Source organism: Triticum aestivum, chromosome 1A (genome assembly GCF_018294505.1).
Source record: "Triticum aestivum cultivar Chinese Spring chromosome 1A, IWGSC CS RefSeq v2.1, whole genome shotgun sequence".
In the NCBI taxonomy this organism is placed as follows: domain Eukaryota; kingdom Viridiplantae; phylum Streptophyta; class Magnoliopsida; order Poales; family Poaceae; genus Triticum; species Triticum aestivum.
Window position 1 is genome coordinate 550,495,443 of NC_057794.1, and position 72,089 is coordinate 550,567,531.

Below are 72,089 nucleotides of genomic sequence, written 5' to 3' on the forward strand. Positions count from 1 at the left end.
GTTCATATAATAGGTCGTTATAGAAGTGTGTGAGGTAAGCATGTTCGATTGAGTAGGAGGAATGTATCGTGCACACAGATATTGATCGGAGATCGATGATCGGTGCATGTTGCATGGCATAAACTATTGAGAGCCCGCGGGAGAATCACGTGTAAACTGTAAAGGCGTGACCTGGACACGCATGCATAACGCACGCGAGATGAGGATGGCTCTCCTGCGAGTATTTTATGTTACCGGCCACATGCATGAGCATGACCAACAGTCGGCGGCCTCTCTCTCTCTCTCTCTCTCTCTCTCTCTCTCTCTCTCTCGCGTGTGTCTTTTGTATATGATGATGAAAGGCAATCCCCTGAACGGCCGGGGCTTATGAGGTGACGACACATTGAAGCGCAACACAAATGGATAGAAAGGAGGTAGCTGCCGCAACCATATCGATCCATGGCTTCACACCTTTAGACGCCCACGCAAAGTAGAAAGCCGCGGCCGTCACCCACGCGTGCCAAGTATATAATCTATCTAGCGCATCATCGTATCTATCTGTTCGTCGACGACCAACCCACGCATGCCACTTCGCTTTGTAGAAAGCAAAAGCAAAACTATGCTCATTGCAAAAAAAAAGCACAACTATGTAAGGGCATCTCCAACGGCGACCCGTAAATTTCCTCCCGCATCCGGCCACGGACAGAGAAGAACCAGTCCACGGATACAGATGCCGGAGGCCGCCATCCAACCATAGCCGCATACATTTCAACCCACATTTGATCTAACCGGATGAAATTCATGCAAACCGGCCGTTATTCATCAAATTTCGAATAATAATAGCACAAATCATCCATATATAGCATGCAAATTAAGTCTAGTACAACAATGTCTCAAATTCGACTAGATTAACGGGATGTCCAACATGGTTTTCATCAATGGAACATGTCCTCCCAGGCTCCCACACATACTCTTCCTTCAGCTTCATCCAAATGTGTGTGTACGTAAATGCCTGTCCCTCTGTCCTGTGGTACACCATGGCAGCGCGTGCGGGCTACATATTGTGTACACCAACATTGAGCGAACGAATCAATCAACAAGTTGAGCAATAGGAAGCAAAACTTACGATCTCATCCTCTCCCGCGGGCAATGGCCACCTTGCCTCCAGCTGACTAACCACGTCATAAAACTTGGTGGCGGGCGTCCGACAATGCCTCTGTTGCGGCCGGAGGCGTACATCAGCTGCTGCAGAGGTGGAGGGTGCAGATGCAAAGTAAGAGGAAGAAGGGCGGAGTGGAAGGAAATGGGATCGGTAGCGGGGGATTGATGGGCCGGGGGTGTCAGACTCCTACGTGTCTGCTGTCTGGACTCCCGCAAAGCTCCCCCACTTTGCCTCCAAATTGCGGGAGAAAATGCGTTCGGACCACCCGGCGGACCGATACAGTCCCGCGTTGGATGAATTCCATGGTCCGAACAGCGCGATCTGAATGGATGCAGGCGGTTTGAGGGTCGGTGTTGAAGATGCCCTAAGCGTATATGTACATGCTGGTCGATCCTCATCCTACAAAGAAAATGTGCTTTTAAGATTTCAAAAATTATCCAGGTATTTCCTAAGAAAAACCAACCGAAATTGCCAGAATAAAAATGATTTGGCTATGCTATTTTATAAGGGGGGGGGGGTCTGCCTAGGCTTTTGACGAGAAAATTTCATCCATGGCAAGCAGTCGGTTCTGCATCGCACGAAGAAGAGAAATATTTAGGATCATGAGAAGAAAACTAAGAAACTTTTACTTTTTATGTATTAGTTTCGAAAACTGATCTTTTTACCCCTTAGTTAGCATCTTGCGATGACATGCCTTTATGGCAGAATCACGTGTCAAGATGTATGGATGATGTGCAAGCTAATTATTAGGCGGACAACTCGGACCCGTATTCGCTAGGACTATCTAATTAATATGAATCCCTAAAAAAATCTAATTAATATGATACACGAGCAGTGTGATGTGGCTAGCGGTGTTGTTTGACAAAGTTGAAATAGTTCCACAGAATTTGATGAATTCCAGGGAAAATTTTTTTTTTGCGAAAAAATTACAGGGAAATTTGACATCTATTTTTTTTAAATGAGGGAAATATTAGCATAATTTGGTATTGCCCCAAGTGAATATATGTCCAAGTTGTCTACACGGTCGGGTGACACGTCCTCCTACAAGATCCATTCTTTATTTTGTGGGGACAAAATAAAATGAGCTAAATCCGATCACACCTGGCGGAAGATATTTTATAAATAGATGGTTAAAGTTGTCGATGTCACACATTAGGCTGTAAAAAGAAAATTTTACAGTAGAAACGAAGGAGAGTTTTGCAAGTTACCATATTTTAGTTTGTCTTCGTCAAATGCGACACTCATGTGTGGCCGACATGTGGGGCAGCGGCAGTTTTAGCAAAATAGATGGAAAAGCGGGACATATCTTATCAACCTTCAACAAACTAAAATGTGAAGAAGAAGACTGGAATGTTAATCCAGCTAGAGGCTAATCTCGACCGACGGCGACGTCCGGTGCACATGCAACTGAAAATCTCTACCACCCTGACCCTGGTCTTTGATATCACTGTTCCACTGTCCACCAAGCAGTACGCGTGCGACGTTGGAAAAACCTTTATCATCTTTCAAAAATGTGAGCAAGAGTAGCATGGCGCATGCAGCGCTGGCTTAGCGGCAACAGTGCGTGTCAGCTGGAAGACGCTGGACGCCGTGAGCCGTTGCTAGGGAGCACTGTGGCACTATGTACGTATGGCGGCAGCATTCGCGGCCGGGTGAGGGTGATCATCATTCGCGGCCGACTCCTTCGCGCGCCTGCCCCCTCCCTCCCTCCAATCCAACTTTCTTTCCTCCACCCACCATTGGGCATTGCCACACACACGTCGCGCTCGGGCACGCCGTACCGGTGCAACTCAGATGGTTTTGCTGCGTGCTGCTGGCCGGCCCTGACAGGCACAATCAATCATTGGCATGTGGCACCTGTTGCCTCCTCATAGGGCTTCCCTCCTGTCCTGCCTGCCCGGTAACAGCATCTACAGCCACCTATCTCTAATTCGACCCCTCAAATGTTTTGAACCCCTATTTATTCATCTGTGCAGTCATAATTTTTATCTTTTTCTCATATGTTCGGTCACTTGCATGTGATTGGAGAGATTAAAAGAGAGAAAAAAGAATAACGAAAGAAAGAGAAAATGTGGTGACAGGTGGGGCCGCGTTCGACATGGCGTATCCTCCCTACATTTGAAATGGGTACGAGGGTTCACGGACAACCCGGACATATAATATGAGGGGTCCGGTTGGGTCACTTTTTTCTTTTTCTTTTCTATCCGATGACTGATCGGGCGTGTCCGCGAACGTATGAGGGATGGTTTAAGACATCGCCCGCGGGCGTATGAGAGATGGTTTAAGACATCCAGCTGTAGATGTTCTAACGGATCTTGGACACATAGAGTCGGTTCTTACATTACGGCTCATGCAGAAGCATAATACAACGGGAATTTTCATGATCAATCATGCTAATCATCGCAGAGTAAATCTTGGAGCTACAGCAAATTATAAGATGGTACTACCATATTCTGGCCATGCAGCCCTTCGAGTAAAAAAAAATCATATTCTGGCCATGCAGGCACGTGGCGGTGTCCAAAAATGTCATGTCATGTTTTTTTTTTGGTTTTTACCAAAGATAGTAATTATCTATCTTCAAGCCACATTTGAACTCCAAATTATGTTCATACATTCAGCAGCAAACACAAATACAACCATTACGATATTGTACAAAATTCAGATCCTGTTGTCAATAAGGTTTTTCCATCTTTTTTTTAACTGGGCTTAACTCCTTTTTATGATATGAATAATAGAAATATAGCCGACCCGAAAGATGTTCAGGATACGAGAAAGGGAAGAAGCGAGCCCAACACATCGCGTCAGAAGGTGCTCGCATTCGAGACACCTGCTATGGGATGAAGACCCTGCGACACCACATAAATCACTATCCTATCATAGAAGTTTTAACACTCACAAAGGAGCAGAGACGAATGAAACACAAAAGCAACATTCGAGATCTAGGGAGAACACACGCAAAAGTGACAACATGCGTGCATCATCTAAACTCAGCGAAGCCCCTCAGTTTGTAGATGCATCCTCGCGTGTTGATCCTCGTCATGCTAGAAGTGTTCTCCCGAAGCATTAGAGCCCCACGCTCAAGCATGCTCCAGTCCTCAAATTTCTGTAAACCTGCCCATGATAGAAGAGACAGACACAAAGCGAACAATATTTCAAAAGGGGTTTAGGATACTTGAACTCAAAGTTCGCACAAGATTGTGGCAATTCCAAATAGCTGAGCAAGCTGCTGATAATCCCAATGTGTAAAATATATCCCCACTAGGAAAGTAAATATAACACCAAGTGAGAAATTGTCGTAGATTGGTAGGGCAGGGCTCGGTACCAAATACTGCTCCCACCGTATGCCAAACTACTCTAGCTACCGGATATAGGAAAAAGAGGCGTTGATAAGTTTCCCTCTCGCCACAATAAGAACATTGAGGATTTCCATCCTAATTACTCCTTTTAAGATATTTCGATTTCCAACTAGGGTGACCACCTATTTTTTCTTTCACCGTTGCTACATAATTTCTTTTTAGATATTTAGCAAAAATGACACGATGATAATGGCCTTTTTACACTAGTGCAGAACCGGGCAATAGCACCGGTTCGTAAGGCCCTTTAGTGCCGGTTTGGTAACCGACGCTAAAATGTAGGCACTAAAGGCCCCCTCCCCCTTTAGTACCGGTTCAGCACGAACCGGTGCTAAAGGGCAACCACGTGGCACGAGCCAGCTTGGGGGACAGGGAGCCCTTTAGTACCGGTTGGTGTCACCAACCGGTATTAAAATGTTGGGGGGGGGGGTTGGGTTTATGATTTTTTTTTCATTTAATTTTGTGTTTTCCATTTAATTATTTTTCGTTTGCTAGTATTTTACGATACTACATATTGTACACGTTATGCATATATATAAATAGAATTTCTAGTAGAACCGATCATAATATATATATATATATATATATATATATATATATATATATATATATATATATATATATCATCGAATGTCTCACAACCACCATTAATTAATTCACACATATATACACACATGTATATATATATATATATACAATTTCTCCTAATTGGTGCCTTCGGAGCCAGTGGCATTAGCCTAGCTAATTGGTGCCTTCGGAGCACGATAACAATTGGAAGTGGTTCATGGGGGCGGTAGCGGGTAATAGTATTCTCCTTTGGGATCTATGACCTGGTCGAGCAAAAATCCCGATATTTCCTCTTGAATTGCTTCTATGCGGTCCTGTGCTAGGAGCTTGTCCCGCACCTTTTTGAACTGTTAAGAAGGAGATCAATATGCATGTGTATTAATTGTGTGACTAGATATCGATAATGGTGTAAAAAATTGTGAATAGTGTTCTGACAATCGATATCGTACCCACTCCTATCTTTGAGATTTGCTCCTTTCGGACGCCATCATGCGAATGTTCTCGCAAACGTAGTATGCACATAGATCATTCCCTGGCGCCTGCTTCAAGGCCTTTATGAGAATGGAATTTGATCAGATAATAATTAATCAAGCATGATAATTAAAGAGATGACAGCTAGCTAGTACTACTTAATTACTTACCTTGGGTCGATACCATTTCAGACTTTGTTTCCATGGGCCTGGAGTGACCCTGATGAACTTTGCCCAAGCCCTGCCCGCCGACAAAGAAAATGAATAAATGGGTTATTAAATAGTTGTTATCAGGAAATGACGAACTAATTAAATAGGCCGAGATATAGTTAATAATGATTGAAATTACCTGTTGACTATCCCCTTCACGATGGTGTAGTCACTTGCTTTCTTAAGTAGCGAGTCTAGTACTTCAACTGTTCCTTCATCAACTTTAATGATTAACAAGATCCAGTGAAATCTGCATGCACACACGTTTGCATGTCTTATTTAAGCGGGCATATGTAAGCAAAAACATGTAGGTATGGCTAGTAGGGAAAAATAGAATTTGTAGTACAAGACAGTGTGACTCACTGGAAGTTGTAAGGAAGTAGTATATCTTCATTGTATTTGAGTTCTTTGAAGAACTGTAGCATGCTTTCCTCTACACATTTTGCGTGATATGTATCTATTTTCCATGTGTATTCATTAATGGTATTTGGGTCAACGAACCCAATGCCATAGCGTCCACCTTTTTTCATTTCATAAATCTTCATCCTGCATAATACCACAGAAAAGAATATAGTGAGGATAATTACAGGTAATGATTGATCAAAATGATCAGCTAGTTTGAGACTTAAATTACAGAAAGAAATCACTTACAGACAATAGCAACTGACGATAGATTTGTCGAGTGCGTCTTTATTGTATAGCTGAAAAAGTTCTGAATACTCAACGGTCACAGCGTTCTTATGGTAGTAATGCTCCTCGTCGACATTCATCATGAGGGACTCTTGATTGGAAATCTTGATAATGTCCAAGTACCATTGATGAAATTCATACATTCTCATTGGGAGCTTATTGACCTCCTCTGGCTCGACCAAAGATTGGCCCCGGGCATATTTCCGCTTTATTTCCTCCTCTCTAGTTGGAGACATGGGCTCAATATCGAGGAGTTGTCCAACAGTGATCCCGATCGATTCAGCCTGCGCAATATGCTCCTCGGTTATTACCACATCGCCCACCCCGGGAACGTTAACGGTTTGCCCACAATAATATTGGGCGCGCCTACTCTCATGTGTTGTTGGCACAACAAGCGGGGGGATTGATTGCGCCGCTTGTTCTCCCAGCTGGGGAACAGTTTTACCGCTCCTTTTGCCAGCTGATTTGCTCGAGCTCGAGCTCGCCTCTTTCTGTGGACGTGCTCGATTTAACTTCCTGAGGTGGCGCTCATAGTCTGTGTCAACAGGCTTGGGAGCTGGTGGTCTAGCCATACAAATGAAGTGGTCAATCTTTTCCACAGGCACTTTCTCCCTTGGCGGCGGTGGCGGTTTCGGTGCAAAATGGGCTTCCACCTTGGCCTTCGATATGGCTACGTTTTCCTCCTCAGACTTGTCGTAAGGCCTCTGCGGAAGAGGCGCGAGGCTTGGACCATATTGAAATCGCTTGCCTCAGCCTGTACCTGCAGTACTACCTCGACTTGTACCGCTACACACCATAGCTGAGGCGGCTCTCTTCCGTGATTGCTGAGGCGGCGAAGACGACCGACGTGGCTGAGTTGGAGGAGGAGGAGTGGCCTGAAGCTATGCCGGACTTGGAGGAGGAGTGGCCTGAAGCTGTGCCGGACTTGGAGGAGGAGTGGCCTGACGCTTTGCCGGACTTGGAGTAGGAGTGGCCTGAAGCTTTGCCGGACTTGGAGGAGGAGTGGCCTAAAGCTGTGCCGGACTTGGAGGAGGAGTGGCCTGACGCGTTGGTGGACTTGGAGGAGCGGGAGTCTGCTGACTCGGTGGCGGACTGCGACGAGGAGTCAGATGACTCGGTGGCGGACTGCGACGAGGAGTCAGATGACGCGGTGTCGGTGGCCTTCGAAAGATGATGCAATCCTTTCTCCATAGGATGATACGATGGTTGGCCTCTCCTAGTGTGTGCTCATCGTCACCTCCAGGAATGTCAAGCTCTAGCCCCGAATATTGGTCCACCACCTCATCAACCAAGACACGAGCATTGCCCGCTGGAATCGGGTTGCAATGGAAGGTTGCCTCGGGGGGATTTGTAAAAGCAAGGGCGTCCGCCACCTTCATGGATATGTTCTTCATTTTGAAGTGTAGCTTGCAGTTAGTGTTCTCCATGATGTCATCCACTGAGTAGCTATCCAGCAATGCGTCGCCCGGGGCGGAACCCACGCTGCTTCTCGGCATGGATGGGACGATGCTATCCATTGGTGGATCATCCGCTAGCTGCTGAGACCCCCTTTGTTGGCTAAATGAGTCGATCTGCTCCTGTTGCCGCTGGAATTTGATTGCCAAGTCCGAGTGCGCTGATTCTAGGCCTTGAAGGCGTTCATAGTCTAGCTTCCTCTGCTCCTCCTCCATCTTCCTCTTCTTCTCCTCCGCAATCTTCTTTCTCGCACGGGTTCTGTAGTCGGTGTTCCAGTCCGAAAACCCCTCATACCACGGAATAGCGCCCATGCCTCGTGTTCTTCCCGGGTGTTCAGGATTTCCCAGGGCACGCGTAAGCTCGTCGTTCTCTCTGTTGGTCCTCTTCTATTGCAACAAGTAGCTTATCTTCGGCTCCGTCCAGACAAGCCTTCTTCGAAACTTTGCCTGTCTTCGGTCCAACTCCCCCCATGCGCATAGAACCAAGTCCTGCACCTGGGGGGCCAGCTCAATGTTTCTGGAGTGACACCTGCATCCAGCATCTCTTTCTCAGACTTATCCCACTTAGGCATTCCCACCGCATAGCCACCTAGCCCCAGCTTATGAAACTTATCCTTTTTGCGGCATTGGCCTTGTTTATTCTCGACCGTTCCTTAGATAATTCCGAATCCTTGAATTTCACGAAATCGTCCCAATGAGCACTTTGGTTCTCTAGTGTTCCCTCGAATACTGGAGTCTTCCTTCCTTCGTTTGATGTACTTGGCCCATTCATGAATCTTGTGGTTCTTGAATGCAACCGCCATCTTCCTAAGAGCAGCGTCCTTTACTTTCTCCACATCTGCATCTGTGAAATGATCTGGTAGGGTGAAATGTTCCATGAGCGTTTCCCAAAGCAAATGTTTTTGTCTGTCGTCGACAAAAGTAACTCCTGGACGTGGCTTTGCTGGCTCTCTCCATTCTTGAAGGGAGATCGGGAGTTGGTCCTTCACAAGAACTCCGCACTGACGAACGAACTTGTCCGCAATCTTCTTAGGCGCGAATCGTTTGCCATTAGGTCTGATTGCCTCGATAGTGTACTTTACGCCCTCCTTCAACTTTTTGTTCGGGCCTTGTTTCGTCCTGTTGCCTGAAGATTTGCTCGATCCGGATGGCTGAAAGAAGAAAGATCGATTCGTTAATATATCTTCAAGTCATTTAAAACATGTGATGATCACCAGATGCCTGCTTATATAAATATATATACCTCGCCAGTCTTTGTTGTTTCAAGATCAACATTTTTTTCGTCATGTTCATAGTTCATGACTTCATCAATTCGGTCGTCGCGATCGAATATCATATCACCCTCCCCGGTGTTGTTTAGATATTCGGAGCCGTCATAATCTTCTTCATTCTGATCATCATCTGGCCTGCGAGGATTGCGTATGATATTGAACAGGGCCTCTTCTCCCTCTCTGTCGGTATTGTCCGCCATAGGTTTTGTTTAACTAATCCAAAAAAATATATATTCAAATTACAATGCATGGATGCAATCAATTAATAAGGAAAAACTGAATCAATCATAGTACATAATAAGCATCATCGAATATAATATCGAATACGTCGTCTCGAATAATAGATATAATCTCGAATACATCATCTCGAATAATAGATATAATCTCAAATACATCGTCTCGAATAAAAGATATAATCTCGAATACATCGTCGGATCATGCGGCACAGGCGGTGGACACCCAAAGAGAAGGAACCCTTACATGATCATAGCTGAAGTGAGATCCCTGAAGAAACTGCCAGGTATTGGAGAACCTGCCGCCCACTAACGCAACCATGTAGCGATGGACGTGCTCGTCCTCCTCCCTGACACGACGACGTGCCACCTCCGGCGGGGCCGGCTCCCTCCGCACCAAAACTGGCCCACGTGAACGCCACCAAACGAGATCAGGGTCGACGACCGGGGCCGGGTTCCTCATCAAGCGGCGTGCCCCTCCAGGCAGCACCTCCCAGTGCCAGCCCGGCGGAGCCCAGTCCCGGACATGGGTCAGCCGGACGTCGTCGCGGACGGGTCAATGGCGAGGATGCGGGTCGGGCATCGTCGAGAACAAATACTAGCTATATGCCCGCAAAGTAACATTTATTTAATGATTGGATTTTGATAACTAAAATTTCTAACATTTCTATATAACTAACATTCCTATAACATTTCTAACAATGCTATATAACTAACGTTTCTAATATTTCTATAAATAAAAAATAGAAAAAAATATAACATTTCTATATATATAACTAACATTTGTATAACATTTCTAATATTTCTATAACTAAAAAAAAGAAAAAAATTCTAACTTTTTATAACTATTTCTATAACTAAAAAACAGAAAAATTCCTAACAATTCTAACTTTTCTATAACATTTCTAACAATGCTATATAACTAACTATTTCTATAACTAAAAAAGAAAAATTTCTAACTTTTTTATTACTATTTCTATAACTAAAAAACTAAAAAAATGTATGTGTGTGTGTGTGCTCACCGGCGAGGCGAGAGGCGACGGGGGGCGGCGACGGGGACGGCGACGGGCGCGGCGACGACGGGGATGGCGACGACGGGGACAGGGACGGGGACGGCGACGGGCGCGGCGACAACGGGGATGGCGACGACGGGGACAGGGACGGGGCGGCGACGACGGGGACGGGCCGGGGCGGCGACGACGGGGACGGGGCGGCGATGACGGAGATGGGGACGACGCGGGACGGGCCGGGACGGCGCGGCGGTGACGACGGGGACGACGGGGACGGGGATGACGGGGCGGCGACGACGGGGACGGGGCGGCGACGAGGGATATGGAGACGGGGGCGGCGGATGACGGGGCAGAGGAGAAGAAGCAGATGAGAAACTGAAATTTTTGAAGTGTTTAGTTATATAGGATGGACCTTTAGTACCGGTTGGAGCCACCAACCGGTACTAAAGGCCTGTTTTGGCCAGGCCAAGCGGTGGGAACCGCACATCCTTTAGTACCGGGTTGTGGCTCCAACCGGTACTAAAGGGGGGGCCTTTAGTACCGGTTGGAGCCACCGCCCGGTACTAAAGGGGGTGCGCTGGCAAGGTACTGTGCGGCAAGTTTAGTCCCACCTCGCTAGCCGAGGGGCGTCCGCACTGGTTTATAAACCCCCGTGCGGTAGCTCTCTCGAGCTCCTCTCCAAAGCAGGCCTACTGGGCCTACATGTTCTGTGTTGCCCTGTGGACCTACTGGGCCTTTGCGGGCCTCCATCCTGGCCCAACAACAGGTTGGGTTTCTAGTCATATGCAGGCCGCTCTGGCCCAGTAGGCGGGCTTTTTTTGCTTTATTTATTTTTAGTTGTTTTTTTGTGTATTTAGAGTTTCTTTGTGAATATTTTTGCTTTAGGTACAAAAAATTACAAACTTTCTGTTAGTGCCTGTAGTTTTCAAATTTGAATAGTTTAAATTTTGAATTATTTGAAATTAGTATGAATCACTAGTTTGTGAATAACTTAACTTTAAAAATCAGTGAAGGAATGAAAGAATTTGTTTGCACATAAAATTTCTTCGCGTTTCAAATGCCAAAACACATAACTATCCTAACTATTACAGAGATTCCCTCCTGGGTGTGAAACACAGAAGAAAGTGATGATAGTGAAGCCGATCACATCCCAGATCTTTGGGTGTGAAACTTTCTCTTCACATGTATCCCTTTGCGTCGTAACCATGGAAAATCTTCATCATTTTACGGGATGCTTGGGTCAATATTCACTGTGAATGGAGCAATTTCATCAAACTTTTCATAATCTTCTGACATGTCTGTCTTGTCATCCACTCCCACGATGTTTCTCTTCCCAGAAAGAATTATGTGACGCTCTGGCTCATCGTACGATGCATTTGCTTCCTTATCTTTTCTTTTTCTTGGCTTGGTAGACATGTCCTTCACATAGAAAACCTGTGCCACATCATTGGCTAGGACGAACGGTTCGTCTGCATACGCAAGATTGTTGAGATCCACTGTTGTCATTTCGTACTGCGGGTCTTCCGTTACCCCGCCTCGTGTCATATTGACCCATTTGCACCGAAACAAAGGGACCTTCAAACCACGTCGATAGTCAAGTTCCCATATGTCCTGTATATAACCATAATATGTTTCCTTTCTTGTCTTGGTTTCTGCATCAAAGCGGACACCACTGTTTTGGTTGGTGCTCTTCTTATCTTGGGCGATCGTGTAAAATGTATTACCATTTATCTCGTACCCTTTGAAAGTCATTATATTCGAAGATGGTAACTGGGACAGCAAGTACATGTCATCTTTAATAGAGGTGTCATGCATGGTACGTGTCTGCAACCAGCTGGCGAAACTCCTGGTTTGTTCACGTGTAATCCAGTCATCAAACCGCTCCGGGTGTTTGGAGCGTAGCAAATTCTTGTGTTCATCCATATACGGAGCCACCAAAGCGGAATTCTGTAGAACTGTGTAGTGTGCTTTAGTGAGAGAATGTCCGTCCATACATATTATTTGTTCTCCACCTAGCGTGTCTTTTCCATCCAGTCTGCCCTTATGCCGCGATTCAGCAACACCAATCGGCTTAAGGTTAGGAATAAAGTCAATACAAAACTCAATGACCTCCTCATTTTCATGGCCCTTGGAGATGCTTCCTTCTGGCCTAGCACGGTTATGAACATATTTCTTTAAGACTCCCATGAACCTCTCAAAGGGGAACATATTGTGTAGAAATATAGGACCCAAAACATTAATCTCTTCGCATAGGTGAACTAGGACGTGCGTCATGATGTTGAAGAAGGATGGTGGGAACACCAACTCGAAACTGACAAGACATTGCACCAAATCATTCTCTAACCTTGATATGATTTCTGTATCGATTACCTTCTGAGAGATTGCATTGAGAAATACACATAGCTTCACAATGGCTAATCGAACGGTTTTCGGTAGAAGCCCTCTCAATGCAACCGGAAGCAGTTGCATCATAATCACATGGCAGTCATGAGACTTTAGGTTCTAGAACTTTTTCTCTGCCATGTTTATTATTCCCTTTATATTCAACGAGAAGCCAGACGGTACCTTAATACTAAGCAGGCATTCAAAGAAGATTTTGTTCTCTTCTTTGGTAAGAGCGTAGCTTGCATGACCCTGATGTGTGCTGTCTTTTCCGTGCATATATTGCTGGTCCTCCCGTGCCTCAGGTGTATCTTTTGTCTTCCCATACACGCCCAAGAAGCCAAGCAGGGTCACACAAAGATTTTTCGTCACGTGCATCACGTCAATTGCGGAGCGGACCTCTAGGTCTTTCCAATAGGGCAGGTCCCAAAATATAGATTTCTTCTTCCACATGGGTGCGCGTCCGTCAGCATCATTCGGAACAGGTTGTCCACCAGGACCCTTTCCAAAGCGTCATTCAGCGTCAGCGTCATTCGGAACAGGCTTCGTCCGGTGATCCGCCTCACCTTTGAAGTGCTTGCCTTTCTTTCTTACGGGATGCCTGCTCGGAAGAAATCGACGATGTCCCAGGTACACATTCTTCTTACAATTAGCCAAATATATACTGTCGGTATCGTCCAAACAGTGCGTGCATGCGTGGTATCCCTTGTTTCTCTATCCTGAAAGGTTACTAAGAGCAGGCCAATCATTGATGGTCACGAACAGCAACGCCTTTAGGTCAAATTCTTCCCCCATGTGCTCATCCCACGCACGTACACCTGTTCCATTCCACAGTTGTAAGAGTTCTTCAACTAATGGCCTTAGGTACACATCAATGTCCTTGCCGGGTTGCTTAGGGCCTTGGATGAGCACTGGCATCATAATGAACTTCCGCTTCATGCACAACCAAGGAAGAAGGTTATACAAACATAGAGTCACAGGCCAGGTGCTATGGTTGCTGCTCTGCTCCCCAAAAGGATTAATTCCATCTGCGCTTAGACCAAACCATACGTTCCTTGCGTCATCTGCAAACTCCTTCCCGTACTTTCTTTCGATTTTTCTCCACTGCGACCCGTCAGCGGGTACTCTCAACTTTCCGTCTTTCTTACGGTTTTCTCTGTGCCATCGCATCGCCTTGGCATGCTCTTTGTTTTGGAACAAATGTTTCAATCGTGGTATTATAGGAGCATACCACATCATCTTTGCAGGAATCTTCTTCCTGGGGCGCTCGCCCTCGACATCACCAGGGTCATCGCGGCTGATCTTATAGCGCAATGCACCACATATCGGGCAAGCGTTCAAATCCTCGTACTCACCGCGGTAGAGGATGCAATCATTAGGGCATGCATGTATCTTCTGCACCTCTAACCCTAGAGGGCATACAGCCTTCTTTGCTTGGTACGTACTCTCGGGCAATTCGTTGTCCTTTAGAAGCATATCCTTTATCATTATCAGCAACTTTCCAAATCCCTTTTCAGATATACCATTCTCTGCCTTCCATTGCAGCAATTCCAGTGTGGTGCCCAGCTTTTTCTTGTCACCTACGCAATTCAGGTACAACAATTTTTTGTGATCCTCTAACATGCGCTGCAACTTCTTCTTCTCCAAATCACTTGCGCAGTTTCTCTTTGCATCGGCAATGGCCCGACCTAGATCATCAACGGGCTCATCTGATGCCTCTTCTTCAGTTTCTTCCCGCATTGCCGGCTCAGCTTATTCCCGCATTACCGGCTCAGCTTCTTCCCTCATTGTTGTATCATCGTATTCAGGGAACCCATGGCAGGATAGCTGTCGTCGTCCTCTTCTTCTTCATTGTCTTCCATCATAACCCCTCTTTATCCATGCTTGGTCCAAACATTATAGTGGGGCATGAAACCGGACTCAAACAGGTGGACGTGAATGGTTCTTGACGTAGAGTAATTGCGACCATTCTTACAGCCAGCACATGGACAATGCATAAAACCATCTGCTCACTTGTTTTCCTCAGCCGCAAGCAGAAAAGTACGCACACCATTAATGAACTCGGGAGAGCATCGGTCATCATACATCCATTGCCGGCTCATCTTCAATACACAACACCAAAAACATCAAATTAATACAATACATAAAGTTCATACATAAAGATCATACAACACTTAAATACAACAAACAAATAACTCTCTAGCTAAAGAATTTAAATGCAACAACAAATGCAATCAAGATCGCAACTAAGGTAACAATTGATCCAACAGCATAATGATACCAAGCCTCACTATGAATGGCATATTTTCTAATCTTTCTAATATTCAAGCGCATTTTCTCCATCTTAATCTTGTGATCATCGACGACACCGGCAACATGCAACTCCAATTCCATCTTCTTCCCCTCAATTCTTTTCAATTTTTCCTTCAAATCCTCGTTTTCTCTTTCAACTAAATTTAACCTCTTGACAATAGGGTCGGTTGGAATTTCGGGTTCAACTACCTCCTACATACAAATATCTATGTCAACTTGATGGGCATAATTTGTCATAAACACGAAATGCAATGAATAGTTTTAAAAGAGAATATACCACATCCGGATCATAACCTGGACGAGGGCCGACGGGGACGGATATCAAAACCATGGCACTATGCATAACAAACAACGTATGGGTAAGATAATTATACGAGTAACTATATATCCAAATCACACAAACATCATTTTTTTATATAAAACTTCATGAACAAGAGGCTCACCACAAGGTGGTGCCAGCGACGGGACGTTGTGAGCGATCGACGGTGGTTACGACGGAGATTTAGAAGGTACTAAGTAAACCACACCTACATATGCAAAATTAAGTGCTATTTTTGACCTCAAATTGCATATAAATCAAATACTAGCACATATATATAATTCCTCCCAAATTACTAAACTCAAAAATCAATCACTATATAAAGCATTGCATGAGCTAATCTAGCAATGAGAGATGAAAGGAAAAAGTTGCTAACCTTTGTGATCATCTAAATGGATGGGGGCCTTCAAATCTTGGGAAAATGTGTGATGAGCTTGAGAGGAAGATGGAAAAGAACAGAGAGGAGAGGGGAAAGGGGAAGAACAGAGCGAGCTCGTGGGTGGACGAAGGGTCTATGTAGGACGACCTTTAGTACCGGTTCGTGATACAACCCGGTACTAAAGGTGCTGGAGGGGCCCCGGACTGACAACATCCTGCCACCACTCACTTTAGTACCAGTTCGTGGCACGAAGCGGTGCTAAAGGTTCGTCACGAACCGGTACTAATGAGAGCGGCCCGGCTAGCCGTTGGAACCGGCACTAATGTACACATTAGTGCCGGCTCAAATTCAAACCGGCACTAATGTGCTTCACGTTTGACCCTTTTTCTACTAGTGTTATTATCAAGTTTACAACACCACTTGACCTACAAACTAATGGTTTTTTAAAGTCCTTAACACCGAGGTCACCTTTACATTTCAATCCACAGACCCAAGACCATTTGATTAGATAGTAACGTTTACTACCATTCCCCATATGCCAGAGAAAAACGTCGCATGTGTTTATCAAGCTTTTCAATAAAAATCTTGGACAACAAAAACATAGACATGTAGTAATAAGCAATACTTGGCAAGGAGGAATTAAGGAGAGTTAATCTACCACCCGTAGAAGCAGCATTCCTAATCCAGGATTCACATATCTTAAGATGTTTGGTATCAACATATTCTCAACCCACATTTCTAAGAGTAGAATATATTTCATGGGAAAGTGGCCAATCTCAACAATTCAATAAATTAGCATAGAAATTAAGGATATCATCACTGCCTCCCGCACATAGGTTTTTCACTTTTTGTGTGTGTGTGGGGGGGGATAAAGGATCTCCTTGGCACACACCCTTGTGACTCTGGAATAAGCAATAGTCGTGGTGTTTAGTTTAACACAAACCGTGCCTATTTGTTGTCCATCCACACCAAACAGGTCCAAAACCACACATCTTTTGACAAGGCAAAAGGTAGCTCCACTAGACCAATTCGTGGGCCTTTTCAAAATCTAATTTAAGCATGTTACCCACTTTTTTCTGAGCCTGGGTATGGTGTAAGGTCTCGTGGAGGGATAAGATTCCATCCATAATATTTTTGTTTTCAATGAACACATTCTCACGAACACTAATGATTTTATTAGTATAAACCACAATCCAATTGTCTAAAACTTTAGTGATCAACTTGTATGGACATCTAATTAGACAAATGGGACGAAATTGCTGAAGCTTTTGGCGCTACTAAACTTGGGGATAATGGTAATAGTGTCATAATTAAGTGTTTCTACCTCAAGGGTGCCAGTACAAAAGCAGAAGAGAAATGCATAATCTCAAATTTAACAATCTCCCAACAACACTGATATTTTTTTGTTGGAATATTGTCTGCTCTAGGTGCTCCATTACACTCCATGCCAAATAAATATTTTCTAACTTCCTCATCATAAATTCTCTAGTTGGGAACACATTATCTTCCTCCTTATGGCTTTCATGGTCACCCCCGGTATCAGGGGAAAGTGAAACAAATTGCATGGAGCAAGCCCAAAAAGGTCTTTCTAATAAGAATATAAGATATAGCTTGCTGCAACAATTTATTGGTACCCTCTATGATAGTATCTGATACATCTCAAATATATTGTTCCATGTTATTGCATTGTCACTTGTGTATACTTTTTATACTATTTTCTATTATATTTTTGGACTAACCTATTAATTTAGTGCCTAGTGTCAGTTCATGTTTTCTACATGTTTTGTTTTTATAGGAAATCAATATATACGGAGGTCAAAATAACTTGTCAGTTTACTTAATATGATTTTTCGGGCAATGAAGGACCCCAGGAAGCTTCAGGAGAGATCGAGAGGAGCCACAGGGGGGCCATAAGGCCACCTGGGATGCCCCTGCCCTAGGGCATGCCCCCTAGGTCATGTGGGGCCCACCTGCACCTCCATTCGTCCATTCCACCATCATACATTCCTATAAATACGAAAACCGAGATAATTTTATAACAATCTTTCAGCCACCACAAGTTCCCATTTTGCTAAGACCCATTCTTGAGGCCTGTTCCGGAGCTCTGCCAGAGCGGGAGTCCATTGTCGGAGGCTTCTTCATCAACCTCGCCACATCCGTGAAAGGACCTTAGGCTCCATAACAGTAGCAAGATGACTCTCTCTATATTTGGATCTTTTAATACCATGTTCCCGTGAACAGCCTCACATGATCGGGATCAACTCGATGTAACCAGTACTGTGTTTGTTGGGATAGGATGAATTGTCACTTTATGGATCATATTGTTCATTGAAATCAATTGAATATTTTGAGGTTTTCTTGTTGTATAACTAAGTAGTTTTGCATGCTCTCTCTAATCTATTTATCTTCTTTGGCCAGGTTCGATGAGTTTTTCTTCAAAGGGAGTGGTGCTTTGTAGTGGGTTCAATCTTGTCGTGCTCTATATTCCAGTGACATAAAGGTACAAGACACTTATTTGTATTGTTACCACTAAGGATTAAACGATGATGTATCGTCATATTAATTTATGTTTGTTGTCTATATTATGTCTTGTTTCTTGTGAACTTAATACCGGGAGATGCATGCTGGATAGTGATTTTCTAGTGGAATACAAGTAGTAGATGTAGTTGGATTAACGGTCAACTTATCATGAACGTAGTGCCTATATGAGATTACACCATGAATGACCAGTCATAAATATTGCATTATTATCCGGTGTCCAATTGTAATTTGTTTACCATGTCACTTGCTTGTTTGAGAGAGAGAGAGAGAGAGAGATGTCACTAGTGAACCTGTGCCCCTTGGGTATATTCTCCTTTATTGAAAATAAATATTTTCCTTGCCGCCCTATTTTATTTTTTCTACCAATTGTCTCTATCTCTTGCCATGTTGGGGACAAGTTGTTCTGTGTGTTGTGTGCGGGTACTGCATACTTTATTCGTTGGAGGAGATCCTATTGGATTGATAACCTTGGTTTTCAAACTGAGAGAAATACTTGCCACTGGGCTACTTCACCCTTATAACAACAACTCCTGTGGGAGCAAGTAGTATCACCAACGGTAAAAGAGTTAATTGTGTTTTCCCTTTTCCTGCCGTTAGCAACCCAGTGAAAGTAAGTAGTGTTTTGTACACCTTTGAGTAGCCAACATTCGCTAGATTGTTGCAACAAAAAATCTTCATTCGCAAGAATCTCATTAAGTTCGACACACAAGGAAGCTCTCCTACTTTAAACATCAAGACAGATTTCAGCATGCTCTTCCAGGTTTTCTATAACAACCATTCCCTCTTTATTTTTTTGGCATGGTCAAAGGAATTAGATCCCTAGCCTTTGAAAAAAATTCTTAAAACTTATCAATTTCTTAAAAATTCCTAGGTAGCCCATCTACCCAAGAGCTTTCATGGCGACATCAAACATATGGTAGGAAGAGTGATCGTGGCCGAGCTTGCCCGACAACTGCGACAGTGGTGTTGCATAGCATAAAAAACCATCATAATCAGATACATTATGTTACCATTGCTGCCAGACAGTTCAACTCAGAGAACTCAAAGGAAGTGGTATTAAACAAGGAAGAGTGACGCGGCGGCAGAAGACGGATATGGTGCAGCAAAAGACGATGTAGTGCGTGGATTCCAATAATAGTGGACAACTCTGTGGCCACCTCCGGTGGCTCTGGCCATGATCCTGATCTGGACCTAATCGAGGGGTGGGAAATTAAGGGAGAAGAAGTGATTTGACTCCATGTTCGCTTGAAGCTACCTTTGGTTGTGGAAGGGGCGTGGAGGAAGTGGGGAGGTAAGGGCCAACATTGTGCCTATGGTGCCGGTTCTGGTGTCGTCATCACCCGATAAGTAGGCGCATCTCGGTGGGTACGCTACTCGAGATCAAGATTGCGAGATGGGCACCTCCCATCAAAGTCGATATCGAGAACGGGAGACACCGCTTGAGGTCACATTCGGCTGCTGGCAGTTCCGGGAGGGCTGGTTTGGGGGAATTAGAGGTCGGGGAGAGGAGGAGGCGCAACCAGAGTAGGAGCACTTAGGCATAACACAGGGAACATGTCAAAGTTGCCTATGCACCATAGAGTAGGCCTCTGTGCACAGGAGCTACATGGGCTCTTTTGGCCCACTCAACCATAGGGCTCCAAATTTTGTACTGGAGTTCATCGGACAGCCTGTAGGCTTGGCCCATATAGAATTAGACATAATGTTGGTATGTGAGGACAAGCGTAGTACACCCCTAGTTCTAGTTAAGTATGTCGTATTGACCGAAAATAAGGATAAACAAAAGAAGCTAGAATGAATGGCCAGAAACGCCCAAAAAATGTGATTGGACGGCCAAAAATGTTGATTGTGTGAGAGTGCTGGAAGTTATCGGGGTAGTGCCTTGGATTTCTAAATGCACGTTAATTTTCAAATTGCAGTAGTCTCTGGACATATGTGTTCAGAAAATACTTAAAATTTGAAATTTGTGCACCGATCATTCCCAAGGATAAATTTGCCCCATAAAATAAAATAAAAATCTCAGTCCACCCTGCATTTCTCGGCCATCGTGTTCCCGAAGCAATATGGTTGTGTTGAGAGTTATTTACCAAAAACCACCACATTATGGGCTAGGGTAACAGATCGGTGCCACATTTGAGGCAGGAGACAAAAAACCACCAAAATTGTACCTAATCTGTAACGCGGAGCACTGATGCTCAGATTTGGTTGAGAAAACAGCGAAACTGACAAGTTAGGCCCACCTGTCGGGCTGATGTGGCGTGCTTGTGTGGACAATATGCTAAGTTGGAGGGGTGTCCCACATGTCAGCCTCATATATTTTCCCCTTATTTTCTTTTTCTTCCTCGTCATCTTTATCTCTCTCCCCCCGTCCTATCCCACCAGGGTCACCATCGCCAACGACCCGAGGCCTTCGTGCACCGGCTCGTCGAGGAGCTCCGCCTGGGCCACCGTAGGCCAAGGCAGCCCGCCGGCCACCTTATCCTCCCGAAGCTCTGCAGACGACGTCGCCCCGAGCTGCTCCGCCAGTCACCGCACGACCCCATGGCCGCTGCACAGACCACCCCTTGTCTCGCCGTTGCTCCGGTCGTGCACCGCCAACGCGTTTGCCGCGCGCCTCCACAACCACAGAAGAACACCATGGCTCCGCTCGAGCTACTCCCTGTTGTGATTGCATCTGCGCGTGCGTGCCATGGCCGACGACCTCGGACGTCAGCGGGACAAGTGGCTGCCGAATCTCGTCGGCGCATCTCGATGCATGTGTGACTCGCAGCGGCTAGGCGTGCGGGCTACATGGCGAGGCGGTCAGGGGCTAGTTCGAGCAGGGGCTCGGCTGCCATGGCCACGGTGGCCATGGAGCTCTCGGCTCGCACAGACGCAGATGACTCGGGCATCCATGCCGACGGGAGCAGCATCGGCCTTCGAGGACTCACGGCGCCCCCACTCCCACCACCACCATGGTGCTCGCCGCTGAATTGCCGGTGCCTTTGGTCGCTGGAGTCCGACTGCCCACAAGCTGCTCGATGTAATGCTCCATAGAAAGGCAGATAGGAAGAAGATGATCATGTAGTCACTGAAATGCGGGGTACGCATATCATTTGCCAACTCAGTTGTTTACTGTTTTTTTTTTGTGCTTGGTCTTTGCCATGTCAGCCTGACCGGTGGGTTCGACCTGTCGATTTTGCTGTTTTCATGAGTAAATGAGACAATCAGTGCTTCGCGTTACAGATTAGCCCCATTGTTGGTGTTTTTTTGTGCCCTGCCTCAAATGTGGTACCGATCTGTTACCCTAGCCTATAATGTGGTGGTTTTTGGTAAATAACTCTTGTGTTGACCATGTACTGTATTATAAGGTGGTAAACTACCAAGAGAGTTTTTTTAGGGTAGTACCCATTGCCAACTTCCAATTCTCCATGGACCAGAATTTAATGAGTATGCACTGCAGTCCCACTCGCTGTCCATCCATGCAAGAAAGTCTCCGATCGACGCATGCTGTCTTTAGTATATGTTTTTTCCATACATCCTTTGTATAATTCTACGATCTTTCTTGCAAACTGCACATCTTGATTAATTCCACGAGCCTTGAGGTGGACTTTGCGATGCCAAGTCTTGCACCAAGTCGTCGTCTGTGGCAATTGCTCTACTTCCTGCTCCCCACACCAGTTTGCAAACATGGTCACCACATGACAGCGCAAGCAGGCACGGATACGTAGCAAGCAGCCTGACCATGCATGCAGCTAGATGGTTTATTTTTTTGTAGTATAATGTATCAACCATAGATCTTGAGACTATGAACTGATTGAACTCTGTGCGCTCATGTATACTATCCAGCTACATAGGTTGTACGTACCTGTCGACTTTATTGTACTAGTATTTAAGAATCAATTAGTTGCCAACTATATAAATAGACACACATACGAACACATATATAAAATGGTCTGTTGAAACGGTCCGACGATTGCCTGCTAAAATCCAACGCTAGTTGCCGGCTTGATCCCAAATATCATATTGTTGCAATGTAATTGATTAACTATACATCATACGTGCAATAGGATTGGCCGTTGACCTGCTTCTTTATGTTTGGTCCCTGATCATTATCGTCACCTAGCTACTCGTATAGTTTTGTGTTTTTATTGATGAAGAAATTCCATGTGTATACGGTGAATGGTCAAGTAAAACATCAAACATATGGTTACCTAGTAAGTGCTGTTTCGTATTTTCGGTGATGAAGAAATTCTATGCACGTACGGTGAATAGTCAATAAAAGATCAAAAATATCAAATAGGAATCGATCGACCGATGCAAACATGCATACCCATCGATCTAGAAGACTAGAACTCCCACAAAATTCTACGGCGACATCAGCGTCATCGTTTACTATGAGTGACGGGCACACAACAACATATTACCTGTTGCATAAGCGCCAAAACAAAAATGGGTCAGCTGAGCTAGCAGCTAGCTCAGCTCACACATTTTGTTCTTCCACTTGTAGGCGTTTCTAAGAGGAGGAGATGCTTTCCTTGGCGTGCTACTACATTTCTTCCTCCCAAACAAAGTTAAAACTAGAAGGCAACAAAAGGGAATGCAAGAATGGCACTCTAAATTTCTCACGCAACCACACCATACGATACTGGGTGCGTAGCATGGCCAACTAGTGTGTTCATCATCATCCTCATCGTAGTCTTTGATCTTTTCATTTATCCTTTCCATGAAAGCCGCCATAAAATATCTACTAGTTGACCCACATCAACACAAGTGCCCACGAGGCCTATATAAATATATAATATTTAAATTGAAACCTTAAGTCCAAAACATAAACCTTATACACAAGTACTAATACTTGTTGTTACATTATATATTTGTGGAAGCTTAGATGTGACATTTTTAAAAAATATTTAGATGTGGATTAGACAAACTGATACTAATATCAAGTACTGTCTGCAAAGAAATATAAAATCATTTATGTATAACTAAAGTACCATGCAAATGAAAAACAACACTAGCATGTATAAATAAAAAGAAACAATAGTATATCTATTATGTACTACACATATGAAAGACAAAAAAACCATAAGCCCATGTGTGGAAATTGTATGAAACAATACAATATAGTGTGGTTGGTGTATGCACTAGCCAGCTTAGCCACACTCACACTCACCTCGTCTCATCCTCTATATAACACACGCACGGACGCACCTACCTACCTACTGCCTCTATTTCCACACAACCTTTAGCTAATTAAGCTACTACTCCCTCTGTAAACTAATATAAGAGCGTTTAGAACACTACTTTAGTAATCTAAACGCTCTTATATTAGTTTACGGAGGGAGTACTAGCTAAGCATCTTCTTGATTTCTCTCGGTGGTGATCGGATGGACAGCGCGAGGAGCTGCCTCGTGGGCGACGTGAGCAGCGGCGCGTCCACGGGCAAGAAGGCCTCTCCGGCGCCGGCCGCGCCGGCGACCAAGCCGCTGCAGCGCATCGGCAGCGGGGCCAGCGCGGTCATGGACGCGCCGGAGCCTGGCGCCGAGGCGGACTCCTGCCGCGTCGGCAGGCTGCCGTCGTCCAAGTACAAGGGCGTGGTGCCGCAGCCCAACGGGCGCTGGGGCGCGCAGATCTATGAACGCCACCAGCGCGTCTGGCTCGGCACCTTCACGGGGGAGGCCGAGGCTGCGCGCGCCTACGATGCGGCGGCGCAGCGCTTCCGCGGCCGCGATGCCGTCACCAACTTCCGCCCGCTCGCCGAGTCCGACCCCGGCGACGCCGCCGAGCTCCGCTTCCTCGCCGCCCGCTCCAAGGCCGAGGTCGTGGACATGCTGCGCAAGCACATCTACCCCGATGAGCTCGCGCAGCATAAGCGCGCCTTCCTCGCCTCCGCGGCGTCGTCCCCTACGTCGTCGTCGTTAGTTCCCGCCTCGTCGGCTCCTTCAGCCGCGGCGCCCTCCGCGGCGGCGCGGCGCGAGCACCTGTTCGACAAGACGGTCACGCCCAGCGACGTGGGGAAGCTGAACCGGCTGGTGATCCCCAAGCAGCACGCCGAGAAGCACTTCCCGCTGCAGCTCCCTTCTGCCAGCACCGCCGTACCAGGCGAGTGCAAGGGCGTGCTGCTCAACTTCGATGACGCCGTCGGAAAGATGTGGAGGTTCCGGTACTCGTACTGGAACAGCAGCCAGAGCTACGTGCTCACAAAGGGGTGGAGCCGCTTCGTCAAGGAGAAGGGCCTGCACGCCGGCGACGCGGTCGGGTTCTACCGCTCCGCCTCCGGCAACAACCAGCTCTTCATCGACTGCAAGCTCCGGTCCAAGAGCACGACGACCTTCCTTAACGCGGCGGCCGCCCCGTCGCCGGCCCCGGTGACGAGGACCGTGCGACTCTTCGGCGTCGACCTTCTCACGGCACCGGCGCCCGAGCACGAGGAGTACGGCTTGGTGCCCAAGACAAATAAGAGATCCATGGACGCCAGCGTAGCGGCGCCCACTCCGGCCCACGCGGTCTGGAAGAAGCGCTGCGTAGACTTCGCGCTGACCTATAGACTTGCCACCACCTCACAGTGCCCGAGGTCAAGAGATCAAGTAGAAGGAGTGCAGGCAGCAGGGAGTACATTTGCTCTATAGACTTGTCACCACTCGCCTCACAGACACGCCCGGGGTCAAAAGATCAGCTGGAATCAGCGACGCAGATACTCACATTCACGTAATAGTAGTGTAGTATATGTAGCGGGTTTTTTTTTCCGGAAAAAGTTCCGATCTGTTCATCAAACTTTATTATAACAGTTTTACTAAGTATCAGTCGACTGAGACTTGTTTATGTCTCAGTTGATGTTTATTCGTTCCATCTTGAGTGGTGGTCTGTGCAAATTTTTCTGTTTAATTTTTTTCTTCTTATATACTACTCTGTATATCACTTGATTGAGACTGTTAAATCTCAGTTGACTGAGACCTAGCTACATCCTTATTATAAATAACAAAAACATCAAAAGTAATGGAAGTTGCATCCAGTTAATAGACTACCTAGCGGCAATTATAAGCACCGAAACAAACTGAAGGCATGCCGCCTATCTTGTCTCCCTCACGGAGCTAATCAAACCTTATCGTAGTATAAACAATCGGGAGGTTTTCGTGCTAAGGCTTCAAGGGACCAGTGCATCCAATTAATAACGATCGATGACGAAGAGAAGTCTTAATCGGAAGGATCTAACATGTAGAAATATGAACACCATACAAATGAATGCCAAATCCAGCACTACTTGCTGCCGGGCTGGCTCAGTAGTACCCTCGGGCGCGTTCATTTGTTTCTTTCTTCATTGCTTCTTTGTTCATTAGTTTTTTTTCCTTTCTTTTGTTTATATTTTGTGAAATTTTATAAATACATGTATTCCAAATTAAATAAAAACTTTTGACATGCATTAGAAAAATGTTAAGTCATTGAAAAATTTCCTCACGTAATTTTTTTAAACTCCACTCTTCAGAACAATGTATGTGACATTTAAAAATGTTAATATGTTACAAAATAATATTTGTGACATTTAGAAAAATTATAAAGTGCAAATAAATGTTTCTGTAATTTCGGAAAACGTTTCACACCATTATAAAAATCTTTATGACGTATAAAAAAATGTTGATGTGTTAGAATACTGTATTCATGAAATTTGTAAAAAAATATGTTTATACAATGTGGAACATCATTTATTTTGAAAATTTCTTATTTACCATCCAAACAAATCTTGAACATGTATTAAAAAAGAATTAGCATCTATTAAAAAAATCGAAAAATAGGTCAATCATGTATTTGAAAAAATATTCATCATGTACTTGAAAATGTTCAGCAGGTATCAGAAACATGTTCCATGTGAAAACGAAAATTGTTCAACATGTATTTAAAAAGTATTTATCACATCCTTTTTTAAATGTTCAAGGTGTATCTGAAAAAAAATTCACATGTATTATAAAATGTTCAATGTATATATAAAATGTTTCACATGTATTAAAAATTATTTAACATGTATTCAACAAAATGTCAAACATGTATCTGAAAAAAATATTGGTCATGTATTTGAAAAATGGTAAGTGTGATAAAATGTACAATGGCATATGAAATTTTTTAATGGAATATTAAAAAGAGTGAAAATGTATTTGAAAAAAAAATACAATAAAAAACGGTGAAAAGGAAACATAAAATTTAAAAATGATAGAAAAACCGATGAAAACCGTAAAGAAAAACACACAAAAAAGAACATCCCCGCGAACCACCCTAACAGCCCACCAGACAAAACCGGTGGACAGTTCCATGAACCGGTGTTCAGAACATCCCTGCAAACCACTTCGCCAGACAAGCTCAATCGAACGACACAATAGGTTGTGCCATTGGCGACGCGGAGCTACGTCTCACTCCGTGACTTGCGTCGTCCTAAACACGGAACGTGATTTTCTAGCTTTTCCTGAGGATGCAGCCCTGCAGGTGACCCTGGTCAGACTTAGGAGATCCTATGACAGACTACACCTCAAAGACAACAACATAACAGAGGAGGTTCTGAAGGGTCCTTTGGGCTTGTCACGATGGCACCACATTAACTATTGACTACATGGTTAACAAACTCTAGGCCCATCACATTCATTGGACATATGTTGCATGTGATTGTGAAACTGCAGTGGAAGATACTGCGATGGCAACAAACTCGAATTACGAAGCAATCATGAGGGATATAACTGCTATTAAGTCTAAGTTTGTTATGAGGCTCATAATGGTTCGAAGAAAAAATACGAGGCATATAATTTAGCTAAGTATGCTTTATCTTTAGATGTAAGCCACCATATCTGGCTTTGTACGGATGAATTTGAACATTGTTGTTGAATAAAGTGGAGAGAAGATCTCTTTCGACAAAAAGGAAACAACATGTGTTTTGAGAACTATGCTATAGTGTCGTGGTGACGTTGTTCAGATGTTTTTATTGAATAAAACTCATTTGGACCCAATCTCCTCTCGATAGCACTTGGTCTGGTGTTGCCAACGAACTCGTGAGTATTTATCTCCGCCTATCTTATTGGAAGACATGTTGGTGCTTGTTGTCATACTTTGGCATGTCTCTGTGCCATAGTCGGTGACAATGTCATCTTATTCAGCACCTCTAGCCTTTACTAGTATGGTAGTCGTACTAGCACGGCTGGTCATCTAGATCGGGGAGCTCCCCCCCCCCCCCCCCCCCCCCCCCCCCCAACACACGCAAGCACATGGATATGCTTTGCTGGATTGAATCTCCGTTCTATGCCATAGTCTACTATTGCGGTGGCGATTCATCAAGGTTAGTTTGCAACAGGTCTTTGATGACAATTTCTGCAAGTTGTCCATAGTATTGTGTGAGTTATTCCCATTGTATCCAATGTTCTTTTTCATGTAGGAGCATAAACATAGATTTGATTACGAAAAACTTGTCATCATGTTTGAAAGACACAGTCTTAACGCGTGTAAAAGTCAAGGTAGTGGATCGACTAGCTCCTTTTTTTTAACTCAAAAACTCAGGGATCTTTTGCTTAATGAAAATTAGGCTAACATCAGTCAGAAGGGTTCTAACAAGAAACGACGGACTTTCAGCAATCCAGCAATCGGTACTGCTAAGACAAGTAGCATATTTGGCACATAAATCAGCCGGAGTGTTAGCTTCCCTCATAACGATCGACTAGCTCAGCTTGACCACCAGAGATAAAACAGGAGAGCGTACGACATAGATAAACCGGAGGGAACGCGCCATGGCGACCGCTGCAACTTGGCAACTTTTAATTATTACCCCGTACCGGTGGAGTACGACCACGGCGATCTCGGACAAAGAAGCCGGAGACTGAGCGAAGTTACCACGTCAGTTCGCGGGACAATCTGTCGGTGTTTGGCCCCGCGCCACGGCCTCTTCTGTACACCACGACCTGCCAGAAGAATGAGCTTGCACACGTACTATTGCCCACGACCTGCCACGCGAGCATCCATGCATGCACGTGATAGATCAGCATCCTGCAGCGCGTCCGTATGTATGCAGTAGGACTATGTTTTCTCATTGTTCAGACGGAAAGTACTCCCTCCCTCGTCGCCCCAACATACACCTAACATCTGACACTGCAACTTGTGTACTATATTCTTACACTGCCTGCACGTTGCGGCGATCGCGTGAAGAATCAGCGGCACCTTGCCGGAGGGGGAGAGTTGGAACGGTCGTGCCGCACTGATATTTCTGATCTAATCTACCCCTCCGTTCCTAAATACTTGTGTTTCTAGGCATTTCAATAAGTGACTACATACGAAGCAAAATGAGTGAATCTACACTCTAAAATATGTCTATATACATTCGTATGTAGTAGTTATTTGAAATGTTTAGAAAGACAAATATTTAGGAACAAAGGGAGTATATGTAGACTTGTCGCCGGCCCACAGTGCCCGAGGTCAAGAGATCAACTACAAGCAGCAGGGAGTACTACATTTGCTCTATGAACATGTCACAGCTCACCACACAGTGCCCGAGGTCAAGAGATCAACAGCGAAAATAGGGCCGCAAGTGGCCAAAATGAACTTGCGAAGAGCCAAGAGCCAACCAACACTTGACCGACTCACACTCACGTACTCCACGGCAGTACTCCTACTAGAGTGTATATATATCTAGCTGGGAGTTATGTGGTGCTTACTCAAACTATTTATTGCAGGTCAATGATGTGCCCAGCACCAGCAGCCCGGCTGCAGACACGCATTCTAACTTAACTTGCGTATACAGTTGCGATCGGTATCGAATTTACGATACTGCAAACCAATTAAACTTCATCCTCGTTTGTCAAGGGAGTGTCAGGCCAGCAGCCAGTCAGGACAGAGCACATGCCGTGGTCGATTAGTTTCCACCCAAATGCCCACCCAAGTTGAGTGGTTGCGTTGCGGCGCCGGGAGTTACACGCTAGAGTCAAACTAGCTAACTTCGACGGATGCCTAAGTTTGTCACCTCCACATGCATGGGACAACAAATATAAGGCCTCTGGGCACATCATAGAAATTTGTAACCTAAGTTGAAACCAGTAAAAAAATAAGGCCTCCTTGGGTTTATAAGATAGGAACATTAGCTATGTTGTAACAAATTAAGGCCTCTTAGCTATGTTGAAACCAGTAAAAAAATATCCGCAAAAAAAGAGAGGGAACCAGTAAAAAATGTAACCCATTTTGACTAAATTTAAACTATTTCCAAATAAAATTTATGCTAGCATGATGAGTGGATTTTGATACTTCTATTCCCTAAATATATATCTGGAATTTCGCTTTGAAACCTTGCATTCATGCATGATGAGTGTGGTATCATCAAGCTAGTAGGACCATCAGTTAATTATGTGTACTAATTAACCGAGCCTATCTCAAACCTGCTTGCGTATGCACGTGTCTTGGGAGTAGCTTCTTGCGCCCATTTATTTCATTCGATTTATTTTTGATAATTTCGTTTGGACAACAGAACTACTCATCATAAACTAAAGAAAATTCCTCCCACAGGACGCAGGTATAATGCATGATGCATGCATGTGTGGAACTTATCCGCAACGATATCGGATAAAAAGTAAGGATATATAATTGATCAATAATACTAGCTAGCTACCACTTATCTGGTAAGTTTGTTGTCAAGATTTTCAACACTAAAAAATCCCTATATATTCATGGGTCCTTACCGCTCCCATTGATGCACCTAGACATGGTAAAAACAAATCACCTGCTGATCGATAGCATGCACTCAGAGAGAGATGAACGAACCATGCGTGGACAGCAGAGCTGCACGACACGAGCATCATCCCAAATTGGTCAAAGATGGCATAGAAAAGCATAGATCACGTACAATCAAGTTAATTATGTGCTTAATGATCAATCGTCATCGATCTACGATGTCGGAAAGAAAAGCCCAACGCATGTCTTTTGATCTTCAGACGAACATGCTACACATAATAATCATATCGATCATATCTATCTATCTATCGAGCAAGACCGGCCTTTCCATAATCAAGCTAGGTTGTGCGTATGATGCAAAGTGCCACATCAGTTGGATAAACCCCCGCGCACGTCGGATCGCCGAATCTCCAATTAAGTACGGGGTTAGTGGATGCTTGCGTACGCGCCCACGTGCACATGTGTAATAAACGTACCCAGTGGATATATTCATGTAGGAGTAGAATATTTATACATATATATATATATATATATCTATTTATCTGATGACTTGTAACAACCCATGGATGAGTAAGCAGGCACTCAGGGACGTAATCCCCACAGAAAAGCGTGCCCTTTCCGGCGATGATGCGATCAGCAGGCGGTTGGGCTGCGCCGGCCGGCCTGCTGATGCGTGGTGATATATTCGATCATGCATGCATCGATCAATCCGTGATAAACTATGGAAATTGGAAAGATGGATCGAGGAGCACAAATAGGAACGTTCATATAGTAGTTATATAGAAGTGTGTGAGGTAAGCATGTTCGATTGAGTAGGAGGAATGTATCGTGCACACAGATGTTGATCGGAGATCGATGACAGGTGCATGTTGGCATAAACTATTGAGAAGCCGCGGAAGAATCACGTGTAAAGGAGTGACCTGGAGGCTGGACACGCATGCATGCGGCACGCGAGATAAGGATGTATATGGCTCTCTGCACCGCCCCTGCTGCATGTATTTTATGTTACCGGCCACATGCATGAGCATGGCCAACAGTCGGCGGTCTCCCTGTCTCTCCGTGTGTCTTTTGTATATGGAAAGCGTGAGCCTGAATGGCCGGAGTTTATAAGGCGACGACACACATTTAGGCGCACCGCAGATGGATAGAAAGGAGGTAGCTGCCGCAACCATATCGATCGATCCATCGCTTCTCACCTTTAGACGCCCACGCAAATCAGGAAGCTGCGGTCGTCACCCACGCGCGCCGGCCTATTTCACTGTTTTGATCATTTTCACAAACTTCAGTCAGATCTGACCCAGCTTTGTAAGTTTTTGCACATCTGACACTTTTCCTGCCGCCGTGGTCTTGCAGTAGGAACCATGTCAGCAACACCTCAGATGGGTCGTGAGCTCTGCCGTCAACACTACCGGCAGCGCCAACGGCGCTAAAAGCCGGGGGAGTTTTGTTGATTCTAGCTCTATTTAGAATGGTTCAATATGATGGATGTGTTGAAGATGAAACCTAGTTCATATTGTAGTTTCAAGTTTTATTGATTCTATGATTCATATGCATATGACAGGTCTTGGTTGAATATCACTGATGTTGGATAAATATGATGGATGTATGGATGTCGGTAGATGATTCATATGCATCTAGTTAAATGGTCAATATTATGAATGTTGTGAATGATTCATATTTTTTTCGAAAAGGGGGGATACCCCGGCCTCTGCATCAGAACGATGCATACGGCCCTCTTATTAACAAAATAAAGTAGTGCCAACATGGTTTCAAAGGTCCTCAAAATTGAAAAAAAGCAGAACAAGCTCACACAGAGCCCGAAGAAGCTAGATACATCAACTAGCCATATCAAGATGCCACAACTGGCTGGGTAAACTAGGTAGGAATACTAAATGCCTATCCTATTACATGACCGCCATCCAAACCGGTTGAAGATATCCCGAGCTACCATCTCCCAACGGATAGACCCAGTAACCAAATGCTCCCTGGCCTCCATCTGGGTGAGTAGCGACCACGAAAGGATCAGAGCCGTAGTCCGGAATAAAACCTGCAAAAAATGTATACATGATATTCTGTTAAAGACCAGATCGTTTCTGCAGTTCCAGATAGTCCACAGCAAAGCACAAACCCCAACCCGAATATGTCTCGCTAAGTTAGGCTCAATCCCATTAAGCCATGTCCCAAATAAAGCATTAACAGAATTCGGTGGTTTGATGTTGAAAGCAATGTGGACCGTCTGCCAGAGTACCTTGGCCAGCGGGCAGTCAAAAAAGAGGTGTTTAAGAATGATTCATATGCATATTCCAATGTTGTTGATTATAGCTTTATTTAGAATTGTTGATTATAGCTTTATTTAGAATCATTTGGATGCAAAATAGCGGGATCTTAGGGCATCTCGAACGGCGACCCGCACCTGTTCGGATTGCACTGTCCGGACGGTGGAAACCATCCAACGCGGCCATGTTTCAGTCCGCAGCGTGGTCCGGACGTGTTTTCTCCCGCAAACCGGAGGAAAACGTGTGTGTGTGGCGGGAGGGGGGCGGGGCTTTGCGGGAGTCCGCACACGAGAAACGTCACTCTCTGCTCCCTGGACCGCCCAAAAGGAAGGCGGAGCCCACGCTTTTGGAGCAACCCACGGCGCCAAAGCCCCCCACTCTCTTCTTCCATCCCCTGCCGCTCTCTGCTCAATTTCCGCTCTTTTCTACCACCATGTCCTACCTTCCTTCCGCGGCAGACCTACGCCCAGACGACTACGCAGTAGTCCTACACCCAGACCGGTGATGGCACATAGCAACAACAACATTGGGCCGTCGGAGAGCAGCAGCCAGAGGGGGAGGAGAAGGAAGACGATGGCCGCGAGGACAATGATTCGGATGATACAGTCGGCGATCCGAAGAAGAAGGGTAGAAGAGAAAGCTTCAACATGCGGGAGAACAAGTTGTTGTTCAATGCATGGTTGACCAGTAGCATTGATTTGATCCATGGCACGGAGCAAAAAGGCACGACTTTTTGGAGGAACATTCATATAGCCGGCGATCCGAAGAAGAAGGGTAGAAGAGAAAGCTTCAACATGCGGGAGAATGAGCTGTTGTGCAATGCATGGTTGGACACTAGCATTGATTTGATCCATGGCACGGAGCAAAAAGGAACAACCTTTTGAAGGAACATTCATATATGGTTCCATGAACATAAACATTTCGCGCCTTACTCCGAAATGATCATCTGCAACCGTGAATGGAACTCCCTCAACCATCGATGGTACACCATCCAAGAGGTCGTGTCCAAGTATTATGGGCACTTGAAGCAACTCATCGCACGATGGCCTAGCGGTGCTCAAATCACTGAGCAAGTAAGTTAATCACTAGCCAGCTATGCATTCTTTTGTTGCTCGCTTGCTAGATATGCTTAGTTTTCTTGCTCACTCGCCGAAGATGCATGATTTGTGGATCACTAGCCGGAGATGCATAGTTATGTCGATCAATCACTAGCCAGAGATGCATAGTTTTGTTGATCACTAGTCAGAGATGCATAGTTTTGTTGATCACTAGTCGGCCATGCATTGTTTTGTTGTTCACTAGCTAGTCGGATATGCATTCTTTTGTAGCCTACTCGTGCTTGTGTGGTGTACAAGAAGTTGGAGAGGAAGTCCTTCACTGTCATGCATTGTTGATAGAAATTGCCATTCAGCCGAAGTGGAACCTTGTCATAGCCAAGACCACCGCCAAAGCCAACGAGGAAGAAACCGGTGACCCTACCAACCCAACCCAAGAACCGCCGAAGAAGGTTAGAAGAAATTTACGGGGCAATAAGTGGGAGGAGGAGAGGGCGAAGCGGAACGTGTGGCGGCCAAGCTGACAGAGAGGTTCGTAGACATCCTGACGAAGAAGGAGGAGATATACGCAAAGTACTCACACGTCAAGGGGAGAAGAAGGCAGAGAGGTTCAAACTGTTGATGGATGCGACGGATAAGAAGATCAAGGTCAAAGAGAGGAGGACCATGATCGGAAAGAGGAAGGTCATGCTCGAGGAAAAGAAGTTGCAGATCGCCGCCCCGACGGAGGAGGCCAAGATGTTGACCTTAAATGTGGACACTTTGGATGCCGACGCAAGAATCATCGTGCAATCCGTTCGCTACCAGATGTTGCAACGGCAGAAAAAACAGTTGGCGGTGGCAGACGGCGAGGACGCGGCGGAGGCGGAGGCTGCCTACATGGCGGCGACGACACCACCTTGATCGGGGAGGAAACGGCTAGGATTGCTGATCCGGCAAGACAGAAATGCATGGACTGCCGGACTACTGTTCTTTTGAATTCAAACATGTAAAAACCATGCATACTTGCATCTTTTTGGTTGTGATGGGGCATGCAATCCGACGCTGATGTGATCTGCACGATCCAGCGCGCTGTGTGAATCATAGTACATTTGAATTTGAATTTACTAGTTGACATATACATGCTAGCGTTGTATGCAGGTCTTCCGCATCCGTGTCTGTGGACGGATGCTGGAGAAAATTTACGGGTCACTGTTGGAGATGGCCTCATAAACATTTAAGAAACAAAAATGTGAAAGAAAGAAGAACTGAGATGTGAATATAGCTAGCTAGAGGGTAATCTCGATCGACGGGGACGTGGTCTTCTCATATACCAGAATCAAACAGAGCAGTACGTGCGCGTGCGAAGTTTCAAATAACCTTCATCTTGTTTTGACAATGTTTGAAAAAGAGAAGATGCAAGTGTAGCATGGCGCATGCAGTGCCGGCAAACGGCAACAGTGCGCGCGTGTCAGGAGGACGACGGGCGCCGCGAGCTGTTGCTAGGGAGCACTGTGGCACTATGTACGTATGGCGGCTGCATGCGCGGCCGGGAGAGGGTGATCATCATTCGTTTCAGGGGGGAATGCACCTGATCGACCAGAGGATCGGCATGGGGTAGCCGGCTGGCGTCACGGCGGTGCCCGTACGTGGCCCCCGCGCTTCATGTGAAGACCACGCGACTCCCTCGCGCGCCTGCCCCCTCCCACCCAGCTTGCTTTCCTCCACCCACGTCACGCTCAGGCACGCCGTACCGGTGCAACTCAGATGGTTTTGCTGCATGCTGCTGGCCGGCCCTGACGTGCACAATCAATCATTGGCATCCGGCACCTGTTGCCGCCCCATAGGGCCTGCCTCGTAACGGATCTGCGCAAAATATTATCGGCTCGTGCGCTTCCGCGGCCTCGCACGGTGCGGCGTCATCGAAAGGAATTTTCCGGATCGATCATGCTAATCGTCGCAGAGTAAATCTTGGAGCTACAGCAAATTACCATGACTGTACTATATTCTAGCGATGGCGTGTATGCCTTTTTCTTTCTAACCGGATGGTGTGTATGTTAGCGCCTACTGCTTTTTAGCACGTGGGTAAAGCATACTAGCAAAAGATATATCTATGACCAATGATCACGTACGGTAAGGCACACTGGCATGCAGCCGTTAAGGTCATCTCTAACGTGGATCACCAAACCAACCTTATCGAATGTAAAAAAGAAAATGGGTCCCTTGCTATCCAACCGTGTCCCTCAAACACGAACTACGGGTTGTGAGTTATGACTGGCAGTAGGCCAGACGGACCGAGATGAGAAAGAGAAGAGTGGGAGATGTAGGCTGTGTTGAGACTAACTTCTTCAAATTTGGTTCTGGGCTAGGGGATTTTGGTGATCCGCGTTGGAGATGCCCTAATATTACTAAATTCAGTTCAAATGTTTCCTCTACAGCATCTAGAATGTTTAGAAGGAGCGCGGCCGACGTATCTTCAGTGGAACTCGCCTCACTCACCTCGAGGTCGCGGCCATTGACTTCGATGACATCAAGCAGAGGACCCTGGCTTTTGGCAGGGCATAGGTGGCGGCCGGTATTGGTTGATTCATACTAACTTGCGGGCCATTTTAGGGGTTTCTGTGAGGTTTCCCACCAAAAAACCTGTTATCTCTATATATGAACCCTCCTTTTCCATGTAATATGAAAAGGCAGTGCTCCTGCCGGTCCCCCCCAAAAAAATTCAGTTGTCGAAAAGTTTTCTTTTCTATTACTATTCACAAATAGAGATTTCTTGAAGTGTATGCTTGAATTTTTGAATTTAATTTTGTGAGCATTTTAATGTTGATATACTTATATTTGTTGGCAAATTTTCATCACATTTTTTCTCACCATTTTTTGACTGGGGAAACAGTAGCACTACAAGCCACGATATCAATGTGTGTATATGTGTTTCTATTTCTTTTCGAATGGAGGAAGGGTCTCGGTGCTCCATTAAACATAAGGTGGTGGAACAATATGTCTGACAACAAGACATATAAGAAAATAAATACATATTAGTCCTTGAATTTTACAAAGAGGGCCCAAAAAGAGATTAAGATTCCAACTGGGTCCAAACCAGCTCTCGCAAGGATGTAGTCTTGTAATAGCTGGGTACGAGACCATGACCTCCACGGCACTACCTCTGGCATGCCGTGGAATCCAAACTGAACCAAGTTGCCTTCGACCAAAAGAACCGTGGATGGTGAATACCAGTAATTGGCCGGCCATTGTTACGGGCGTCGTAGATCCTCCAAGAACACACCACTACTGATATGCCTACCCAATCAGCGAAATCTCGGTCTCCACTTCTCACTTGCTCTTCATCCACAACCGTGCTGGCATCGGTTTATGTACAAGCGAGGGTGCTCCTCTAGATCAGGGTAACCCGCAAGCTTATGGAAGGAGTCGCTGACGTTTCCCCTCTGGCTACATATGGCTCCCGACAACCATAACCAATAAGGCCACCACCTTAGACAACACGTGGAGCTCACATCCATCGACGGCACGCTCTAGACTAGCATAACACCATACGCCTCTAAGGAAGCATGAACCCTAGACATATTATGTACAATGAGAATTTGCGCCCCTCTCTGGTTCTACACCAGCCGACGATGTCGTCAAAAATGAAAGGCGAACGAGCTGAGCCGCAAAGGTGACTCCAAACGGGAGGTAGCCGAGAGAGAAATGGAACGGGAGAGGGGTTAGCTTCTCCGAGTCTAGCAATTGTATCGTGCATATGTGTTTTCGGGTAGCGGTCCAGATTTGTAAGGTGGTGACATGTGTCGGTGCTCCAACGCCCTATGCAAGGCCCCTAGCCCAGCTATTTAAGAGGAACGTCGGACCGTAACCCTACCCGTCCACATTTCCTCGCTTCCGGTCCACCGTCGCCACTTTCCAATCGCCGTGCGTCTCCACATTTCAATCACCGGATGCCACCACAATCAAGTAGCGATGCCGCCACACATATGGGTCAGGACCTACCTTCATCTAAGGCCGGAGCGCTGGCTGCAGATCGTTTAGCGGATCCGGGCAAGATGCGAAGCCCAGATCGTTGCGGGGCTTCCACTGAACACGGTGGATCCGAAAGATGAGTTCACGGAGGAGGAGGAGGAGCAGGAGGAGGAGCAAAAGGAGGACGAGGAGGACACGGGGGACGCTGATCTGCAGGCGGAGCAACAGGCAGTCCTTAATTCCCTCCAGTCGAAAGCGGAGGCGGACGCGAACCACGTGGAGCAGGAAGCGGACGTCGACAAGATGCTTGCATGAGCCCTCCTACGTGAACGTCTACCTGACGCCCGGCACGGAGATCATGGATATCTCCGATGATGATGAAACATAGGTAGGCCAGTGTTTGCGTCATAAGAAAAATAATGCATGCTTTATATCACTCTAGGGGATGAAATATGAGATACTCAAAGGCTTAGCAGAAAATATGAGATATGAACGGTCATTGCCTACAGACACGTCAGGTCTCGACGGCCGGCGTTAAAGAGGCTGGATCATGTTTTTGACGGTAGATGCTCGTACATGGTGGTAAACTACTCATTGACAACTTCCAGTTTTCTAGAGACCGGAATTTAATGAGTATGCACTGCAGTCCCACTCGCTGTCCATCCATGCAAGAAAGTCTCGCTTCTGGAAAAAATTAGCTACGCCCTGGATCGACGCATGCTGTCTTTAGTATGTTTTTTATGTCCTTATATACAATTCAAAGATCGCATATTTTATTAGTGCACTCGATTAATTCCACGAGCCTTGAGGTGGACTTTGCGATGCCAAGTCTTGCACCAAGTCGTTGTCTGTGGCAATTACTCGTCGGCTCCGGTGCTCCCCACACCAACTTGCAAGTATGGTCACCACGTGACAGCGCAAGCACGCACGGATACGTAGCAACCAGTCTGATCATGCATGCAGCTAGATGATCTATTTATTTTTGTATTTGTAGTATATATATGTATATATCTATTTTCCGCAGGGGTGTAGATCTTGAGACTATGAACTGATTAAATTCTGTGGGTCATGTATACTATCCAGCTACATAGGTTGTATGTATCTGTCAACTTTATTGCACTTGTAATTTAAGAGTCGACTAGTTCAAAACAATATAAATACACACACATACAAATACATAGTATAAAATTGTCTTGTTGCAACGTTCCGACCACGATAGCATGCTAAAATCCAACGCTAGCTCCCAACTTCGTAAAACTATGTAATAACATCTTATATTATGGGACCAGGAGAGCATCATATTAAATTTTTTAACGTGCAATTGGGTGGACCGTTGACCGTGTTTATGTTTGGTCGCTGATCATTATCATCACTTATCTAGTATATTGTCATGTATTTTTGGTAATCTATGAATACCATGGCATGGGGTGAATAGTCAAGTAAAAGATCGATAAATATCAAATAGGGATCAACAAAGCAGTCGGCCGATGTGGTACCTATGGATCTAGAACATCCAGAAAATTATACGGCACCATCAGCGTCACCGTTTACTATGAGAGACCGGCACACAACAACGTATTGCCTGCTTGCTGCATAAGCGCCAAAACAGAAATGGGTCGGCAGCTAGCTCAGCTCCACATTTGCTCATCCACTTGTAGGCGTTACCAGGAGGAGGAGGAGCTGCGTCACTTGGCGTGCTACTACTTTTCTTGCTCCCAAACAAAGTTAAAACTAGAAGGCAACAAAAGGAAATGCAGGGATGGCACTCTAGTTTCCCACGCAACCGTACCATACCATACCGTGTGCGTAGCACTTTGAGTTCATCATCATCTTCATCGTCGACTTCCATCTTTATATTTTTTTTCCTTTTACATAAAATATCTACTAGTTGACCCACACCAAGGCCTATATATGAGCATATATACATGCATACACTCACCTCTACGATCGCATGCACACACACCCTATCCCTATGAGCACCTCCAATAGACTGAGCCGGTATATCATCTTCAGATTTTTACGAAGTCATCGTAGGCGGCTCGTAGTCGACGGGAATGTCTCTTCCCACTAAACGCGCATCACCGAAAATCCTAAATTAAATCCAGTAATAAATGCGAGCACCAGGGCTGAGGATACCAATGTCATCACCTATATAAATACCTAATGGGTGTGGTTAGGTTTCAGTCGACTGAGACATAATCAAATCTCAGTCAAATGATAAATATATAAGAAAAAGAACCCTCCCCCCCCCCCCCAAATTTTTTTTTAGAATCCTCATGCAAGGTCAAAGTAATATATTATCCACTGAGGCGTAACAAAGTTTCAGTCGACTGAGACTTAGCAAAATTGATATCTAATACTAAAAAATGGAATCATGTCCAAAATATAAATTTAAAACATTACTAATATCTACTATGCAAATATAAAACAACACAAGCATGTATGCATATAAATAAAAGAAACACCAGCATGGAGTATATGCATGTGTTATCTACTACACACATATATGAAAGACAAAAACAAAACCATAAGCCCATGTGTAGAAATAGTATACAGAGATAGAACAATAGAATATGGTGTGGTTGATGTATGCACCAGCTAGCTTAGCCACACTCACACTCACCTCCTCGATCCTCTATATAACACACGCACTTGCCTCTGCTGCTCCTCTACCTACCTACTGCCTCCATTCCCACCACAGCTAGCTTCAGCTTTTAGCTAAGCTCTACTTCTCTCCCGAGCTAAGCATCTTCTTGATTTCTCGGTGATCGGATTCGGATGGACAGCGCAAGAAGCTGCCTCGTGGACGACGTGAGCAGCGGCGCGTCCACGGGCAAGAAGGCCTCTCCGTCCCCGGCCGCGCCGGCGACCAAGCCGCTGCAGCGCGTGGGCAGCGGGGCCAGCGCGGTCATGGACGCGCCGGAGCCCGGCGCCGAGGCGGACTCCGGCCGCGTCGGCAGGCTGCCGTCCTCCAAGTACAAGGGCGTGGTGCCGCAGCCCAACGGGCGCTGGGGCGCGCAGATCTACGAGCGCCACCAGCGCGTCTGGCTCGGCACCTTCACGGGGGAGGCCGAGGCTGCGCGCGCCTACGACGCGGCGGCGCAGCGCTTCCGCGGCCGCGACGCAGTCACCAACTTCCGCCCGCTCACCGAGTCCGACCCGGAGGACGCCGCCGAGCTCCGCTTCCTCGCTGCCCGCTCCAAGGCCGAGGTCGTCGACATGCTGCGCAAGCACACCTATCCCGACGAGCTCGCTCAGTACAAGCGCGCCTACTTCGCCGCCGCTGCGGCGTCCTCCCCTACATCGTCCTCGGTGCCTCCCGCCTCGTCGCCCTCTTCGGCGGCTTCGCCCTCGCCGGCGGCGCGGCGCGAGCACCTGTTCGACAAGACGGTCACGCCCAGCGACGTGGGGAAGCTGAACCGGCTTGTGATACCGAAGCAGCACGCCGAGAAGCACTTTCCTCTCCAGCTTCCTTCCGCCGGCGCCGCCGTGTCCGGCGAGTGCAAGGGCATGCTTCTCAACTTCGACGACTCGGCCGGCAAGGTGTGGAGGTTCCGGTACTCGTACTGGAACAGCAGCCAGAGCTACGTGCTCACCAAGGGCTGGAGCCGCTTTGTCAAGGAGAAGGGCCTGCACGCCGGCGACGCCGTCGGGTTCTACCGCTCTGCCTCAGGCAGCAACCAGCTCTTCATCGACTGCAAGCTCCGGTCCAAGACCACGACGATGACGACGACTTTCGTCAACGCGGCGGCCGCCCCGTCGCCGGCACCCGTGATGAGGACCGTGCGACTCTTCGGCGTCGACCTTCTCACGGCGCCGGCGCCGAGTCACGCGCCCGAGCACGAGGACTGCAGCATGGTGCCCAAGACAAGCAAGAGATCCATGGACGCCAGCGCAGCGGCCACTCCGGCGCACGCGGTCTGGAAGAAGCGGTGCATAGACTTCGCGCTGACCTAGCCAGCTAGCGTTTTTCCTCCATGGTTGCTTTGCTTGCCTCCAAATTTCCATGTTAGTAGCTTAGAGCTCTTGATCGGTCCAAGTGTTTGCCTTTTTTTTCCTCTTCTTCTCATACACAAGTTAGCTCTAAATCCAGTCTTCTTTAATTAATCTACTGTAAATTAAGCCCGTTCTCGAAATGGCAAGTGTTCACCGAAGAAATGCTACCAATTATGCCCTAGATATCTCTGAAGAGAGAGAGAGAGATCTGGATGACTACTCCATGCCAGAAGCTAGCAATATGTTATGCATATTTGGAGCTTTTCATCTGGCCATCCCCTTCATCTCCCAAACTGGGATGCAAGGAGACGCCGGCTTCATGTCGCGATTTGACTCTCTCGTTTTGGTGCCCTTTCTCATGTCATGTGGGTTGAGAGGACTGCGACGCGTGCTACAGGCGACGGTCCAGGCCAGGTGCATGCATGTGGCTCGGCCGCAAGTGCAGAAAGGCTCCGGGAGTTATCTGATCCCCGGCCCATAATTGTATGCATGCAGATGCATGCACCTCACCTGGCCATGAGATGATATGGCCAATGGCGATGGATGTGATACGCTCGATCTGTATATGCTATACTTAGCAACAGCAGGAAACTAAAGTGGGCACTGGCACTGTGTGTATGTGACAGGTGGGAGAGAGATGGGGCTAGCAGCTAGCTAGCAACAGGGGAATAATGTTAGGGAAACATTATTGTGGCAAGCTACGTGCTTGTCTATTCATCCGTTCGTTCGAAATTTTCCTAGATCTATGACTGTTAAGGGTAAAAAAATTCAATGAAATTTTGCATATTTCAGTGGGGTCCAAAATATTTTTAACCCGGAAAGCCAGAGCAGATTCAAATTAATTTCAGAATAAATTTAAATTCAGTTAAAATTCATTAAAAATAAGTGGGAATTATAACTGTAAAATCCAAAATCATTTCTGTAATATGCAAATTTTCACATATTTCGGAAGGTCCAAAACTGGTTTGTCCTCGAAATTGAAAAGCTCAACAAATGACCCCATTTCATACAATCCTACAAACTAAAATCACACTACTGTAAAACAAATGTCACACAACAATAATGGAAAGTTTAGTTGTTGGTGATGTGCGAGCTTAGATGAATGACATCTTACAAAATTCCACGCAACTGCAAATTACCAAAAATCTTATTGTAATGTTGATTAAGCGAGGCATCGAGAAAATTCAGTTGAAACTATGTGATTAAATACCACCATGGAAGGTTGTCTGTTCGATCATGTCAAATTAAGTTGTGGTATATTGACCATTGGTTTCAAAATTTGAAGTTCCTATATTAATGAAACTGTTAGTTGAAAATCACCTCTTGGTAGGGTGATGGTGATAGCGTTTTGTAAGCGACTCCACCCAGTGCCCAACGTGGTCCACGGACCATCAGTGGATTTTGCGACCGGTTCATAGACTTCACCCCAGAAAAAAGTACAACACAGCTACCAGAGTCCACATGACTCACATTGGACTCGAAAAATAGTATGATCCATGTTCCGTGGTCATGTCATAGTACGACAGTATGATCCGAATAGAACATCGGTGTAATATTGCCATATCTCAATTCTTCATTAGCCGTAGCCGACAAAGAGCTCAGTGGCACGAAAGACTGTCAGTGGCGTGTGGTAGGCGAAGGTAGGCAATGCACGATTGGCCGATGCGGAAGCGCCAAAGGCAGGAATGCTTTTCATCTCCTTCGGAGTATGCAGTTGCTTTTTCTTTATGCAAATTCTTGTCTTTGCATCGGTGATTTTAAAAAAATTGTACCAGTATGTTGGCATGTTTTTTTCTGTCCAAAAACGTTGAGTTGACCGGACCACACTATTTCAAAATTCTGGCCACGCCAATGACCCCCACCCAATAAGGGGGTGATCCTCATTTTCTATAAAAAAGGATTTAAATCTGGCACTCACATTTACACTCACGCCAGGTGGGCTCAACGTAGGGATTCAATCATATTCTAGGATCTATCAGTGGTCAGTGTCATTGTAGCTATGGTTCATTGGTGCACTCGTGTTGGTGTCTGTGTTTGTGTGTATTTCAGTGTAATCGCAAAAACAAAAAATGGTCACCGGTGGTAGTTAACGCCAACTTGACTACAAAATAGTTCTTTTGAAGTGTGGCTAGGTCTCAATCGACTGAGATTTAACCAAGTCTTAGTCAAGTGACATAACATGTAAGATCTCACGGGTATAATATCAATTGAGACTTAACAAGACAGGTTCTTTTGGTACAACATAATGCATGCTTCGTGTGCTCTAAATGCAGGTTTTTAACTTCATACAAGGGTTGTTCTTCCGTTCTTAGACGTGTGCATCAAATACTAAATGTGCCGCAATGATAATCGATAAAGGTGATTCGTTCGTTGCGAATCTTGGCACCTGACCAGAATTGCTTGCGGAATGTTCACCGGTTTTTGAGACTTTGACAAGAAGGGAAATGTGGAAAAGGAGAGAGACCACTAATACCCCAGTTGGATGGAATCTACGGCGCACGCACGCCGGTTTCTAGAGTGTACAAAGTGTACGACGTCCCACCTAGTTGATGACGATGGTAGCCTCAATATGATGGTGTGTGTACTACTAGTAGTTTTGGCGTGAGATATTTAAACAGTTTTGCTAAAGCACATCTAGATGTGCCATAAGTATTGCACATCTAAGTTCTATGTCATTGATCTTACGTGGAGATTCGTGTGGATATTTCTTTTTTTCTTTTTTCTTTTCTCTTTATGCTTAATTCACTCACTTAAATGTGCAATAACTAGAGCATATCTAAATGTGCCCTAGACACACCCATATTTAAATTCCTAGGAAGGAAGGAAGAGACAGGAGCGAGGAGACTATGGTTCCGAAAATGTTCGGGCAGGATAAGCCCGGCAGCATGCGCAGGCCGTGGTTTGCGACCAGGTTCACCGGCCTACTCCGTGTATGTTCTATCCATCCTATCCAGGCCGAAATTAACAGATAAACTACAGCTGCCATTTGTACAGGAGAAGGCGCGCCCACACGTCTCTTAATTTCATAGGGGACTAGTATATCCGTCTCGATCCACCAGATATTCCTGTGGCTGCGTTTCAACAAGAAGAAGAGTATATATGTACGTCTCCATCCATTGGCCAAATACATAATCAGATATAGTAAATCCTACATTAGGGCATCTCCAACACAAACCTCAAAATGGGCATACTATTTGTCCACGAACAGTGATATTGAAGCCGGCCATTCAACGCTTGCCCCAACATTCACCCGCAATAAAAGAACTTAAACGTAATTCATGCAAACGACGAAATTCATGTAAACGGACATAAAGTTCAATATACTTTACATAAACGGGACAATATTTCATCCATTCAACTAAAGGCTGCAAAAACCTCAACTGGTTTGTGGTGGACGGTAACCTAGTATGTCTAGCGGGGTAGGCCGGCACCTCCATCTCCATCAGTGATGTTGTTGTCGTCGGAGTGGTCTTTCCAGCAACGGAAGTAAGCAGGGACGGGGCAACCCTGCCCGGCCGCCACCTGGTGCTCGCGGAGGATCCACCTCGGCATCCTCCTGTGTCGTGCGAAGAGCCGCCTCGCCCAACACTGACCTTGGTCAGGGAGCCCTGGCCTTGCCCATGCCGATGACGGTGAAGGTGTCGCTGAGCGACTATTCCTCTCGGATCTTGGCGAGCACCCTGTCGAGGCAGCGCTCGCCGCAAAGACTTTTCTTGGGTGGTCACCAACCAGCTGCAGGCCCATGCCTTTGTGAGGACCCAGGCCGACGTGGCGTTGGACTTCACGAACGCTGCCCCTTCAGTGTCGTCTCCCTGGTAGTCCTCTCCTTCGCCGACATGATGCTCCACGAACGAGGAGCCACCACACCACCGTAGCCGCTGAGATATTGGAGGAGGCGTCCACGCGCCTTCACGATTTCCGGAGGCACCTCCTCCTTCATGGCATTGATAAGCCAATGGTATGGTGGCGACATGACTCGTCGATGCGGGTGTACCGGCTGTGCGTGGTGGCGACAACCGCTCCTCCTATATGTGGCATCCGATTTGGATGCCACAGTTGCACCTGGGGGAGAAATGCTCCGCCCTGACGCACCGGAGAGGCGGAGACACAGGCTTCACCTTAACGCGGTGGAGCTGTGGTGGTGGCAGTGCCGCCCCATGGTCCATGAGCCACCGCTCAAGGAGGATATCTCGATTCACTTGGTACTTCTCGTCTGTCACCACGGCCTCCGCGAGGAGGCGCGACTACTGCTCATCGTCGCCGCATGAGATCTCCTTCTAATAGGAGCCGGGCACCATGGAGGATAACAGCCTGGGAGAGTGTTGGCGGGGGCGCCGTGATCCGAAAGGAGATTCAAAGCCACCACCTACCAATGCGGAGAACCAATACTTTAGTATCGTCGATGACGATGAGTAGAGACGGAGAAGAGCAGATCGGCGGTGACCGGAGATGGGAGAATGATAGGATGTGAGGTGTGGTGTTGGCAGCGTTGGAGCCATGCTTAAATAGCAGCGATCAGGTGAACGGACAGGCAGCCGGCTTCAATGTGGCGCACATGAGTAGACTTCTCGGTCGCCGCATCGGCATTGAAGTTGTGCCGCCCGCTCGTCCGGTCACGTCGCTCTCACCGGTAGCAATGACGTGGTGTCACGTTCGCTCTGAAGCGGCCTGATCGACATGATGCATGACAACCGTTTGACGTGAAGAGGGTTTTTTATGTGGAGAGAGTTTTTAGTGGGACATGGCGGTTAGGCGCGTACATGATGGACGTCCGGAATCCTGCAAACCTCCCCGGGTTTATGATCGGTTTGCGGATTTCGGACACACAGACACATCCATGGACCGATGCAGCACCGTGTTGGGTCCTCGGTACGAACGTTTGCGGATTATCCCCCTAATTTTATCGTGTCCTTTTACCAAATTGATATTGCATAGCTCGGCACTTGATCGATCACATACACATACACCCTCGCAAAAAAAAGAGATCACACGCACATATATTGAGAAGCGATGTGTGTTGCGAACCAACCTGTGGTTTGGATGGTTAGGTGGACAATTGTATCCCCAGCCCACCGCTGGTTGCGAGAAGACGTTTATGTCGACTACGAGGCGTCTTCGGTGAGTTCGTCAAAATGATTTGCCGGCTAAGTCTTTAGATGCTTGTAGGGATAGAGCTTGCATATGTGTTCATATATGGTTGAGTGTGTGCGTGTATATATGAGCACTGTGTTCAAAAACAAAAAGGAGAAGCGATGTCTGTGTAGTCCACACGTACCTTCCACATCTCTCGACGCGTCCCAAGTCTTGTGTTATCTTCCGAGGTCTTTCCTTTAGTTAGCCACCGCCCACCGCCGGTGTCAGAGAAGGAATAATGTAGTGGTAGCACTTGGTACGACGGTGAATGTGGACCAGGATCCATCGATGCCATGGCTACCCAACTTCACAGGTACCGGATCGATGGCAAAATTCGTTGTTCATTCTTGGAAGTTTCTGCCGGCGACGACGACCGCGCGACGTATACACACGGCAGCGACGGCTCCAGCCATGGACCAGATCGAGGGTCCCCGACCCCTACCCGACACACACAGCACGTCGATCCAGGGCGCCCGGGGACAGCTAAGGCAGCCCGACTTCGGCGACCGTTGACAAATCATAGCATTCGGTCTGTGCACGTTGAAAAGTTGAAACATATGAGTAGATCAGGATTCAGAGATCGGAGGCAGGGGACCTGCAGTTAAGTTTGCCACAGTGGCCGCCGAGATCCATGGCCACCACAGATGACATGCATGGCACGGCCGTGCAAACATATATATATACACCTGTCTGTCTCGTGACTCTGTTGGGTGAACGCGAGGACGAGGACGACGACGACGATCATAAATTCGTAATACCGCGATACCAGGAAGCTGAACCCTGGTTACTGCCGCTGGCTGCTGCCTAGCTGCTCCAAAGTCTACAGTTATGGCGAGTCAACCTTCCATGGCGTTGCAGTTGCAGGTCCCGGCCGACTCCGTGGGTGGCTCACATCCACGCGCCGGTCCTCGTTCTTCAGTCACAGGGTCTTCCCCACAATGCTTTTCTTGTACCTCTCTTCGAGCCACATAATTTCACTGTCGCTAGGTGTAAGTATTTTATACTACTAGTTGATTTTTTTATAACCTAATTTATTACCTCCACACGGTTTCTACCGGCTAACCCCGATCAAGAAGCAACCCAACCAGCTGGTAGGTTTCACTTCGCCTTCTCCACATATACGTAGAGTACGTATGCAGCAAGTTGGAGTATATTTCGTTGGTTCTTGGGGGGGCACGAAATAAACAAATCTGATAGTAGAAAAATCGGAGCGATGACGTCAGAGGATAAGCACGATGTTGGGAGGGCATGGGATGCCATTGGGTGGAGCGGACACTCGTCAAACTTGACAGATACCCCATGCCCATGTTAGCGCATCACAGCAGATTAGTTCAGAGCTTGGTCAAATGCTTAATTAATTTACACCCCCACTTGGCCACCACCATTCACCCATCGAGCCGATCACTTTTCGTACTATTATTAGTTTACTACTACCTCTGTGTCTCGTAATATAAGACGTTTTTGCAGTTTAAATTAAACTGCAAAATCATCTTATATTATGGGACGGAGGGAGTACTATACATGATTTAGTTGAACGAAAATGGAGTGATATGCGCCACTAGTCCACAAACTCAAATTGATCGCACACTTTAGGCCAACAACTGAAGAAGTGATCGGATTTAGTCCGCAAACTCGTTGATTTGATCAAACAAGATCAGAACCGGCCCGACCGGGAAAAAACCGGCTACGTGGATACTTTGTCATCGACCTTTTGACTGCTGTGAATTCATTACTTTTTATAGGGGTCTATTTGCAAAGTGGAGGGGTTTTTTCTCATAAACCATGCTAACGTTGTTTGGAGTGAAAACTATTAAAAAATTGTGTTTCCGAGGACTTGAACCTTGGCCGTTCACCTTAGACAATGCCTGAATGACCACTGGAACACCACGTTACCACACTAATATGCTGCTCAGATGTATATATACATATCTATATATATTTACGTATAATCGGGAGAAAAAAATATATTAAAACGCATGTTCTGAGGATTTTTGAACACAGGCCGTCTAGTTTAGAAATTGGCTTCCAGACCAATACACCATGAAGCGATTTATGTTCCAATAAGCATCCTTTTGCTGTACATGTATATACACTATAAACTAATTTATGTTCCAATAGACAGAATTTTTGAAAGCAAAATATATACATCTTGTCGACAATATAAAACATCACATTCAATACATAACTCACACTTCAGACAATATAAAGAACATGACTTCAATGGCAATAGCATTTGTAAGGCAACAGTCAAGCGAAAGATAAGGAAAGAGATTGCCTGATTGAAATCGATCGGATGGTAACGCCTGTTTTTTCTCTCTCTCCTGGTTCTATGTGAAAATATATATACTGGGATGCAAAGCAGTGTCCAAACCTGATGTTGTTGCAGTGGTCATTGAGACAGTGCATAGTCCGAACGAACAAGGTTCAAGTCCTAGCCAACACAATTTTCTAATACTTTTTTCACTCCAAACGACGTTAGCATGGTTTATGAGGAAAAACCGGCCAATTTGCAAATAGACCCCTGCAAAGAATAGTGAATTCATGAGCAGTCAAAGGAATAATGACATGGCATCCACGTGGTCGGTTTTTTCCCTATCCGGCCGGTTTTGACTTTATTTGATCAAATCAACGAGTTTGCAGACTAAATCTGATCACTTCTTAAGTTGTTGGCCTAAAATATGCGATCAGTTTGAGTTTATAGACTAGTGACGCATTTCACTCACGAAAATGCACAAGTACCCTCTGCTTGACAGAGTGTTGAATGTTTGACGAGAAAGAAACAATTTCAGTACGGTGCCGACGGGCTTCATTTGTCCAACAATGGAATCGCGGTCAACTAATCTTGCGTATCCATACCGTCCGAAACAGATGACGGAATCGATCCATTTCCGTGAAGTCGATCGATATGACAGTGATCCTCTCATGTGCTTTCGGCAGATAATTATTGATTGCGTCTCAGACTAACAACTAGCGATCGAGGACAAACGTATACGTAAATCGTTGCTGACGGACACCCACGGAATGGAATCCTGCATACCTACCGCCCATCACCAAGCGGCAGCATTCAGAAAACAAAAGGCTACTCTACTCCAGCCCAATATGTTGTTAAAAAGACACAAGTGGCATCGACCGCTCTTTTTCTCCGCACAAGAATAAAACGGTGCTATACGTCTACAGTGGCTTCACGCATCTTGGGTACAACAAGAGAAGCTAGCTGTCGATCGAGGAAGCCATCTACGCACAAGCCAGGTTCTAATTCCGTCGACTCCCTTATCCACGTAGCCATCGGGAGAAATTCCCAATTGACAACACGTTCGTCCAGAGCAACCATGCATGCGTAATGCGTTCCCTATTATGTCTGTCTCTGTGTTGTGTTTCTGCAAACCAGCATCAGGTGCAAGGCAGGGAATTCGGACTTAAGATAACTCTCAAGCAAGTTGTCTTGTGGCATTATTAGTAGCAAATGGGGCCACGTATGGAGACAATATATCTCTGCTTTTGATAGTTTTATTTATGCTTCCCGTAACGCATACGTACATGGTCCTCAACAATTCAAACAAGCAGGAGATTGCAGACAAAGTTAATCATAATAATATGCGAAGAAAGTTTGAGACATTTCAACCACGACAGAGAAACATTTCCAGGCAATGAGTGCTACTACTATTCAGCTTAGCCTTCGGGGCAAAGAAACGTACAAGTCTAAAGTCCAAGTCGTCGTGTCAGACTGTCAGGCTAAGCTCGTGGTTTTTCTCCGCCTCCATGTGGGTGATGTCTCCAGCATTGGTGCACACAAGTTCGTTCTAGTCAAGGTCTGCAGGTCACAGACTGAAGCCTGATAGATCCATTCAAATGTGTTTAGTCTGTATTCAATCAACGTTGATCTGAGGAGTTTAGAACCACACGATGACACGACCAAGAAAGCCATGTAGCAAAAAGAAGAGGGCCGCTCTGAATAATACAAGATGTGTATCATTGCTTATCATTGTATATTTGAAAGCTATCCACCACCCCTCATGTCCATCCTCTTGCTTTTTTTTTGGAAAATAAGGTTAAGACCCTCGGCCTCTGCATCAATTGATGCATACGGCCATCTTTATTTATTATTCAACATAGATCTAACAAGAACATACGTCAAACCACCCGTAGCCATCACTCACACCTACAAAACTCGATAATGTTGAGTGCTCTCGCTCCCCATATCTAAAACCGGCGCCGTCGCCGATCCATCTACATAACGTATTGGAACCCACAGCCGGTGCAGCAGACGTAAAGCGTACACCACATGCACACATTTAGACGCCGCCATCATCATCGAACCGCTGACCCATCTTCAGCAGGGAGATTTGCATCATCCTTGCTAGTCCGTCCATCCATTGACGCCACCATGGCGTTCAACGGTGCCACGGCCCGCGCTCTTCCGTCCATACGCGAAGATACTGGAAGATCTGTTGTGCGTAGCACCTGCCGTCCAGGCATGACACAACGTAGCACCTGTCGGCTAGGCATGACTTGACATCTCCATCGAAAGCTCCATGCAAGACGAAGCCGCTCCACCTCCTGCCTCTGTCTTCCAGCTCTGCTCCATAAACGATGCTCCCAAGAGAGAAAACAACACTACAGTACCTCCATCGTCCGATCTGGAAGACCAGATCCTAGGGTTTCCCCGGAGCAGCACGAGTGGGTCGATAGTACGACGATGGCTTCATCATGGTAATGACACAGAACGCCTCCATTGCCTGCCATCGGCTCGGTTTTCACCGACAACTATGTCTTCCCGACTCCCAGCCAAAACTAGATGGCACATCTCAAGATTTGACCATCCAGCCTCAGGCCGACCACCCCCGACGGAGGAGATGGCCACCACAGCCAACGACGCCGACCAGATCAGATCTGACCGGAGGCGCCACCGACCAGTCAACCATGGCCACATCCCTTCCTTATCCGCCCTCCCCATGAAGCCACCGGAGCAGCGCTGAACCGTCGGGAAAGACGAAGATCGAAGGGCGATCTCATGCCGCCGGTCCCTCCAGACCGCGGGGCTGCAGCCTAGATCCCCGCTGTCCCCATCACCAGCGGTGCCTGGGCTTAGTCGGGGCTCGTCTCTGGGGACGACGAGGTGGAGGAGAGGGGGTAGGGGGCGGCAGCCGTGGCGCTGGGGTTGGCCCCCTGATCGCCCTGCAGGGAGTGATACGAGGGAGCCATGGGGGGGGGCTTCAATATCTGCTTAAAACTCCTTAGTTCTAGGACTGGTTGGGGATCTATCCATCCTCTTGCTAGGATCATGCAGATAATCACAACGTCTTTCTCATGTCTTTGTTCTCACATGTGCAAGAATTTTCGTTCATGGCCGAAATGGTGAGCTCCTATCTGTCTTACCTATGTTGACAACACTAAGCATCGACCCTTGTGAAATGTGTAATACACTAATGCCAGCATGGTATCAGGATGCTTGTTGCGCCAAATTGTTTGCTCTATGTTTTTCATGTCATGATATATTAGCAATACAAAACAATCGTAGGTGGAAGTTATATCTAGAAAATTATTATGAAAATTATTAAGTGATTCAAAAAATCTGAAGTCCTCGGATGCTTGTTGCACTGCTTTAGGATGATTTCTCATGATAACTACTTCTGCAAATTATTGCCATCCAAGGACTTCGTATTTTTTTAATTGAATATGAACCAAACAGCTTTTCAAATTTCTCCAGCTTCTCAAAATGAGTAGTCAATGAACGAATTTCACGTCAACGATTACTAGAAAATAATTGAATCTGAAGGATTCCATAACTGACAACTGTATTTCTTCATCTTATCATTGTTCAGCAAAATACTTCTCACGTTTACTTTGAAGTTCTGTAGAAAAATTTGGCTCTATATGTCTCTACCAGCTGCAATGGCTTTTCCAATCTCAATACTAGCATCAGGCTTTAGTTATGTACTTCTGAAAATATGCTATGACCTCTTAAACATGTTTGTTAGTGCACCTATGCACATAATCTTTTCATGGAACTTTTGGCGCAGCATATTTGCAGAAAACAAAACATTATGCCACACCAGAGTACCAACTAAACTTTCAAAATTCTCAAGAGCACTGAACAAAGAATGAGCATCACTTACGACTGTTGGTTCATCATAGAAGGCTCCTCTAATTCCTTCGGAATTGATCTTACTTGCAGAGTTTGGTACCTGATAGTCTGCACACTCTTTGTTGGACTCACCCAATGAGCACTGGACAAAGGTTTGAGGGTTAGTTTTGGTCCTCTTGAAAGATTGTCAAGCAAAACATTACACCTTTTAGTAGAACATGAAAACTATACATATATCCATTGTATAACAAAGAATAATGTAATACCTTGTTTGCAAGATTTCACCACATCAAAAGGAGTGAAAATCAAACTATGACATAGGCATGGCATCTATAACGTTTTAAGGTTAATTTGAATCAAATAACTTTGGACACCTTGGTGTTGGCCCTTCATATTGGAAACATTGTCATAGCCATGATCTCTCGCATTAGCGACATTCAAATCAAGAGAATCCAGTGTGCACATGAATACCTTAAAAATCGGAAAACCTGACGTGTCATCTGTTGGGGAACGTAGCAGAAATTCAAAATTTTCCTACATGTCACCAAGATCTATCTATGGAGAGACCAGCAACGAGTAGAAAGGGAGAGGAGAGTGCATCTACATACCCTTGTAGATCGCTAAGCGGAAGCGTTCAAGTGAACGGGGTTGATGGAGTCGTACTCGTCGTGATTCAGATCACCGATGATCAAGTGCCGAACGGACGGCACCTCCGCGTTCAACACACGTACAGCCCGGTGACGTCTCCCACGCCTTGATCCAGCAAGGAGAGAGGGAGAGGTTGAGGAAGACTCCATCCAGCAGCAGCACAACGGCGTGGTGATGATGGAGGAGCGTGGCAATCCTGCAGGGCTTCGCCAAGCACCTACGGGAGAGGAGGAGGTGTCACGGGAGGGAGGGAGGCGCCAAGGGCTCAGGTATGGATGCCCTCCCTCCCCTCCACTATATATAGGGGCAGGGGAGAGGGGGGAGGCGCAGCCTTGCCCCCTACTCCAAGAAAGGGGTGCGGCTAAGGAGGGGGGGGGAGGAGTCCATCCTCCCCAAGGCACCTCGGAGGTGCCTTCCCCCTCGAGGACTCTTCCCTCTAGGGTTCCCTAGGCGCATGGGCCTCTTGGGGCTGGTGCCCTTGGCCCATGTAGGCCAAGGCGCACCCCCTACAGCCCATGTGGCCCCCCGGGGCAGGTGGCCCCACCCGGTGGGCCCCCGGGACCCTTCCGGTGGTCCCGGTACAATACCGATGACCCCGAAACTTGTCCCGATGGCCGAAACAGGACTTCCTATATATAAATCTTTACCTCCGGACCATTCCGGAACTCCTCGTGACGTCCGGGATCTCATCCGGGACTCCGAACAACATTCGGTTACCACATACAAGCTTCCTTTATAACCCTAGCGTCATCGAACCTTAAGTGTGTAGACCCTACGGGTTCGGGAGACATGCAGACATGACCGAGACGTTCTCCGGTCAATAACCAACAGCGGGATCTGGATACCCATGTTGGCTCCCACATGTTCCACGATGATCTCATCGGATGAACCACGATGTCAAGGACTTAATCAATCCCGTATTCAATTCCCTTTGTCTATCGGTATGTTACTTGCCCGAGATTCGATCGTCGGTATCCAATACCTTGTTCAATCTCGTTACCGGCAAGTCACTTTACTCGTTCCGTAACACATCATCCCGTGATCAACTCCTTGGTCACATTGCGCATATGATGATGTCCTACCGAGTGGGCCCAGAGATACCTCTCCGTTTACACGGAGTGACAAATCCCAGTCTCGATCCGCATAAAACAATAGATACTTTCGGAGATACCTGTAGTGCACCTTTATAGTCACCCAGTTACGTTGTGACGTTTGATACACCCAAAGCACTCCTACGGTATCCAGGAGTTACACGATCTCATGGTCAAAGGAAGAGATACTTGACATTGGCAAAGCTCTAGCAAATGAACTACACGATCTTTTGTGCTAGTCTTAGGATTGGGTCTTGTCCATCACATCATTCTCCTAATGATGTGATCCCGTTATCAACGACATCCAATGTCCATAGCCAGGAAACCATGACTATCTGTTGATCACAACGAGCTAGTCAACTAGAGGCTCACTAGGGACATATTGTGGTCTATGTATTCACACGTGTATTACGATTTCCGGATAATACAGTTATAGCATGAATAAAAGACTATTATCATGAACAAAGAAATATAATAATAACTTATTTATTATTGCCTCTAGGGCATATTTCCAACAGTCTCCCACTTGCACTAGAGTCAATAATCTAGTTCACATCGCCATGTGATTAACACTCACAGGTCACATCGCCATGTGACTAATACCCAAGAGTTTACTAGAGTCAGTAGTCTAGTTCACATCACTATGTGATTAACACTCAATGAGTTTTATGTTTGATCATGTTGCTTGTGAGAGAGGTTTTAGTCAACGGGTCTGAACCTTTCAGATCCGTGTGTGCTTTACAAATCTCTATGTCATCTCCTAGATGCAGCTACCACGCTCTATTTGGAGCTATTCCAAACAACTGTTCTACTTGGAGCTATTCTAAATTATTGCTCCATTATATGTATCCGGTCTCTCTACTCAGAGCTATCCGGATAGGTGTCAAGCTTGCATCGTCGTAACCTTTACGACGAACTCTTTTACCACCTCCATAATCGAGAAAATTCCTTAGTCCACTAGTTACTAAGGATAACTTTGACCGCTGTCCTGTGAGCCATTCTTGGATCACTCTTGTACCCCTTGACTGACTCATGGCAAGGCACACTTCAGGTGCGGTACACAGCATAGCATACTGAAGAGCCTACGTCTTAAGCATAGGGGACGACCTTCGTCCTTTCTCTCTATTCTGCCGTGGTCGAGCTTTAAGTCTTAACTTCGTACCTTACAACTCAGGCAAGAACTTCTTCTTTGACTGATCCATCTTGAACACCTTCAAGATCATGTCAAGGTATGTGCTCATTTGAAAGTACCATTAAGCGTTTTGATCTATCCTTATAGATCTTGATGCTCAATGTTCAAGTAGCTTAATCCAGGCTTTCCATTGAAAAACACTTTCAAATAACCCTATATGCTTTCCAGAAATTCTACGTCATTTCTGATCATCAATATGTCAACAACATATACTCATCAGAAATTCTATAGTGCTCCCACTCACTTCTTTGGAAATACAAGTTTCTCATAAACTTTGTATAAATCCAAAATCTTTGATCATCTCATCAAAGCGTACATTCCAACTCCGAGATGCTTACTCCAGTCCTTAGAAGGATCGCTGGAGCTAGCATACCTTTTAGCATCCTTAGGATCGACAAAACTTTTCTGATTGTATTGCATACAACCTTTCCTTACGAAAACTAGTAAGGAAACTTGTCTTGACATCCATCTGCCAGATTTCATAAATGCAGCTAATGCTAACATGATTCCGACGGACTTTAAGCATCGCTACGAGTGAGAAAATCTCATCGTAGTCAACTCCTTGAACTTGTCGGAAAACACTTCGCCACAAGTCGAGCTTCATAGATGGTGACATTACCATCCACGTCCGTCTTCTTCTTAAAAGATCCATTTATCTCAATGGATTGCCGATCATCGGGCAAGTCCATCAAAGTCCATGCTTTGTTCTGATATATGGATACTATCTCGGATTTCATGGCTTCTAACCATTTGTCGGAATTCGGGCCCACCATCGCTTCTCCATAGCTCGTAGGTTCATTGTTGTCTAGCAACATGACCTTCAAGACAGGATCACTTACCACTCCGAAGTAGTACGTGTCCTTGTCGTCCTACGAGGTTCGGTAGTGACTTGATCCGAAGCTTCATGATCACTATCATAAGCTTCCACTTCAATTGGTGTAGGTGCCACAGGAACAACTTCCTGTGCCCTGCCACACACTAGTTGAAGAGACGGTTCAATAACCTCATCAAGTCTCCACCATCCTCCCACTCAACTCTTTCGAGAGAAACTTTTCCTCGAGAAAGGACCCGATTCTAGAAACAATCCATATTGCTTTCGGATCTGAATTAGGAGGTATACCCAACTGTTTTGGGTGTCCTATGAAGATGCATTTTATCCGCTTTGGGTTCGAGCTTAATCCTGAAACTTTTCCACATAAGCGTCGCAGCCCCAAACTTTCAAGAAACGACAACTTAGGTTTCTCTAAACCATTATTCATACGGTGTCATCTCAACGGAATTACGTGGTGCCCTATTTAAAGTGAATGTGGTTGTCTCTAATGCCTAACCCATGAACGATAGTGGTAATTCGATAAGAGACATCATGGTACGCACCATATCCAATAGGGTGCAACTATGATGTTCGGACACACCATCACACTATGGTGTTCCAGGCGGTATTAATTGTGAAACAATTTCCACAATGTCTTAATTGTGTGCCAAACTCGTAACTCAGATATTCATCTCTATGATCATATCATAGACATTTTATCCTCTTGTCACAATGATCTTCTACTTCACTCTGAAATTATTTGAACCATTCAATAATTCAGACTTGTGTTTCATCAAGTAAATATTCTCAACATCTACTCGAATCATCTGTGAAGTAAGAACATAACGATATTCACTGCATGCCTCAGCACTCATTGGACTGCACACATCAAAATGTGTTGCTTCCAATAAGTTGCTATCTTGTTCCATCTTACTGAAACCGAGGCTTTTCAGTCATCTTGCCTATGTGGTATGATTTGCATATCTCAAGTGATTCAAAATCAAGTGAGTCCGAACGGTCCATTTGCATGGAGTTTCTTCATGCATATACACCAATAGACATGGTTCGCATGTCTCAAACTTTTCAAAACGAGTGAGTCCAAAGATCCATCAACATGGAGCTTCTTCATGCGTTTTATACCATTATGACTTACATGGCAGTGCCACAAGTAAGTGGTACTATCATTACTATCTTATATCTTTTGGCATGAAAATGTGTATCACTACGATCGAGATTCAATAAACCATTCAGGTTTAATACTAATCTTGATGGTAGAGGGAGCGTGCGATGTTTGATTATATCAAACTTGGAAACACTTCCAACACATATCGTCAGCTCTCCTTTAGCTAGTCTCCGTTTATGCCGTAGCTTTTATTTCGAGTTACTAACACTTAGCAACCGAACCGGTATCTTATACCCTGGTGCTACTAGGAGTACTAGTAAAGTACACATTAACATAATGTATATCCAATATACTTCTATCGACCTTGCCAGCCTTCTCATCCACCAAGTATCTAGGGTAATCTTGCTCCAGTGGTTGTTCCCCTTATTACAGAAGCACTTAGTCTCGGGTTTGGGTTCAATCTCGGGTTTCTTCATTGGTGCAGCAGCTGATTTGCCGTTTCATGAAGTATCCCTTCTTTCCCTTGCCCTTCTTGAAACTAGTGGTTTCATCAACCATCAACAATTGATGCTCCTTCTTGATTTCTACTTTCGCGATGTCAAACAACGCGAATACCTCAAGGATTATCATCTCTATCCTTGATATGTTATAGTTCATCACGAAGCTCTAGCAGCTTGGTGGCAATGACTTTGGGGAAACATCACTATCTCATCTGGAAGATCAACTCTGCTCGATTCAAGTGATTGTTGTACTCAGACAATCTGAGCACAAGCTCAACGATTGAGCTTTTCTCCCTTAGTTTGCAGGCTAAGAAAATCGCCGGAGGTCTCATACCTCTTGACGTGGGCACGAGCCTGAAATCCCAATTTCAGCCCTCGAAACATCTCATATGTTCCGCGACGTTTCGAAAACGTCTTTGGTGCCTCTACTTAAACCATTTAACTGAACTATCACGTAGTTATCAAAACGTGTATGTCCGATGTTCGCAACATCCACAAACGACGTTTGGGGTTCAGCACACTAAGCGGTGCATTAAGGACATAAGCTTTCTACTGATCGCATAATCGCTACTATCAACTTTCAACTATAATTTCTCTAGGAACATATCTAAAACAGTAGAACTATAGCGCGAGCTACGACATAATTTGCAAAAGGTCTTTTGACTATGTTCAGGATAATTAAGTTCATCTTATGAACTCCCACTCAGATAGACATCCCTCTAGTCATCTAAGTGATTACATGATCCGAGTCAACTAGGCCCGTGTCCGATCATCACGTGAGACGGACTAGTTAACGTCGGTGAACATCTTCATGTTGATCGTATCTACCATACGACTCATGCTCGACCTTTCGGTCTCCGTGTTCCGAGGCCATGTCTGCACATGCTAGGCTCGTCAAGTTAACCCTAAGTGTTTTCGCTGTGTAAAACTGTCTTACACCCGTTGTATGTGAACGTAAGAATCCATCACACCCGATCATCACGTGGTGCTTAGAAGCGACGAACTGTAGCAACGGTGCACAGTTAGGGGAGAACACTTCTTGAAATTTTGTAAGGGATCATCTTATTTACTACCGTCGTCCTAAGTAAACAAGATGCATAAACATGATAAACATCACATGCAATCAAATAGAGTAGTGACATGATATGGCCAATATCATATAGCTCCTTTGATCTTCATCTTCGGGGCTCCATGATCATCTTGTCACCGGCATGACACCATGATCTCCATCATCATGATCTCCATCATCGTGTCTTCATGAAGTTGTCACGCCAACGACTACTTCTACTTCTATGACTAACGCGTTTAGCAATAAAGTAAAGTAAGTTACTTGGCGTTCTTCAATGACACGCAGGTCATACAAAAAATAAAGACAACTCCTATGGCTCCTGCCGGTTGTCATACTCATCGACATGCAAGTCGTGAATCCTATTACAAGAACATGATCAATCTCATACATCACATATATCATTCATCACATCTTTTGGCCATATCACATCACATAGCATATCCTGCAAAAACAAGTTAGACGTCCTCTAATTGTTGTTTGCATGTTTTACGTGGCTGCTATGGGTTTCTAGCAAGAACGTTTCTTACCTACGCAAAACCACAACGTGATATGCCAATTGCTATTTACCCTTCATAAGGACCCTTTTCATCGAATCCGTTCCGACTAAAGTGGGAGAGACTGGCACCCGCTAGCCACCTTATGCACCAAGTGCATGTCAATCGGTGGAACCTGTCTCACGTAAGAGTACGTGTAAGGTCGGTCCGGGCCGCTTCATCCCACAATACCGTCGAAACAAGATTGGACTAGTAACGGTAAGCATATTGAACAACATCAACGCCCACAACTACTTTGTGTTCTACTCGTGCAAAGAATCTACGCAATAGACCTAGCTCTGATACCACTGTTGGGGAACGTAGCAGAAATTCAAAATTTTCCTACGTGTCACCAAGATCTATCTATGGAGAGACCAGCAACGAGTAGAAAGGGAGAGGAGAGTGCATCTACATACCCTTGTAGATCGCTAAGCGGAAGCGTTCAAGTGAACGGGGTTGATGGAGTCGTACTCGTCGTGATTCAGATCACCGATGATCAAGTGCCGAACGGACGGCACCTCCGCGTTCAACACACGTACAGCCCGGTGACGTCTCCCACGCCTTGATCCAGCAAGGAGAGAGGGAGAGGTTGAGGAAGACTCCATCCAGCAGCAGCACAACGGCGTGGTGATGATGGAGGAGCGTGGCAATCCTGCAGGGCTTCGCCCAGGACCTACGGGAGAGGAGGAGGTGTCACGGGAGGGAGGGAGGCGCCAAGGGCTCAGGTATGGATGCCCTCCCTCCCCTCCACTATATATAGGGGCAGGGGAGAGGGGGGAGGCGCAGCCTTGCCCCCTACTCCAAGAAAGGGGTGCGGCTAAGGAGGGGGGGGGAGGAGTCCATCCTCCGAGGTGCCTTCCCCCTCGAGGACTCTTCCCTCTAGGGTTCCCTAGGCGCATGGGCCTCTTGGGGCTGGTGCCCTTGGCCCATGTAGGCCAAGGCGCACCCCCTACAGCCCATGTGGCCCCCCGGGGCATGTGGCCCCACCCGGTGGGCCCCCGGGACCCTTCCGGTGGTCCCGGTACAATACCGATGACCCCGAAACTTGTCCCGATGGCCGAAACAGGACTTCCTATATATAAATCTTTACCTCCGGACCATTCCGGAACTCCTCGTGACGTCCGGGATCTCATCCGGGACTCCGAACAACATTTGGTTACCACATACAAGCTTCCTTTATAACCCTAGCGTCATCGAACCTTAAGTGTGTAGACCCTACGGGTTCGGGAGACATGCAGACATGACCGAGACGTTCTCCGGTCAATAACCAACAGCGGGATCTGGATACCCATGATGGCTCCCACATGTTCCACGATGATCTCATCGGATGAACCACGATGTCAAGGACTTAATCAATCCCATATTCAATTCCCTTTGTCTATCGGTATGTTACTTGCCCGAGATTCGATCGTCGGTATCCAATACCTTGTTCAATCTCGTTACCGGCAAGTCACTTTACGCGTTCCGTAACACATCATCCCGTGATCAACTCCTTGGTCACATTGCGCATATGATGATGTCCTACCGAGTGGGCCCAGAGATACCTCTCCGTTTACACGGAGTGACAAATCCCAGTCTCGATCCGCATAAAACAATAGATACTTTCGGAGATACCTGTAGTGCATCTTTATAGTCACCCAGTTACGTTGTGACGTTTGATACACCCAAAGCACTCCTACGGTATCCAGGAGTTACACGATCTCATGGTCAAAGGAAGAGATACTTGACATTGGCAAAGCTCTAGCAAATGAACTACACGATCTTTTGTGCTAGTCTTAGGATTGGGTCTTGTCCATCACATCATTCTCCTAATGATGTGATCCTGTTATCAACGACATCCAATGTCCATAGCCAGGAAACCATGACTATCTGTTGATCACAACGAGCTAGTCAACTAGAGGCTCACTAGGGACATATTGTGGTCTATGTATTCACACGTGTATTACGATTTCCGGATAATACAGTTATAGCATGAATAAAAGACTATTATCATGAACAAAGAAATATAATAATAACTTATTTATTATTGCCTCTAGGGCATATTTCCAACCTTTCAGAACTCTAGGAAAAAGTCCTCCACTCATTTGTTCTTCGTGGCTCACAACCTGAGTAATACTTGGCATTGCTACCTCTTTTAGCACTGCGTTGGTTTTCCCCGAAGAGGAAGGGATGATGCAGCAAAGTAGCGTAAGTATTTCCCTCAATTTTTGAGAACCAAGATATCAATCCAGTAGGAGGCTACGCGCGAGTCCCTCGTACCTGCAAAAAACAAATAAATCCTCGCAACCAACGCAAATAGGGGTTGTCAATCCCTATAGGGCCACTTACGAGAGTGAGATCTGATAGATATGATAAGATAATATTTTTGGTATTTTTATGATAAAGATACAAAGTAAAATAAAAGAAAAGTAAATAGCAAAGTAAATAACTAAGTAGTAGGAGATTGATATGATAAAGATAGACCCCGGGGCCATAGGTTTCACTAGTGGCTTCTCTCGAGAGCATAAGTATTCTATGGTGGATGAACAAATTACTGTTGAGCAATTGACAGAATTGAGCATAGCTATGAGAATATCTAGGTATGATCATGTATATAGGCATCACGTCCGAGACAAGGAGACCGACTCCTGCCTGCATCTACTACTATTACTGCACTCATCGACCGCTATCCAGCATGCATTTAGAGTATTAAGTTAAAACAGAGTAACGTCTTAAGCAAGATGACATGATGTAGAGGGATAGACTCATGCAATATGAAGAAAACCCCATCTTGTTATCCTCGATGGCAACAATACAATACGTGCCTTGTTGCCCTTACTATCACCGGGAAAGGACACCGCAAGATTGAACCCAAAGCTAAGCACTTCTCCCATTGCAAGAAAGATCAATCTAGTAGGCCAAACCAAACTGATAATTCGAAGACACTTGCAAAGATAACCAATCATACATAAAAGAATTCAGAGAAGATTCAAATATTATTCATAGATAGACTTGATCATAAACCCACAATTCATCGATCTCAACAAACACACCGCAAAAATAAGATTACATCGAATAGATCTCCACCAGAGAGGGGGAGAACATTTTATTGAGACCCAAAAAGAGAGAAGAAGCCATCTAGCTACTAAATATGGACCCGTAGGTCTGAAGTAAACTACTCACACTTCATCGGAGAGGCTATGGTGTTGATGTACAAGTCCTCCGTTATCGATGCCCCCTCCGACGGAGCTCCGGAACAGGCCCCAAGATGGGATCTCGTGGATACAGAAAGTTACGGCGGTGGAATTAGGGTTTTGGCTCCGTCTCTGATCGTTTGGGGGTACGTGGGTATATATAGGAGGAAGAAGTACGCCGGTGGAGCAACGTGGGGCCCACGAGGGTGGAGGATGCGCCTGGTAGGGTAGGGCGCGGCCCCTACCTCGTGGCCTCCTGTTACGTGCCTTGACGTAGGGTCCAAGTCTGCTGAGTCGTATTCGGTGAGAAAATCACGTTCCCGAAGGTTTCATTCCGTTTGGACTCCGTTTGATATTCCTTTTCTTTGAAACCCTAAAACAGGCAAAAAACAACAATTTTGGGCTGGCCCTCCGGTTAATAGGTTAGTCCCAAAAATAATATAAAAGTGGATAATAAGGCCCAATATTGTCCAAAACAGTAGATAATATAGCATGGAGCAATCAAAAATTATAGATACGTTGGAGACGTATCATGCATCATTTATGGAATTTAAGATAACCTTTCTCACAACATCATCAAGAATTGAAATTAACTCATTCTAAATGTTGTGTCCAAGATAATGATGATGGATTTCATTGTTTTGAAATGTGTCTAATGCATTCTTGCATCACATGATCAAATTTAGAAATTATTTAATTTGTGCTCAGATTTCCAGATAATTACCATTATTATCTTGATACCACAAAATGTCAAAGTATGATTTGCAAGATAATTCACATAATAAATTATTCTTACCAAAACATGTCTTCAACCCTTCTTTTCCATTACCCTCGTAGACCGATCAAGGGAGGGAGTCCTACTCGGAGGTGCCGTGCGTTTGGTACTTGATCAGTCGGATCGTGAAGACGTACGACTACATCAACCGCGTTGTGCTAACGCTTCCGTTTTCGGTCTACGAGGGTACATGGACAATGTCGTGGATCTAAGACTGACAGTAGAATGGGGGGTAAGTATGAGGAGGCAAGACCCTAGCTATGGAGGAGTTGTACGCACGAGTTTTACGAGTTCAGGCCCTTCTCGGAGGAAGTAACAGCTCTACGTCTCGGTGCCCTGAGGCGGTCGACTGGATTATATGAGTGTGTGTTTACAAAAGTGCGAACCCTTGTCCCAGAGGAGGAGGGTGGCTTATATAGAGTGCGCCAGGACCCCAGCTCCCCCCCGTTACACAGGGTTCAATGTTATAAAGGAGGGGCGTTACTGGTAGCGCCTGCAGTAAAGTGTTATAAATACCCATAAAGCTATGGTTTAAGTCTTGACCGTTGCAGAGTGGAGAGTTTCTCATCTTCTGGTGGTCGAGTGTCTTCAAGGTGGTCGAGTGAGCGCATCTTCATGGTCGAGTGGACGATGGTTTCTCTTCGACTGCTTCTGATTCTTTGCAGAGATGTCCTTGGGGAGGGTATGTCGGACAGGTCCATGGCCCTACCCTAGGTACATAGCTTCATCATTAGCCCCCGAATGGATCAGGGTTTGATTGGGGAAGGAGTTGGGAACACTTCCGACCCATTCTTTGTGTTACGAGTATATCCTGTTCTGGAACAATGAGTTGAGGCGACGACGTCGACTCCTTTCTCAGTCGCCGTGGTCCATTTTTGGTTTTTGTCGAGTGAAATTTCACGGTAGAATTCCGAATGATGATGCAGAGGATGTTTGTCTTCAGTCTGACAGGTTGTTCTGCTCTCCGCGGATCTCGCGGGATTCGAATTTTGGGAAGCGTGCCAGACGGACGAAAACGAGGTTATCGGGATGGATTAGGCAAGTCTCCTCGATCCCCGCGCCACCTTTTTCACCACGTATTGCGCGCGCGACTGTTGGAGGATTTGTTTAGATCGCTTGGGTCCACCCGTCAGTCACTCGGATGACGACCTTATAAAAGGCCTCGGACCAGGCCTCTGCCCCGTGCGCTCCCATTCTCTCTTCTTCTCTCAATCTCTCCGCCACACTCGCTTCCGCCCTCATCGACGGACCTTTACTCGAGCTCGACCCGCCGCCATGGGGAAGGAGAGGACGGTGGCGCTGGAACGCACGAAGAAGGCGACAGTGAAGGCGAAGGGCAAGCGGACCAGCCAGGGAGGATCCTCGTCGAGATCCGGCTTGCCGGCAGGCTGGATCCAGGGCGACTGGATCCGCTCGACAATCACCCAGGACGACCTCGACGACCTGGTGGATGGGGGACTGATCCCCCACAAGTCAGCACGACTCCCGGGGATGAAACCGAGCCGCAGCTGAGGAGGGTGAGTGTGTTCTCCTCGGCACTCATGTAGATCGCGGATTCTCACTGCCCCCCATCCTTTCTTCCGGGTTTTTTTTGAACTTCTTTGGGGCCCAACTCCACCATTTCACCCCAAACACTATAGTATATCTGGCCGCTTTTGTGTCGATGTGCGAAAACTTTTTGGGTTGTCGACCGCACTGGGGCCTTTTCAAACACATCTTCACTTGCCGATCCCAGTCGGTCAAAAAGGCCAAGTCGAGTGATGAGAGGACACAAGTGATCCAGATGTGCGGGGGTCTGGGGATCCAGATGAGGAGCAAGAGTACTTTCCCAGCCATGATTCTTCCCGACTCGGTCCGGGGCTGGCAGTCGACCTGGTTCTACTGTAAGGATCAGCCGACCCCCGGCCAGTCGACTGGACTTCCTCCTTTTTCTTTGGCTCGAGTGGAGAAGCCCGCCCCCTGAAGGTAGTTCCAGAAGAGAAGGCGCAGGTCAAGGTGCTGGTCGAGCGGGTCGTCCAGCTTGTCCGTGATGGGGTGACCAGAATGGACCTGCTGGAGGTCTTTCTCGGTCGATGCATCCAACCTCTTCAGGCGCGCGATCATCCGATGTGGATGTATTCTGGGCTCGAGGATTCCACTCGGATCCACCCAGAGGACGTCAGCGAGGACACCTTGGAGAAGTGGTTTATGGGGATCACCAGCAACAAAGACAACCCTCGGGGGTCTAGGAGGGTGATTCCATTCGACAACTCGAACCAGCCGGAGCAGGTATAATTCTGTCTTATCGAGTATCATTTCGATTCACCAAGTGACATCTTGTTTATGGTCGATTGAATTTCCTTTGATCATTGTCCTTTCAGGCCCTCATTGACATGTACTCAATGCCCAACGGAGTGCAGGACCAAGAGGCTGAGGAAGAAGGGAGCGGTGGCGAGAGCGGCGAGGAGCATTTAGAGGCCGAGTAAGATGAGGAGAGCGACGAATCGACTGGTGACGAAGAAGTCGACTCGCCTCCTCGCAGGGAGAGGAGATCCAAACAAGCCCACAACCCGGCGAGTGCTCCGGACTTAGTGGCCGCGCCGATTGGTCAGACTTCGAAGCGTCCTAGGACGTCTTCCCCAACGCCGGCTGAAAAGGCTCCAAAGCAGTCCAAAGTTGCGCCGCCTCCAACGCCGAAAGCATCGAAAGCCACCTCTTCCAAACTGCCAAAAGCTTTGCCCAGGCTCAAAGTGACCGTTCCTACTATCTCCGGGTAACCATCTGACTTGTCTTTTTCGTTGACTCGATTAACCAGACGTAACCGATTGAATACGGGTCTTTGCAGTGCTGCTACATCAGGAACCTCTTCTTCCTAGTACCGAGACGAGGAAATGGAAGATGCTGTAACCTCCAACCCAGGTATAAACTCTTGTGATCTTGTTCTGGATTCTTTGGTCGACTGCGTTCGTGTGGTTCAGTTGGGGTCGAATGATCTATCTTGCAGCTCCACCCAACATCATTGATCTTCCAGATGACGATGAAGATGTGGCTCATAAGCACAGGAAGAGCAAGAAGGTAGCAGCTGGCAGGGTGGCTCGGCAAGAACCAACTCCAACACCTCCCGCCCGTCAAGCTGAAGACGCGGGCAGGGCCTCTCTGACGTTCGCTGCACCCTTGTCGAGTGGGCCTCCCGCACCATCGACTGCACCTGTGGTTCCTTCAACTGTCCAACTCCACGCCACAGAGCTCCAAGCCACCGCACCTGGGTCGTCTGCACACTTTTTCACCAGCTACTCCATCCCGGACAACCAGTCGGAAGGGGCTGCGGAAGCCATTCGACAGGCTGACATGATGATGGAGCGGGTGAAGACGGTGCACGAGAACAGCCAGGCTGCCTACGACGCCGGTGCCGCCCTTCGGGCCAATGTCCAGGCGAGTAAACTTTCCGACTGTTTTTGTTCTCGAAAAATCTTCTTGTGCACAATCTCCTGTTGTTTGCGTCGAATTGGAGCACCCACTGGGTGTTTTGTTGTTTTTGGTAGTTTCGCTCTTCCACTCGGTCTGGGCGAGTGGGATCAGAATCGGTGGGGGCACGCTAAGTGCACCCACTGGGTGTAGTCCCCGAGACCATGGTCGACTGCTGGCAGTCGACTGGGGTCTGAGTTCTTCGTTCTTTTCTTTCTACTCCTTACACTCGACTCCGGCGGGCCGATCGAGTAAGATCCAAACCGGTGGGGGCACGCCAAGTGCACCCACTGGATGTAGTCCTCGAGACCGCAGTTGACTGCTAGCAGTCGACTGGGGTCTTAATAGCTTGCTGCCCCCCTTTTTTTTAACCTGGTCCGGGCGGACCGGACGAGTTGAGTCTTAGTCAGCGGGGGCACGCCAAGTGCACCCGCTGGGTGTAGCCCCTGAGACCGCAGTCGACTGTGTGTAGTCGGCTGGGGTCTAAATAGACTTCTTTAGGTTTTATTCACTAGGAAGTGAACCACCTTTGATCCTATCGATTGATCTGTCTTTTGCCTTCTGCAGAAGTCTTGTACTCTTATTTCGAAGTTTGCTGAACTCAAGGAGAAGCAGAGGCAACTCAACTTAGACTTGGAATTGGCTCAGCAAAATCTGAAAAAAGGTCAAGATGAGGCCGCTGGTATGGAAGGTAACTGATTGTCGACTGACTCTCAATATATCTCTTTGATCTCTTCTTTGACTCGATTGCTTCTTTCTCAGAGAAAATGAAGTTGGCTCTGGAGAAGAAAGACTCGGACCTCGCCGCCGCGCAGAAAGCAGCCCAAGACAAAACCGCTCTCGCAGACAAGAAGCTTGCTTCAATCGGAACGCTTGAAGGAGAGGTGAACATACTGAAATCTTGTCTTAATGAAGCTAACCGCGAAGTTACCAGTCTGAAGAAGGACAAGGTCATCCTGAATGAAAAGTTGGAGTCTGCAATCCGCAAGAGGAATGACACAGAAGCTTATCTGAGGACTCTCGCCAAGAAGCTTTATCTCGCGCTGGAAGGTATTTCCTTTAATCCGATTGTGTTGATGCTTGCGATCGGATCTTGCTCGGTCGATTGACTAACTTTGGCTGCAGAACTCTGCCAAGACTTCGACGAAGAAATTGGAAGGGTCGAGACGTGTCTGGACCCTATCGCTTCCCTGGTCTGTGACGAAACTGCGATGAACATGCTCCGACTGGAGCCCCGTATCGCCAGCGCCACAAGCTACCTCGCACGCCTGAGGACTTTGTCAGTCGAGTGCCTTCGACCACCGGGCCGACCACCAGTGCTTGCCTCCCAGGGGTGGCGATGTGTGCTGGATGATCAGACTGGTCGAATGTAATGGCAGACTGTGACCACTTCAAGTAACTGGGTGTCGCTGGAGCGACCATGTTCACTTCCCTGTTGATAACTTTCAATCGACTTTTGCTCTCGACATCGGCAAAAATCATCAGAGTGGAATTCACGTGGGGATTGTTGGGGAACGTAGCAGAATTTTAAAATTTTCTACGCATCACCAAGATCAATCTATGGAGTCATCTAGCAACGAGGGAGAAGGGAGTGCATCTACATACCCTTGTAGATCGCGCGCGGAAGCGTTCAAGAGAACGTGGTTAATGGAGTCGTACTCGTCGTGATCCAAATCACCGATGATCTAGCGCCGAACGGACGACACCTCCGCGTTGAACACACGTACGGTTGGGAAGATGTCTCCTCCAACTTGATCCAGCAAGGGGGAAGGAGAGGTTGATGAAGATCCAACAGCACGACGGCATGGTGGTGGAAGAAACGGTGATCTCGGCAGGGCTTCGCCAAGCTCAGGGAGAGGGAGGAGTGTCACGGGAGGGAGAGGGAGGCGCCAGGGGCTAGGGTGCGGCTGCCCTCCCTCCCCCACTATATATAGGGTCCCTAGGGGGGGCGCCGGCCCTAGGAGATCCAATCTCTAAGGGAGGGGGGCGGCCAAGGGGGTGGCTTGCCCCCCAAGCCAAGTGGGGCGCCCCCACCCCTAGGGTTTCCAACCCTAGGCGCAGGGGGAGGCCCAAGGGGGGCGCACCAACCCACTAGGGGCTGGTTCCCCTCCCACTTCATCCCATGGGGCCCTCTAGGATAGGTGGCCCCACCCGATGGACCCCCGGGACCCTTCCGGTGGTCCCGGTACAATACCGATTACCCCCGAAACTTTCCCGATGGCCGAAACTTGACTTCCTATATATAAATCTTCACCTTTGGACCATTCCGGAACTCCTCGTGACGTCCAGGATCTCATCCGGGACTCCGAACAACTTTTGGGTTACCATATACTAATATCTCAACAACCCTAGCATCACCGAACCTTAAGTGTGTAGACCCTACGGGTTCGGGAGACACGCAGACATGACCGAGACGACTCTCCGGTCAATAACCAACAGCGGGATCTAGATACCCATGTTGGCTCCCACATGCTCCTCGATGATCTCATCGGATGAACCACGATGTCGAGGATTCAATCAATCCGTATACAATTCCCTTTGTCAATCGATACGTTACTTGCCCGAGACTCGATCGTCGGTATCCCAATACCTCGTTCAATCTCGTTACCGGCAAGTCACTTTACTCGTACCGTAATGCATGATCCCGTGATCAACCACTTGGTCACATTGAGCTCATTATGATGATGCATTACCGAGTGGGCCCAGAGATACCTCTCCGTCATACGGAGTGACAAATCCCAGTCCCGATTCGTGCCAACCCAACAGACACTTTCGGAGATACCTGTAGTGTACCTCACCCAGTTACGTTGTGACGTTTGGCACACCCAAAGCACTCCTACGGTATCCGGGAGTTGCACAATCTCATGGTCTAAGGAAATGATACTTGACATTCGGAAAAGCTATAGCAAACGAACTACACGATCTTTGAGCTATCCTTCGGATTGGGTCTTGTCCATCACATCATTCTCCTAATGATGTGATCCCGTTATCAATGACATCCAATGTCCATAGTCAGGAAACCATGACTATCTTTTGATCAACGAGCTAGTCAACTAGAGGCTCACTAGGGACGTGTTGTTGCCTATGTATTCACACATGTATTACGATTTCCGGATAACACAATTATAGCATGAACAATAGACAATTATCATGAACAAAGAAATATAATAATAACCATTTTATTATTGCCTCTAGGGCATATTTCCAACAGTCTCCCACTTGCACTAGAGTCAATAGTCTAGTTACATTGTGATGAATCGAACACCCATGCAGTTCTGGTGTTGATCATGTTTTGCTCTAGGGAGAGGTTTAGTCAACGGATCTGCCACATTCAGGTCCGTATGTACTTTACAAATATCTATGTCTCCATTTTGAACACTTTCACGAATGGAGTTGAAGCGACGCTTGATATGCCTGGTCTTCCTGTGAAACCTGGGCTCCTTGGCAAGGGTAATAGCTCCAGTGTTGTCACAGAAGAGAGTCATCGGGCCCGATGCATTGGGTATGACTCCTAGGTCGGTAATGAACTCCTTCACCCAGATTGCCTCTTGTGCTGCCTCTGAGGCTGCCATGTACTCCGCTTCACATGTAGATCCCGCCACAACGCTTTGCTTGCAACTGCACCAGCTTACTGCCCCACCATTCAAAATATACACGTATCCGGTTTGTGACTTAGAGTCATCCAGATCTGTGTCAAAGCTAGCATCGACGTAACCCTTTACGACGAGCTCTTTGTCACCTCCATAAACGAGAAACATATCCTTAGTCCTCTTCAGGTACTTCAGGATATTCTTGACCGCTGTCCAGTGTTCCATGCCGGGATTACTTTGGTACCTTCCTACCAAACTTACGGCAAGATTTACATCAGGTCTGGTACACAGATAGCATACATGATAGACCCTATGGCCGAGGCATAGGGGACGACACTCATCTTTTCTCTATCTTCTGCCGTGGTCGGGCATTGAGCCGTGCTCAATCTCGTACCTTGCAATACAGGCAAGAACCCCTTCTTTGACTGATCCATTTTGAACTTCTTCAATATCTTGTCAAGGTACGTACTCTGTGAAAGACCAATGAGGCGTCTCGATCTATCTCTATAGATCTTGATGCCTAATATATAAGCAGCTTCTCCAAGATCCTTCATTGAAAAACACTTGTTCAAGTAGGCCTTTATGCTTTCCAAGAATTCTATATCATTTCCCATCAACAGTATGTCATCCACATACAATATGAGAAATGCTACAGAGCTCCCACTCACTTTCTTGTAAATGCAGGCTTCTCCATAAGTCTGCGTAAACCCAAACGCTTTGATCATCTCTTTCAAAACGAATGTCCAACTCCGAGATGCTTGCACCAGCCCATAAATCGAGCGTTGGAGCTTGCACACCTTGTCATCATTCTTAGGATCGACAAAACCTTCCGACTGCATCATATACAATTCTTCCATAAGGAAACCATTAAGGAATGCCGTTTTGACGTCCATTTGCCATATCTCATAATCATAGAATGCGGCAATTGCTAACATGAACGACAAGTTCTTCAGCTGTAAGATGGAGGAAAATAGTTCTGTCAGTGAGCACATACTCAAAATGTCTGGGTTGCATAACTGCTTGACTCAGCTGGGAGTTAATCTCCCGGATGACGCGGTCATTGACAGAATCCTTCAGTCACTTCCACCGAGCTACAAGAGCTTTGTGATGAACTTCAATATGCAGGGGATGGAAAAGACCATTCCTGAGGTATATTCAGTGCTGAAATCAGCAGAGGTGGAAATCAAAAAGGAACATCAAGTGTTGATGGTGAATAAAACCACTAAGTTCAAGAAAGGCAAGGGTAAGAAGAACTTCAAGAAGGACGGCAAGAGAGTTGCCGCGCCCGGTAAGGCTGCCGGGAAGAAGCCAAAGAATGGACCCAAGCCTGAGACTGAGTGTTTTTATTGCAAGGGAAGTGGTCACTGGAAGCGGAACTACCCCACATACTTAGCGGACAAGAAGGCAGGCAACACTAAAGGTATATGTGATATACATGTAATTGATGTGTACCTTACCAATACTCGTAGTATCTCCTGGGTATTTGATACTGGTGCGGTTGCTCACATTTGTAACTCAAAGCAGGAGCTGCAGAATAAGCGAAGACTGGCGAAGGACGAGGTAACGATGCGCGTCGGGAATGGTTCCAAGGTCGATGTGATCGCCGTCGGCACGCTGTCTCTACATTTACCTACGGGATTAGTT

General features: G+C 46.4%; 2 protein-coding genes across 2 annotated transcripts; both read left to right on the plus strand.

Annotated features, from left to right (window-relative positions):
* Positions 1-23,666: 23,666 nt before the first annotated feature.
* Positions 23,667-25,164, plus strand: LOC123180566 (AP2/ERF and B3 domain-containing protein Os05g0549800-like). The gene has a single exon (XM_044592641.1). The coding sequence runs from the start codon at positions 23,703-23,705 to the stop codon at positions 24,942-24,944; it is 1,242 nt and encodes a 413-aa protein (XP_044448576.1). The 5' UTR covers positions 23,667-23,702; the 3' UTR covers positions 24,945-25,164.
* A 14,777-nt stretch (positions 25,165-39,941) lies between these two features.
* Positions 39,942-41,418, plus strand: LOC123066132 (AP2/ERF and B3 domain-containing protein Os05g0549800). Its single transcript, XM_044489278.1, has one exon. The coding sequence runs from the start codon at positions 40,061-40,063 to the stop codon at positions 41,237-41,239; it is 1,179 nt and encodes a 392-aa protein (XP_044345213.1). The 5' UTR covers positions 39,942-40,060; the 3' UTR covers positions 41,240-41,418.
* The last annotated feature ends 30,671 nt before the right edge of the window (positions 41,419-72,089 follow it).

What these genes read in the sequence shown, in the direction of transcription:
- LOC123180566 (XM_044592641.1), top strand. Translation starts at nt 23,703, where the DNA reads ATGGACAGCGCGAGGAGCTGCCTCGTGGGCGACGTGAGCAGCGGCGCG.
- LOC123066132 (XM_044489278.1), top strand. Translation starts at nt 40,061, where the DNA reads ATGGACAGCGCAAGAAGCTGCCTCGTGGACGACGTGAGCAGCGGCGCG.